The sequence below is a fragment of the Microtus pennsylvanicus genome, chromosome 3 (assembly GCF_037038515.1).
Source record: "Microtus pennsylvanicus isolate mMicPen1 chromosome 3, mMicPen1.hap1, whole genome shotgun sequence".
Lineage (NCBI taxonomy): Eukaryota > Metazoa > Chordata > Mammalia > Rodentia > Cricetidae > Microtus > Microtus pennsylvanicus.
Genome location: NC_134581.1, coordinates 67,166,155 through 67,237,991, shown reverse-complemented (window position 1 = coordinate 67,237,991; position 71,837 = coordinate 67,166,155). Strand labels below are relative to the sequence as shown.

Below are 71,837 nucleotides of genomic sequence, written 5' to 3'. Positions count from 1 at the left end.
TGTTCACAGCCATGTTTACAGTCATTTTATCCAAAACAGTAGTAAATTTAAACTGGGCAGTGATGTTTCAATCCCAGAACTGGGGAGGTAGAGGTAGATAGATCTGAGTAGCTCATGACAACCTGGTCTACAAAGCAAGTTCCAGGAAGGCTAGGGCTACACAGAAAAACTCTGTCTTAAAAATCAAACACAAATTACTAACAACAATAAGTGGAGGAAATGTTAAGGCCCATTATCTCATGAAGGGTAAACAAACAGTATGTGCTACAAGCTACAAAACAGTTGTACTCAGCCCGAGAATGCAGCACACAGCTAAGTTTTGAAAACAACCCAAGTGAAGACCAGTCATAAAAGTCACAGTTTAGGAGAAGCCAAAAACAGAAAAATTTGTGGTTTACTGGAACAGGGTCTGAGCGAGAGGTAACAGGAAGTGACTGCCTGCTAACAGAAGTGCTTCTTCAGAGGGGGACGAGATATTCTAGGATTAATGGCTGATGATCTATAAACTAAACCTCTCTGCAAGATACATTTGAGTTGAGGAATTTTGTTTCTTGTTTGTTTCTTCCTCCTTCCTTTTTGAGGCAGACTCCATTATGCATTCTTGGGTTAGCCTAGAACTCATTCTGTGAAGCAGGCTTACTTTTCACACAAACATCAGCCTGCCACTGCCTCCTGAGTGCTGGGATTAAAGGTGTACACTACCACCACATCTAGCTAAAAGAGTAAATCTTATGTCATGCGAATTATTTCTCTTTGAAGGGTTGAAATACTGCTGAGGTCATACTAGAGCCTAAACACAGTAGAGGCAAATAGATCTCAGTCAGTCAACCTAATCTATATGATGTACACCAAAATAGCCAGGGCTATGATGAGCAAGTGTCTCAAACAAAATAAAAAAAACTAGCTCGCATTGGCCTGCCACTTGCCAAGTAAGCTAGACTGACTGACCAGAGTTCCAGGGATCCACTTCCCCAATGCTGAGATTACAAATAAATGCCATGAAGATAATCTTATTGCTATCATTGCTGTATTAAATTATGTGTATAAGAATAGGTACATATCACAGCATACATGTACAGTTGTGGATGTATCTGCACAAATGAGTGCTGATGTCCGTATAGGTTAGAAACATTGGATCCTCTGGAAGTAGAATTACAGATGTTATGTTTGTTTGATATGGGTGTGGGGTACCAAACTCAGGTTCTCTGCAAAAGCAGTATATGTTCTAAAGCACTGAGCCATCTCTCTAGCACCAGATATATAGATTTTAAAGTCAATCCAAGGGGACAGGCACAGTGGCGAACATCTTTAATCCTAGCATTAAGAAGGCTGAGGCAGGTAGAACTGATGCTAGCCTGGTCTATAGAGTAAGTATGAGAAAAGCTAGAGATACAGTGAGACCCTCTTTTACTGTCCAAACAAAAAGAAAGAAGCCTAAGGATGGGGGTGTGGCTCACTGATGAATACATGCTTATTAACTAACCATCTAAGGCTCTATAATAGATGTCAAACACCAAGGTAAAAAAAAAATTGTGAAACAAAGGTGAAAACATGCACAACTTACTGCCTGTGCTTGCTTAATAAACTCAAGAATATCTTCTTTTAAAGCCTGATGAATTTTTGATGAGCCTTTATCATCCCAGAGACAGACTGCATGTACATCCCTGTAAAATCACAGCAGTGGGCAAACATGAGTAATGAAACAGCAACAGGGACAAGTGTTCATCTTAAGTTCTACACTGGTATAGTTCTAGAGTTCCCATGGACCGCTGTAACAGTGCTAAACCATTCACAAGAACCAAACAAGTAACTGTGCCCATTATTTCATGGGTACTGATTGCTTGCTTTTTTCTCCCTAAACAGGGTTTCTTTTCGTTGTCCTGGCTGTCCTAGAACTGCTTACCAGGCTGGTCTGTAACTCACAGAAACCCACCTGCCTCTGACTCCTGAGAGCTGAGATTAAGGGTGTGTACCACCAGCACCTAGCAACTTTCCTTAATTCTCATATTCATTACAAAAGTATGTCTGTCTCTTAATCTCTATCCTCAAAGTTAATTTCTACTAATATTTTGTTAGCCAGTAGTGTGGTACATGCCTGTAGTCCCAGCACTGAGAGGCAGAGAGAGGAGGACCAAACCAAGAAAGCCAATTTAGTTGAATTGGTGAGCTCCAGGTTTAGTAAGTAAAGACTTACTAAGAAAGGCAAGGCATTCAAAGTCAATCTTTGGCCTCTGCATACACATACACATAGAGCACATGCATACACATGTATTACAAACACACACACGCATTTCTGAGGATCAACTTAGGCTTGCATAGCAAGCACTGTATATACTGAGTCCTCTCTCTAGTCTAATTATACTTTGATTGCAATTTTTCCCTACTCTACTACTATTTGGTAATTGATTTGGTAAGGTTGAGTATGCACTAATATGTAGTACTTTGGTTTGTTTGTTTGAGACAGGTTTTCTTTGTGTAGGTCTGGGTGTCCTGGAACTTCCTCTACAGACTAGGTTGGCCTCAAATTCTCCAGAGTGCTAGGATTAAATGTATGTGCCACCACCACCCAGCAATATTTAATATTTCTTGTAACTTACTGTCTTTTCCTGTTGTAACATAAACCTATTCAAAGAAATTTTGAAATTCGGGATTTCATCCTGACTGTTTCACAAATACTCCTTGTCTTTTGTAGTAAAGATATAAAGCTATCTTTTCAATTAAAAAAAGCTAGTTCCAGGAGAGGCTCCAAAGCCACAGAGAAACCCTGTCTCGAAAAAAAATAAATAATAATAATAATAAAAAGGCTTCTGTTCTTCTCAGTTCTGAATGAATGAAAAAACTGAAAGGGGTACACTGACTTTCTAAGAGAAAAATAAATGCAGCACCTGGAATGCTGTGGGTGCTTGCTTTCTATTCAGACTGCAAGCACACACAATACCTACTGGCACTAACGGTGAGACAGATGGGATAACCTTCATTTCTTTCTGCACTTGCCATATAGAACACTTGTTGCTCAGCTTAGTGCTGTGGCAGGTAAGCAACACAAGGACAAACATAGGAACCTGGTGTCATAGCCTGAGATTAATTTGCTAGCTAAACTGGAAATTCCAAGATGGACGATGGTTCCACAACACTGGCAGAATCATTCACTGGAACTACTGACCAATGTAGGCTTTGCTTGCTATAGCCTAACAATTTTTTTAAAAACATCTTTGTTTACAGTGGTAAAATGTGTCCTCTGGAACTAAATATGTTTGTGCACATGTCCTGATCAAAGACCTTTAGCCCTGGTAGTCCTTTCAGGTTTCTTCAACTTACTTAGGCTCTCTGCCTCTCTGCCTGAATTAATGCTTCAGATCTTGGCTACTATGTTCCTGCTCCTACCTTTCCAGGCCAGTACTGGAATTAAACCAAGGTCTTTTTCTTGTTAAGCAAGTGCCACTGAGGTATACCTGATAGACCAAAAGTTAGTTTTTAAAAGTATGAGAGTGGGAACACTGGAGAAATGGTCCAGTAGTTAGGAACTCTTGTTCTTCTCTCAGAGGACTTGGTTTCAGTTCTCATCACCCACATAGAGGCTTACAGTACAAGGGGATCTGACATATTCTATTGGCTTCTGCAAGTACCAGGCATGTATATAAGGTACTTGCATATATACAAGCAAGTCACTCATATATATTAAAGTAAATAAATCTAAAAAGTTCACATTGAAACTGAAGGAGAGCTGGGCAGTGGTGGTGCATGCCTTTTATCTTAGCATTCAGGAAGCAGAAGGTGGATCTCTGAAAATTTGAGGCCAGCCTGGTCTACAAAGAAAGTTCCAGGACAGGCTCCAAAGCTACAAAGAAACCCTATCTCGAATTCCCCCAGCTCCCCAAAAAAGGAAACCAAAGGAGAAAGCCATTTGGCTTTCTAAGGTAAACTCTGTGATTAATGGGGCTGCTTTAACTTGCTGCACTACTACTCAAAAAACTGTTCCCTAAAGACATCTGGCCAAGGGCTGAGCAGTAACAAAGCAGATCTGAGATTGAATTCCTTTGAAAAATCTGATTGTAAGGTTGGTCTTTAACTGGTATCTAGCTGAGAACATTTAAATAAAGCTTCCTGAAATGATATTACTGGTTCAGTATACCTAAACTGTTGATATGAACATGGTTTATATTGAAAGCTTACTCTTCCTAGAAACCCAGAATTTGAATGATTGCCAGTCTTGCTGCTGAAGAAATTAAATGTCCTAGGACTGGAGAGATGGCTCAACAGTAAAGAGCACTTGACACTCTAGCAGAAGACCTGAGGCATCCATGATGGCTCACTAACTACATTTCACAGGGATCCAATACTCTTGTGACCTCCAGCAGCACCAAGCAAACATATGCTACATATACATACATACATGCAGCAAAATACTCATACACATAAAACTTTAATGTCCCGCTGGGCGGTGGTGGCGCACGCCTTTAATCCCAGCACTTGGGAGGCAGAGGCAGGCGGATCTCTGTGAGTTCGAGACCAGCCTGGTCTACAAGAGCTAGTTCCAGGACAGGCTCCAAAGCCACAGAGAAACCCTGTCTCGAAAAAACCAAAAAAAAAAAAAAAACACTTTAATGTCCCATGTGAATTCTCTGGAAAAGGAGTCTTGGAAATTTGTGCTTAATCTTCCAAATGCATACCACATGCCTTTCCTTGTAAGGTCAGGCTTGTGAGTTCACCTAAGAGATTAGGGAACTGTACTAGCAATATGTACTAGCAATCCCCATCACAACCAGTAGGGGTACACAGGTAAGCAAATACTTAAACTCACTATGCATCTCAGTATACAAAGACACCAAAACTTGCTCTGTTAACAAATAAAATTACTGAATTACTTACGAAAACAGATCAAACCACTGCTGTTTTGTTACAGATTCCTGGCGTAAAAGCTTCAAAACAATTGGACGCATGAAATCCCACTTGTCTTCAAACTGGAGAGAACCTTTATTCTTAAAAATAAGAGATAAAAGATAGATTAATTTTAAAATGATTTTAAAAAAATCTCACATTATTTTTTATTTTGAGATACCAAGAAAAACAGAGATCAAATTTAACATAGCTTTCCAAACCAGAGAAAGGGGCAGGCCTCCCACTGGAGTCAATAAAACAAGGCTCATCAAATTGAGGCAGGACCAAGATGCTCCCCCTGCATCAAGGCTGCAAGACATCCCAGCATGAGGAATAGGTTCCAAAAGTCAGCTCATGCACCAGAGACAGATCCTCTCCTGACTGCTAGAGCCCCACAAACAGACCAAGACTGTCACCCACATGCAGAGGGTCTAGACCAAACCAGAGTCTTATAAGCTTAATCTTACAGCAGAAAATCAGAGAAACAAAATTCTGGGCTGGAATTATAGGGTGAAAGTATAGCCCACTGTACATGAGGCCCGGGGTTCAATACAAGAGTGGGGGTTGGAAGGACAGCAATACTAAGATTGATTGCATGAAAGTGTTCCGTGACGAATTTGCTCTAAAAGAGTCTGGTCCTTCCTCTTGGCTCTTTCTGGTAGATAGTCCCTGAACAAATGGAATGTATACCTAGCATGAACCTGAAAACCTTAGGTCCTGTGTATGAGACAAACTAACCAATGTGGTTTTGGTAAAGGACTTAACCATAGCTATATGATCTTAAATGCAGGAGCTGGCCAAATTTAGAAAGATTAACAATGTAATTTAGAGAATGGTTTAATGTCAATCTAGAGATTCAAAGTTCCAAGGGAGCAATCATTTATGTCTTTGTGAAGAATTCCACACAAATTGTCAAGGCAAAAAAAATTAGATAAGCTTCCTTAGGCATAATTTCTGTATGTTGTCATATACTGACATCAGAAGAGAAATATCTGCAGACTACAAGGGAGGAAAGCAGAAGCTGTGCTTGAACCAGGTGGTGATGGCACACACCTTTAATCCCAGCATTTGGAAGGCAGAAGCAGGTAGATCTCTATGAGTTCGAGGCCAGCCTGGCCTACAAGAGCTAGTTCCAGGACAGCTAAGACACAGAGAACCCTGTCTTAGAAACAACAACAACAAAAAAAGTTATGCTTGTTACCTCTTAGACTCTGGCCTATGTTTCTCCCCATTTAATCAACCTAATGTTATATAATAAGTAACAGTGATGATTATATCAGCTTGCAGTAAATTCTGTGTCCTTCTGGTGTTGGAAATGAGCAGACACATTACAGAGTAAACCCTCTTAATTTTGTAGCTGTCCTAAACTTCACAAAAAGAAAAGCTGTCAGACTGCAGAGATGGCTCAGAAGTTAAGGGCGCTTGTGACTCTTGCAGGACTGTAACTCTAGTTCCAAGGCATCTGACATTCTCAGGCTTCCAGGGACACCATCCATGCACATGGTGCACATACATGCTGTTAACAGTCTGCTCTGTCCCTTTAAGAGACAAGCCACACCTACTCCCCCCACCCCTGTCAAGCAGTGGCAAGCTGATCTTCAGCTTCCAGAGCCCCCCCTCAAAGAAGCAGCTTCTGTCTCTCCCTTCTTCCCTTCCCCATCTCTCTCAGCCTCTCTCTGTTCTCCCCCTTCTCCTCTTCCCTTCCATAATACACTAAATAAATATCCAACCTCACTCTGCATGGCGTGCCTATCCATGTCTCTGGGCCCCCCTCAAAGAAGCAGCTTCTGTCTCTCCCTTCTTCCCACTTCTTCCTTTCCCACATCTCTCTCTGTTTCTCTCTGTTCTTCCCCATTCTCCTCTTCCCTTCCATAATCCACTAAATAAATATGCAACCTCACTCTGCATGGTGTGCCTGTCCATGTCTTTGTCTCTCACCCACCATGTGGCTCCCTGCCAGGCCTTCGGAGACCTGCCGCGTGGTCTCATCTGTCTCTCCTCATGGGACTAACCATGGAGGTCTCTCATGCACCACTGGGACTCTTGGCCTGCTGCAGCCACTCCAGGAACTGCCTGGAGCTAGCTGCTCTCAGGACCTGACACTTTGGGGACCTGTGGCGCAGTCTGATGGCCCACTGCCTGCTGCATCCACTTGGGGATCCGCAGCATTTTACTTAACCAGTCTTCCAGGATTCAGCTGTGTGTCACAGTTTACATGCATACGGGCATCTGTCTGTCTTTATTTACTGTGTGAAGTCTACCAAAGCCATAGGGCCACCTTTTCTTAAGGCCCCGTAGACAAGTGCAGGGCGCGAACAGCAAGCACAGATCCCAGCTGCAGAAGCTGATGACCAGCTAGGCAGCATGCATCTGCAGCGTGGTCTCATGACCTGCTGCCCGCTGCAGCCACCCACTCAGAGATCCGCAGCATTTTACTTAATCCAATACATATGCACATAAATTTTTTTTAATGAAAAAAGCAAAGGCTGGGTGTGTTGGCACCTGCCACTAATCCAAACACTTGAAAGGCAGAACCTACATAGTAAGTCCCTATCTCATCTACGGCTACATAGAGACCCTGTTCAAAATGGCAAAACAAAACCAAAATACAGCTGTCTGTGCCTGGGGTATGGAGAGCACAACCATGACAAGCTCAATAGGTCTAAGTTTCAGATTACCTGGTTCCAGAGTTCCAGGGTCCAGGAAAGACCACAAACTGAGACCACCCAGGTACCACCCAGGAAAGGACCATGAAAAGGGAAAGTACCTAACATTCCAAAGGAAATTCCTAACTTTCCAACCATTGTATTAAGTATCACCTGATGTCCCTTAGCCTAGCACACACAAGTCCCCTTTCACCAAGACAGGACCTCTTAAAAAAGAGTTGCAAGGTTTTGTAGCTGAAACTGAGTCAGGAAGCCTATCTTAAGTGAGAGTGCTTGCCTCTAGCAAGTAGAGCCCACCCAAGAAAGTGCTGTTACTTCCCAAGCTCTCTCAGGTTTTATGTGGATACAGTTGTCCACATGTTTGGGCATAGGAGGTATTTCTCCTAGCAAAAATGCAGATAAAATTTTTAAAACATGCTTAGCATTTTAAGAAGCACTCCTGGATAGTAAAGAATTACAGATAACACAATAAAGACAGATTCAGATATAAAAGAACTCTAAATGGGTCATGGTGTTGGATAAATGTATGTAGGCTTGGGAGAGAGAAGAGAAAAGTAGAGAGCTAGAAAAGAAGTAAATTGTTTTTTAAAAGTCTTTAAAGAGACAGAATACAGTCATCAGTTAAAAGGAGTAAAGAAAAATAAGCCACATAAAGATGGACTATAAACTGAGAGAATGGATTATGTATATTATTGTGTTTTCTTTGGATTTTTTGACTGTTGAAGAACTAAGTACAGAGAGACGTTTCATTGTATGGTTTGCTAAGCTAACCAGCATACATATTATAAAGGTATCTTGACTTCAAGAATTTGGGTCTAAGGATATGTTACTTTGTAAAAGAGGTTTTTTTTTTTTTGTTTGTTTCCACAGAGAATGAGAACCTGTGGATTCATTCCAGGCTAATATGGTTTGATAGACCACAACCCTCCAAGAGGTTGCCATGAACACCCTCAAAAAATTACTTCGCCCAATAAACCACAGGAAGAAGTTTGGACAGAACTGCGCCCATATTCCAAAATATTGCTTGTAAATGTTTGTTTACATTTAAAGGAGAATATGCTATAGAGATGGACATGCATCAGTATGGATCTTGGTTTATTGATACAAGTTTTAGAACTGTTCTGTTTTATGTATATATTTCTGCTCTTGATTAATGTATTGTGATTGTGTAGCTCATTTAAAAATATAATGTATAGGGCTGGAGAGATGGCTCAGAGGTTAAGAGCATTGCCTGCTCTTCCAAAGGTCCTGAGTTCAATTCCCAGCAACCACATGGTGGCTCACAACCATCTGTGGTGAGGTCTGGTGCCCTCTTCTGGCCTGCAGACATATAGACAGAAAATTGTATACATAATAAATAAATATTAAAAATATATATATAATGTATAATTAAGAAATATAGGTTAATAGATAAGCATCTATAATAGTCAAGGTTATAGACACATTAGTTAGATTTTCTAGATGTACAAAGATGTATTTCAGATAATTATTTATCTTATGCATTCCTCAAACCTTTCAAAGACTACAGAATATGGCATTTAAAATGTTTAAGAAGTTAGGACTTTTCATGACATGAGACACAGCTAGTCCTGGCAGCACCAATCTACTTCAAGAGGAAGATGGGCACCGAAGAGGCTCCTCGTGGAGTCTGTTAGCCATTTGGACAAGAAACAGCTCTTGCCTCAACTGCTTAATGAACTGGACATGCAGGACCCATAGAGAAATGACTAAAGGGTGAGACAATCCTTTGAGGTTCCTGCTTTATGAAAGTCTGCCAGACATTCTGCAAGACACAGAAAAAAGTGAATAACAAACTGTCAATATAGGTGAAACTGTCTTTGAAATTTCCTGCTTCATGGGAAAGTCTGTTGGATATCATGGGCCTGTAGGCTGAAGATGGATGCCCCAATGGTACAGAAGAACTTTGGGTGACTGTCCAGACAGTGAGATGTCTGTCAATTCTAGAATTTTGAAATTTTCCTACAATGCACTTCCTGTTTACTTAGGTAATAAATATTATATTCTTCTGTAGTCTTTGATGGAGTTTAAGAACAGATACAGTTTTCATTAGTTACAATAAAAGATAAAGTTAATATAAATAATGTAACTATAATTTTTGCTTGATACCTGTTTTGTTATATGTAATTTTACTATATTAAAACCTTCCTTTTTGTTTAAACAGAAAAGGGGAAAGGGTGTGAAAAGTCCTTCTGTCTATGTGTTGCTTTTATTGGTTAATGAATAAAGAACTGCTTTGAGCCTATAGCAAGGGCAGAACAGAACTAGGTGAGAAAAGTAAGGCTGTATGCTGGAAGAAAGAGGGCAGAGTCAGGGAGAAAACATGGATCTGCAGCCTGAGACAGACACTAAGAACTTTTTGCTGGTAAGCCACTGCCATATGGTGATACACAGATTAATGAAGATGGGTTAAATTAAAATGTAAGAGCTAGCTGATAAGCTAATAGGCCAAGCAGTGTTTTAAATAATATAGTTTCTGTATGAATATTTCGGAGCTGAGCAGCTGGGTGTCTAAGAACCAAACAAGCAGCCCTCCTTCTTCCTACAATTATCCTCCTACTTTACCTCAAAGTTGTTTTCTTAACAGTGAGAACCTTTCACATCTGACCCCAACTTTTGTTTTATTCTTCCTCGTCTCCTTAGATTCTGGGGTACTATCATGCAACAGTTCCAAGGTGCATCATCCATACACAATCCCAACACAACCTGCCACTTATTTCTCCATTCCTACCAAATTTATTCCTCATCACCACCATGAAGACTACTCAAGAGGCAGGATGGTGGCAGCGCACTCCTTTAATCCCAGCACTTGGGAGACAGAGGCAAGTGGATCTCTGAGTTGGAGGCCATCTTGGTCTACAAGAGTTAGCTCCAGAACAGGCTCCAAAGCTACACAGATTAAGAAAGTACTCAGGGGCTGGAACCATCAAGAGCCCTTGTTCTGGGGCTGGAGAGATGGCTCAGTGGCTAAGAGCATTGCCTGCTCTTCCAAAGATCCTGAGTTCAATTCCCAACAGCCACATGGTGGCTCACAACCATCTACAATGAGGTCTGGTGCCCTCTTCTGGCCTGCAAGCATACAAGCAGACAGAATACTATATACATAATCAATAAATATTTTAAAAAGCCTTTGTTCTTCCTAAGGACCCAGGTTCAGTTCTCACGGTATCTCATAACTCTAGTTCCAAGGGATCAAATGACCTCTTCTGACCTTCGTGAGCACTGGACTCCCAGTACACCTACATACTCGTACACATAAAATATATCAAATAAAAGCAAACTTGAAAAAGATATCTTTTTTTTAAGGGAGATTTATGGAATTCCTTTGATCAAAGATTCAACAAGATGTAACCCATTTCTGGTACTGGGGAGTTTATCTCCCCATTATATGGTGGATCCATTGAAATTTCTGTCATATGTTTATATGTATAAATTTCAGGAAACTTCTATAGTAGTATGTTCCTGTATGACTTTCAAAAAGTCTTCAGTGTTAGTTATCTCACCCATATTCCTTCAACTGTCCTGAGTCCCCTCCACTCCCTGGTCCCTTACTAACTATATAAACTCTGTGGTTATATTCTAAATAAAACACAAGTACCTAAAGTTTAAAAGCTAATATCTATCTATAATAGAATGCATGCATGAATTAGGTTGCCTACCTCACTCAGGATGATTGTTTCTAGCTCTATTTTTTTTAATTTATTTATTAAAGATTTCTGTCTCTTCCCCGCCACCGCCTCCCATTTCCCTCCCCCTCCCTCATTAAGTCCCCCCCCTCAGCCCAAAGAGCACTCAGGGTTCCCTGCCCTGTGGGAAGTCCAAGGAGAAAAAGATATTTTTTAAAAAGTACTTGGAAAACAGAGCAATGGCTCTGTTTTAGTAAGTATTTGCCTTACAAAAATGACAGAACCCGAGTTCAATCTTACAGTACCCACATTTAAAAAAAATAAATAAAAACAATAAACTGGTAATGGTGGCATTTGTATAATCCCAGTGCTGGTGCGTCCCTGAGGGTCCCTCCTAGGCTAACTGGCAAATTCTAGCCAAGTGAGAGTCAACTGTGTCGAAGAACAAGGTGGAGAGCTCCTGGGGAATGAGACCTGAAGCTGACCTCTGGCTTCCACATTCATACATGTATGTATGCATATTCATACATGCACACCTGCAAACAGAGTACCCATTCTTCAAAATTCAGCTCCAATGCTCTCTTCATGATGGAGGTGGGTCTTGTAGCTTATCTGTTGCTTTCATTGGTTAACTAATAAAGAAAACTGCTTGGCCTGATAGGACAGAAAATTAGGTAGGCGGAGTAGACAGAACAGAATGCTGGGAGAAAGAAGCCGAGTCAGTCAGTCACCATGATTCTCCCACTCCAGACAGACGCAGGTTAAGATCTTTCCTGGTAAGCCACACCTCGTGGGGCTACACAGAATATTAGAAATGGGTTAGATCAATATGTAAGAGCTAGCCAATAAGAGGCTGGAACTAATGGGCCAAGCAGTGTTTAAAAGAATAGTTTCTGTGTAATTATTTAGGGTGTAAAACTAGCCGGGGCTGGCTGCTCCTTTAACATCTTCACAACACTATTCCATCAGAAACTTTCTTCACCTGTGTAGCACCATTTCAGAAATGTCTGCCTTTGAGAAAACCATCAGTACCATCTTCTCTTTGAGTATAATGAACTCCCATAGAGCAAGGACATTACACATGCCTTTGTATTCTTTTTTTTAATGTTTATTTATTTATTATGTATACGATATTCTGTCTGTGTGTATGCCTGCAGGCCAGAAGAGGGCATCAGACCTCATTACAGATGGTTGTGAGCTACCATGTGGTTGCTGGGAATTGAACTCAGGACCTTTGGAAGAACAGACAATGCTCTTAACCTCTGAGCCATCTCTCCAGCCCCTGCCTTTGTATTCTTAATTGTACTTTGCATGTTGTTGTCCAATAAATAATTTTAATAATGAATAAGTTCTAGACACTTAGAATTGGTAATTTATATTTTCATTTTCCTTCTCTTTCCAAATGACAAAAATTTTGTGATGAGAAAAAGCTAAGCTTCCTATTTAATCCTTTTTCAGTTTCTTGTTAAGAGTCAACTGGAAAGTTCTCAAATGATTGAACTACAGACAGTATCTAAGCAAGAAATTGATATGGTCAGATTGAGATCAGATCAGCACTAAGAGAAAAAAATAGTGAAATAGAATCAGATGGTGGTGATACACTCCTTTAATCCCAGCACTCAAAAGGCAGCAGAGCTAGATGGATTTGAGTTGAGGACAGCCTGGTCTACAGAGTTCAAGGTCAGCTAAGACTACACAGAGAAAACCTGTCTCAAAGGAAAAAATATAGTGAAATAGGAGTTAGGACTGTACCAGAAAAAAAAATACAAAGAGAGAAAGTGCTGAAGATTCAATCCTGAGAAATAATTTGGATGTCAGTGAAAAACAGGTAATTGGGGAAGACAGTAAAATATGGAGAGCGAAAAAAAAAAAAATCACACAAACAAGTAAGACAGCAGATGATGTGATCAACAATACCAGAAGAACGAATGGCACTTATCAAGAGAATCGGGATTGTCAATCAGGATACTATCAATGCTTTTGCACTTGATAGCTTCAAGATAACCACGTGGGTAAACTAAGGAAAAAGAGCTACAAAGCAGCCCATAGGCAAAGTCTGAGGCAGAAGCAAAGTACTGGCTACGTTTACAAAGGAGACACAAACTTTCTTATAAGTTAGAGAAGTGAGGGAAAAGGGAGACATGCCACCAAGTCTTGGGACAGTGAAGGCTAAAAAAGAACAGGTAGAAGGTGACTTGAAAAGCACAATACAGAGAAACCAGAAAAATGTGTGGTATGGCCAAGGGAATACAGGTCCTAATTGGTAGGTAATGTGCTAAGAACTGAGGTGTGAAATTCAACTGCTTTGTTAATTGCTATTTGGAATAGAATAATCAACTGAAAAAGAAGAAAATGAGCCCAGATGACAACTGCGAAAGAAAAAGAACAAGCAGAATTAAGTTTCAGAAGTAATCTAAAATAGATGAAAGAGCACTATCACATTGCGAGAAATGTTCTACAGATAGACTGTGCAAGTAAAAAAAACCAGATAAAGTACCCAAGTAAAAGGGGGTCAGATTGAACTCCCCTAGTCAGCTGATGAACTGTATGTCAAAATAAACTACACAGATCTTTCTATACTCAAAAGATTTCCAAGATCCAATAACAGTTCACTTGGTAAAAGAAAATACAATCTCAAATAAAATAAAATTCCAATATAAAACCATGTCTTAGAATTTCACATGAAGTTTCTTTTGTTTGGTTGGTTGGTTTTTTGGTTTTATAGGACAGGGTTTCTCTGTGTAGCTTTGGAGCCTGTCCTGGAATTCACTCTAAAGACTAAAATGACCTTGAACTCGAGATCCTCCTGTCTCAGCTTCTCTCGAATTTTAAAAGCTGAGCAGGGTGGTGGAGGCGCACACCTTTAATCCCAGCACTTGGGAGGCAGAGGCAGGCGGATCTCTGTGAGTTAGAGACCAGCCTGGTCTACAGAGCTAGTTCCAGGACAGGCTCCAAAGCCACAGAGAAACCCTGTCTCAAATCCAAAAAAAAAAAAGCTCTCTGCCAGCTTTTAAAACAAAATTATGAACTGAGGATGGAGAGGGTGGATTGTACCTTATAGGCAGTCAAGCAGTGAACAACTCAGAAGCTTGCAAAGAATCAGGAACCCAATATTTCTTAAACACACTTCAAGTAATCACACAAAAATACTGTTTATGTGAACATGAGAGCATTAACATGGATTTTGAGAAATTTCTGAACTAATGCATTAGGACTATAGGCAGGGGTCCAGGAAGATGGCTCTGGGGTAAAGTGAGCTGGAGTCCTAGGAGCTGCCTGCATAAGGCTGGGAGGAGAGAACTGACTCCACAAAGCTGACCTCTGCTCTCCTACACCCATGTGAGGTACTCACACACACAGCAGCTTTAGGCAAACTGGGAAGTGAGCATGATCAAAATACACTATGCATATGAAATGCTCCAACATTAACAAAAATAAATTAAATTAGAACAAAAAACCTAGGGGCTGGCAAGATGGTACAGCAGATAAGACGCTCTTGCCAAGCAAGCCTGACAGCCCTGAGTTTGACCTCCAGATCCCAGGTGGAATGGGAGAACCCTCAAAAATTGCTCTCTGACCTCCACAGGTGTGTGTCTGTACTCTCACACACACGATTATGAAAAACAAGGCCAAGCAGAGTCAGTAATATCACTTCTGTGAATTAGTCTATAATGTAATCTCAGCTGGTTCCAAATTCACTACTCAATTCAGTTTAGGCTAGAATTCATGGTCCTTCTGCCTCAGTGGCTGCCGTACTGACAACAACCCAAACCTCCAGGATCAGATTCAACTGTTTTCGTTTTGTTTGGTGGGGGGAGTGGTAGGGTTTCTCTGTGTAACAGCTCAGTCTGTCTATCCTGGAACTCACTTTGTAGACCAGGCTGGCCTCCATCTCAGAGAGCCGCCTGCCTCTGCCTCCTGAGTGCTGGGATTAAAGGCACGCTCCACCACGGCCCAGCCGTTCTTATAGTAGTTCTAGGGCTTTAGTGACTGTATATTAAATGCCATCACTGTTTAAGTATTTTACATAATTAATTTGATCATCACAACAGCGTTATGAAAAAATGGTACTAATGGTTCTGAAAGAAGAAACTTGGGCAGAGGTTAACTCAAAGTGATACAGCTCTTAAGAGACAAAAATCTGTCCGGCGGTAGTGGCCTTTAATCCCAGCACTTGGGAGACAGAGGCAGGTGGATCTCTTGTGAGTTCGAGGCCAGCCTGGTGGTCTACAGAGCACGTTCCAGGACAGGCACCAAAAAGCTACAGAGAAATCTGTCTCGAAAAACACTAAAAGTGGTGGCACACGCCTGCTCTACAGAGCTAGTTCAAGGACAGCCAAGGCTATGCAGAGAAACCACGTCTTGAAAAAAATCAAGACATAGAAATTCAGGGAACCTAGGTCCTTACTAAAGGACTCCCTGGGGCGGTGATGCAGGTCTCAATCTCTGCAGACCGAGGCAGAAGGATTTCTGTGAGTTTGAGGCCAGCACGTTCTGGCAAAATGGAGATAAAGAGACCCTGTTTTTGGAGGGGGGTTGGGTTGGGGTAGCGTTTTCTATTTTATTATTATTCATCCACGCAGCCTGAAAACAGTTTATTTTCCCTCAGATGATCACTACTCCCATTTCAGTTAGTAAGGATAGGATTCTTACTAAAAACACAAACATAACTCAAATTCGCTCCATATCTTCCTCAGTCCTTCGCTAACTTTTTAACAGAATCTGCTCCCCCCCCCCCATCTCCCCGTGTCTCTCTTGGGATTTAAAACTTTTCAATGTCTTCTTTGAGAAAAGAAACTTGCCTACAACCTAAAATGATGGTAGCACTTCATCCGGGTGTCATCTGATGTATAAGGGGAGTCGGGTTGGAGAGACAGTTCAAGGAACAAAAAAGGGTGTAAATATGAAGTCAAAAATGAGAGAACTAGAGGGAAGGTGTAACATGCAAAAAAAGAAGAAAGGGGTTAGAATGGGAGGGAGGCACTGCATTCTGACTCGCATTTCCTGAAGAAAGAGGGAAACCAGAAATTAAGGAACTGGGGGGGAGAGGGGTCCCGTCATTGAAACCTTTTAGGTATCATTTTGTTGGGACTGTTCCTAATATGTCTTTGACTCTCGCATCAGAAGAAACGGACCTTCCGTGTCACAATGGCTGGGCCGCGGAGGGCCCAGCGACACTGCTCTCGAGAGCTCGCAGCCTGGGTTGGTCCCCTCGAAAGCATCGCTCCGAGTCAAGTCAGTCTGCGGTAGGAACCACCGGAGCCTCAGGACCCCGAGGCCAGGGCCCCGCGTCGGGGTGCTCGGGGACAGCCGCCCCGGTTCCCCTTCTGGTAGACAACCCTGAAACACTCACATCTCGCTGCTCATTCCAAACCCGGCCCTCCCCGAGGAACTAAACGGCTCGGTGGCGAGCAGGAGCCCGGCAGGAGGCAGGGGCTTACCTTTAACAGATTAGACGTCGCCATGTTCCTTCAACTTGGACTCTCGCGAGACACGGCGAGAATTGGCGGCGCTCCGGGCCAGGCCTCCTCGGGAGGCCGGAGTTCCCAGCAGGGCCCCGCGGGCTGCGGCCGAGACCCTGGGGGAGATGCTCAAGCTGCGTGCCGTCCGCGCCGAGCTCGTCCCCGGCACCCGTGCTTCCTCGGGGGTCCCCGCTACATGGTCACCGTGGCCTGCCCACGCGAGAGAACGTATGCAAAGACTCCAGGGGCGCGAGCGACGAACGGTGAGAAGGGACCGTGAGCCGACCAGACCGGGAAGAGGTAGCATCTACCTCCTGGGCCTCCCACACTCGTCTCCGGGTGAGCCTCTGGGGTTGCACTCGCGGCGGCCGCCGGCAACGACTTTTAACTCGGCTGAGGCCTGGCACCTCGGGTTCCGTGGTGCGTCACGTGACGCGGCGGGCGGGGGCTCGCTGGGGAGCAACCAAGGAGCGTGCGAGCCGCCGGGTCTGGAGGCCGGGCCGAGGGTGCGAGCGCGCCCTCTATTGGCTGGAGCCGGCGCAGCCCCCACCCGCTAACCCCAGATCCAGGGATTAGATTAGCCCAGAGAAAAACCAAAAGAGAAAAACAAAACAAAACATTTGAGCGGGGGCGGTGGTGGTGCACGCCTTTAATCGCAGCTCTCGGGAGACAAAGGCAGGCGGATCTCTGTGAGTTCGAGGCCAGCCAGGTCTACAAGAGCTAGTTCCAGGACAGGTTCCAAAGCTACAGAGAAAACCCTGGTTTGAAAAAAGAAAAATTGTCTACTGCCATACCACCACCCTGAACGAGCCTGGTCTTGTCTGATCTGGGACGCTAAGCAGGGTCGGGCCTGATTAGTACTTGGATGGGAGACCACCTGAGAATTTAAATAAAAAAAAAAAAACGAAAGAAAGAAAGCAGTGGTGTTAGTGGCATCTGCCTTCAATCCCAGCACTTGGAAGACTGAGGCAGGTGGAACTCTGTTAGTTCAAGGCCAGGATAGCCAGATTTACACAAATAAATTCTGTCTTGGAAAAACAAACAAAAAAACGTTCTCTAATCTCTTCCCTCCTCCCTCATAAAACTTTCCTTGTTAGAAGTGTGTTTTTGCTTTCTCATCTGTTTCCTCTTTATACATTACAGTATATATTAAAAATTTTCTCAAATATTGATGCATTGTATTTTGTATTAATTATATATTAGAATAACCTGGGGTGCTTTTTAAAAAACCAGACTTTCAGGCTCCACTCCATTTTATTTCATAAATAAAGAGATCTCAAATTGCCAGGCAGTAGTGGGGCACGCTTTTAATTCCAACACTTGAGAGGCAGAGGCAGGCGAATTTTGTCCCAGGCATTCCAGATAGCTTTGTTTGTTTAATTTTAGATGTCTTTCTAAGTAGACTTGGATGGCGAGGAATTCTCTATGTAGACCAGGCACTAGAGTGCAGGGATTTTAAGTGTTTGCCTCCAAAATAACCAAAAATTCCTTGTATCTGCTTTGGGCTGGGTATGTTAGAGCAAGTCTTTAACTCCAGCCCTCTGGTGAGTTCCTACCAATCAGAGCTATACAGTAAGATGCTGTCTTAAAAAAATGGTGCATAGTCGGGCGGTGGTGGTGCACGCCTTTAATCCCAGCACTTGGGAGGCAGAGGCAGGCAGATCTCTGTGAGTTCGAGACCAGCCTGGTCTACAAGAGCTAATTCCAGGACAGGCTCCAAAACCACAGAGAAACCCTGTCTTGAAAAACCAAAAAAAAAAAAAAATGGTGCTTAAGATGGGATAAGATCTCCACTTCTCTTAGACATTGAGTGATTTACTTAACCACAGTAAATCTTAATTTCCTCATTGGTGAAATTAGTATAAAAACATCTACATCTTAGAGCTATGGCAAAGGTTGATAAAGGCTAGAGAGATGGCCCTGTGGTTAAGAGCACTGACTGCTCTTCCAGAGAAGCTGGGTTTGATTTCCAGCAGCTACAGGGGACTCACAAGTGGTTCCTGTCTGACCTCTACAGGCACTAGGCATGCTCATGGTACACAAATATACATCAAGCAAAAACACATAAAAATTAAAAAATTTTAAACATTAAAATAATAATGATATAAAATGTAATGTTTAATTTATTATACATATAGGCATTCAGTGTGATAAGATTTAAAGTGTATGTTTACTATATGTAAGACATAGTTCTATATATTTTAATAGGTTAATACATTGAATGCTATAATTTGTTACTTCTTGCAGAGACCTTAAGTATTAATTAAATGTCACTGTGAAGGAAAAACAAAAATGCAGATGATACTGCCAGACGGACTAGTTAGCCACAGGCCAGCCAGGGTCCTCAAGGCCCTGACTGACAGAAAGAAATCCATGGCCTGCCTGATACAGTTCTGCTCAGATCAGGACTAGTCAGCCACAGGCCAGCCAGGGTCCTCAAGGCCCTGGCTGGAGGAAGACCTCCATGGGTCTACTCAGTGCCGATTATGATAAGCAAATAAGTGTGGAGAAATGGGAGAGAAAGAAAAGCAGAATGGTCCACACACTGTGGAAAGAGACAGAAAGGAAGACAGTGAGCAGTAGGCAGATGTTAGATGCCTACTTGCCACCTGGGGCTGTGGTGAAGGTCATGAAGAGTAGACCGAGGGGAGGTCTGCTTGCTACCCAGGGCCACAGTGATGTCTGGGCTGGGCCACTGCCAAGGGCCATGTATGGGTCCCTGGTCCTACAGCAGCCAGGGTCTGTGTTGATATACATGGCTCCTGTTGCCATGGAGGGTCATGCTGATACCAGCGGCCTGAGCTACCACTTGGGGCCATGTTGAAGATCCCTGGGCCATGCTGCTGCTGGAGCCATGCTAGTCTGGGTGGCCTTCACCGCTACCTGGGGCCATGATGACAGCCAGACCTGGGCTGCTGCCAGGGATCATGTCTGAGTCCACGATCCTATTACAGTCAAGGTCTGTGTTGATATCCTTGACCCAAGTTGCCACCAAAGGCCACATAAAGCCTGGGATCTAGGTAGCAACCTGTGGCCTTATTGGTATCTGGGGGCAACGCTGCTGCTGGGATCATTCTGATCTGAGTGGCCAGGGCTACCACCTGGAGCTACAATGTCTATGGGGCCTAGCTGCTGCCTGGGGTGTTGAAGTCTGTGGTCCAGGTTACCAATAGAGCCCATGGGATCTGGGCCACAGGCCTGCAGCCTTGTTGGAATTTGGGGACCATGCTGCAGTAGGGATCATACAAATCTGGTTGACCTGTGCTTCTACCCAGGGCCAAGCTGCTGCTGAGGACCATGTCTGAGTCCAGGACCCTAAGCAACCAGGGTCTGGATTGACATATGTGGCTCCTGTTGTTACCGAGCACCATGAGGATGCCCAGGGTCAGGTCAACCACCTGAGTCCAGGTTGGTATTCGAGGCCCATGATGCTTGCAGATCCGAGTGCCATAGGGACATCTAGGCCATAGCTGTAGCTGAGGGCCATGTTTGGGTCTGTGACCCTACTGCAGCCAGGGGCTGTGCTAATTATTGTCCGAGGCTCCTTTTACCATAGAAAACCATGCAGATACCTGAGGTCTAAGGCCATGTTGTTATCTGAGGGCCACACTGCTGCGTGACCCATGCCAATCTGAATGGCCTGCACTGCCACCAGGGGCAATGGTGACATCCAGACCAGGCTGCTGCCTAGGTATGATCCTACCGTGGCTGGGGTCTGTGCTGAAGTCTGAGTCCTATATTGCCACCAAAGGTCACATAGAAGCCCAGGATTGGGGCCACAACCTGAGGCCTTCGTGGTGTCCAGGAGCTATGCTGCCACCAGAACCACTCTGACCTGAGTGGTCAGTGCTTCCACCCAGAGCTAGGATGTTGTCCAGGCCCAAGCTGATGCCAAGGGCCATGTCTGGGTCTGTGTAGCCCGTGTCTCTTCGGGGAGAGGGGTCTTAGGAACCAGAAGAAATCAAGAAGAGTATGCTGCGTTCTCCCTTTGCTGGTCCAGAGAAAGCTGGACACTGGAACAGGAGAGCTGGCCTAACCCTGCACCACAGGCAAGTGTCAACCAACCAGGTCTAAGAGCTTAAGCTTGGGTAGCTGACCCCGCCCCCTCACCTGGCCTGGACTGACCAGCTCAGCTACCACCCAGGCCCACCCTAGCGTCTAGCCCATCTAGGACCTGCTGGAAATCGTGGAAGAACTGCTCCTGGGGAGCAGTACCAGCAGGATCTCCAAGACTTGGGGTGGCCATGGGATATCCCAGAGGAGTTCTGGTGATGAGGGTTTACCAAAAACCACAGACCTTGACCAGACCAGTGACTCACTGAATGAATATTTGCAAGGAAAGCTGATGGACAAAAGGCTCCCAGTGCCACCAACTGATAGGACAAAAGGTACCCGAGACCCCCAGTGCCACCAGAGCAAACGAAGAGGTGTTGGAGAGGTGGGGAAGAAGAAGCAAAGAGGATTTTTGTTTTGGGGGGGTTGGGGGAGGGGTTCATGGTTTTTCTTTGTTTGTTTGGTTGGTTTTTATTTTTTTGCTTGTTTTCTTGCTTTGTTTTTGCAGGGGTAAGGGGAGGATATGGGGGAACCAGGAGGTGAGCGTAATTGGGGTGGACAATGTGAATCTCCCAAAGAATCAATAAAGAAGTTAATTTTAAAAACGAAAAGAGGGGGCTGGAGAAATGGCTCAGAGGTTAAGAGCACTGACTGCTCTTCCAGAGGTCCTGAGTTCAATTCCCAGCAACCACATGGTGGCTCACAACCACCTGTAATGAAATCTGGTGCCCTCCTCTGGCCTGCAGGCATACATGCAGGCAGAACACTGTCTACATAATAAATAAATAAATAAATAAATAAATAGAGAAAGAAATAGAGATGGACCAGAGAGGTGGTCCAGGGTGAAGAACACACCTGCCTCTTAGGGAGGCCCTCTTAAATTCTGTTCCCAGCATACATGTTGAGTGGCTCACAACTGTCACTCCAGTTCTGTGGGAATCTAATACTTCTGGCCTTTAAAGGCTCCGGTACTCACAAGCATACACAGGTACACATGCACGTAATTAAAAATAAGCCCTTTTAAAAATGAAAGTGGGACGCCGGGAGGTGGTGGTGCACGTCTTTAATCCCAGCACTCGGGAGGCAGAGGCAGGCGGATCTCTGTGAGTTCGAGGCCAGCCTGGTCTACAAGAGCTAGTTCCAGGACAGGAACCAAAAGCTACGGAGAAACCCTGTCTCGAAAAATCAAAAAAAAAAAAAAAAGAAAGAAAGAAAGAAAGTGGGAAAATTCCCAGAATTAAGTTCTTTAGGAAGAAAGAGGATGGCACTTGGTGCCCCGGCATACAAGGCACTGCATTTTCTAGGGTAGTGAGGAGTAACTGTTGTGTGACTCCTCTTCAGGGAACCTGAACAAACATCCGTTTCCCCACTAGAGTGCTGACGAGAGACCAAAGAAGAGTCCACCCCAGCATGGGGGAGGACTCACAAATGATGCGCCCTCGAATCTCCCTGGGCAGCTGGCCGGAGGTTTTCCTTCAGCAGTAGTTACTGCTGTCACTGTATCTATAGCCTCTAAGAAGGGCCCCCTCACTGCAGCAAGGGGGAAGGAAAACAGCAACCTCCTAAGAGGATTGAGAAGATTGTCTTTGAGGGCATATAGAAGGGAAACCAATTCCAAGCAGGTTTTCAGTGTTTGTCTCACAACATAAAATAGCCTGCAGTGGCCAGGCAATAGTGGTACACGTCTTTAACCTCAGCAGTCGGGAAGCAGAGGCAGGCGGATCTCTGTGAGTTCGAGGCCAGCCTGGTCTACAAGAGCTAGTTCCAAGACAGAGAAACCCTGTCTCGGGGGGGGGGGGGGGGAAATCCTGCAGTGGTGTGGTGTTTTAGATAAGAATGATCCTCATAGACTCCTGGATTTGAATGCTTGGTTACTAGGGAGGGGCACTATTAGGAGGGTTGGCCTTGTTGGAGTAGGTGTGGCCTTGTTGGGTGAAGCGTGTGACAGGGGTGGGCTTTGTCCAGTGGCCTACTCCCTCCTGCCGCCTGATGATCCAGATGTAGAATATAGAACCCTAGACTCCATCTCTAGCACCACATCTGCCGATGCACCACCACGCTTCCCACCATGATGATAATGGACTAAACCTCTGAACCTGTGAGCCAACCCCAATTCAGTGAGTTGGCATGGTCATGGCATCTCTTCACAACAATAAAAACCCTGAGCAAACTAACTAAGACACTTGGGAACAGGAAGCTGGAAGCTCAGCCTCAGGCAGCTCATCCATAGAGAGAAAGTCCAGGCAGAAACTGACTGCCTCAACCCCCTCGGGACTTTCTATTGGATATTTGTAAGCACTAGACATGATGTTCTCTATCCACTGCTCTTTGCTCTTTCACTTGGAAGCCTTCACTTTAGACACCCTGCTCTGTCCAGGACGGTCACTTGGGAACTCCAGCTGACAGCTCCAGTGGGGTTTGCACAGTTGATAACTGCTGCATGTCTGTAAGCCTGGATTTGACGAGTTATCTTTTGTGTGCTTTCTCAGGTGGATTACTTCAGTTATCTCTGCTGGATGTTTTGCTGTCTACTTCTTTCTATTTTACTTCTGCTTGCTGTGTATTTAATAAACTCACTCATTCAAAATGGAAAGTGTGGCTGTCGTAGATCATTCTGGACCATACAGAGCAGGGGTTTCTGCACCGTCGAGTGTATATAATCTTTGAGCTCTCTAAATTTTGCTTCCTGAGTCTCATTAGCCTCCCTCCTCTCTTTAGGAAGAAGTGTTTCAATAAGGAGGAAGTAGCTACACAATGTGCCATCCTTTCCTCTGGCTTACATTCTTTCCATCCTCTTATATGATGTTCCCTGAGCGTGTGTGTGTGTGTGTGTGTGTGTGTGTGTGTGTGTGTGTGTGTGTGTTTGTGTAGGGGTAGATACTATAGGTACCTGATTATTTCCTTCCATTGGTTGCTGAGCATTGGACCACTCTGCCACAGCAACAGTTATTCTCAGGAGGCTAACTAGCTGGTTAATGAATCTCTGCAGTACACTGCAAGAAAAAAAAAATCCCTCCAAGACAAAGCAGGCTGACAGCAGCAGTAATTATGTGTATAGTCACAGATGTTGAGAAGACAATTTAATAGGCACATAATACCCATTTGACAACACAGTTGCAATTGCTGCCCCACTGGGGCCTGAGACCTTCCCAGACATTGGCTTTTTGTCCTGGCTTATGGGGCTACGTGTGAATTTTCTCCCGTGGAGCAGACTTTAAATCCACTTGGAAAATAGTTGTTTACACTCATAACAGTCATGCCACTACATACCAAAGAGCACACATCATCTCTTAGGGTAGCATGAAGATCCATGCCAAGCGCCAGGCAATGGTATCGCATACTTTTAATCCCAGAATTCGAGAGGCAGAGGAAGGCAGATCTCTGAGTTTGAGGCCAGCCTAGGCTACACAGAAAAACCCTATCTTGAAAAAAAAAAAAACACAACAAAAGATCCAAACCAAGCAAGATGATCTTCCCCCAGCATCTTACGTATTCCACTCAGGTATGAAAGCTCGGAGGGAGTTTTGTGTTCAGTGTCAGGCCGATTTCCCTTACATCCTTTCAGACAAAGCGTGGAGTGTCTTCAGAAATAAGAACTTACAGTCAGTGGTAAGACTCGGGGTGGGGTAGGGATATTCCAGGACCTCCCTGACCAACAACTCCTAGGGAGGTAGTTCACCCTTAGCCATGGACATTTGCCTCCAAACCTTCCTGACTGGATGCAATATCCTATATAGTCTGCTTTGTATTAGTTGTCAAAAGAGCGTAACTTAGTTGGTAGAGTTCTTGCTCAACATGCACATAAACAAGGAAGAGGTGCTGCCAACCTGCAGTCCTAGCACTTAGGAGGCAAGGGCAGAAGGATCAGAAATTCAAGATCATCCTCAACTAGTAGTGAGTTCAAGTCCAGTATGGGCTAAGACAGTCACAGACCGACGCAAGGTTAGTGTAGTAGTTAATCTTGTCTACTTGAGCCGGGCGGTGGTAGCGCAGGCCTTTAATCCCAGCACTCGGGAGGCAGAGGCAGGCGGATCTCTGTTCTGTGAGTTCGAGACCAGCCTGGTCTACAAGAGCTAGTTCCAGGACAGGCTCCAAAACCACAGAGAAACCCTGTCTCGAAAAACCAAAAGGAGAATTGACCCTAGAGGGGCTCCCAGGTGCCCAAGCTGAGGTCCCCAGTTAGTTCCTTGGGCAGCTGAGGATAGGGAACCTGAAATGACCCTATCCTAGCGCAATACTGACGAATATCTTGCATATCATCCTAGAACTTTCATCTGGCGATGGATGGAGATAGAGACAGAGACCCACACTGGAGCAATGGACTGAGCTCCCAAGGTCCCAATGAGGAGCAGAAGGAGGGAGAACATGAGCAAAGAAGTCGGGACCACGAGGGGTGCACCCACCCACTGAGACAGTGGAGCTGATCTACTGGGAGCTCACCAAGGCCAGCTGGACTATTACCAAAGAAAGCATGGGATAAAACTGAACTCTCTGATCATGACGAACAATGAGGGCTGATGAGACGCCAAGGACAATGGCACGCAGTTTTGATCCTACGCAATCTGCTGGCTTGGTGGGAGCCTAGCCAGTTTGGATGTTCACCTTCCTAGATATGGACGGAGGGGGGAGGACCTAGGACTTAGCACAGGGCAGGGAACCCTGACTGCTCTTTGGACTGGAGAGGGAGGGGGAGAGGAGTGGGGTGAAGGGGAGAGGGGTGGGAGGAGGGGGAGAAGAGTGGGAGGAGGGGGAGGGAAAGGGGAGGCTGGGAGGAGGTGGAAATTTGTTTTTTTTTCTTTATTCTTCTTTTATCAATAAAAAAAAATAAATTAATTAAAAAAAAAAGCTAGTTCCGGGACAGGCACCAAAGCTAGATCTAATGGGACTATCCTAGAAACCTGGGACCAGCCTCATTCAGTCTCTGTGGCTCCTCCCAGACCTTCTCACCCCGCCCCCTCCCCTAACCCTCTCCTTCCCAGGGGCTGGGCTTCCCTTCCCTCAGCTTCAGATCCCTAGTGACTCAGCCTCTCTTGGTCTCTTGGTTCCCATACACTCCATGTGTCTGTCCCATTGGCCTCCTCTTCCTCCTCACTTCTCTCGCACTCTCCCTGCCCCTCTTCTCTCACAGCCCGGTCAGTCTCGACCCTCCCACACACGTCTGGCTGAACTTTCCCTCCTGTCTTAAGAGGAGTGGCCATGTTCTCACTGGCTAGGATGGGTTGTACCCATGAACTGTGAGCCTCTCCTTGAGAGCTTGTGTCAGGGTGTTCTGTCACTCTGATGAGGAAAGTAACTTAGCTGAGTAGAGAGGTCTGAAAAACACTATCCCATCCAGCCACACTATCCCATCAAAAAAAAAAAAAAGAATCTGGAATGTTTGGTCAGAAGTGGCACCTCAATCCCTCTCCATTTCAAACCCCCTCCCCTGGGAGTTGCCAGATTCTACCTCCAAGAAAGCCAGCCAAACGATGACCCCTCTCCAGGGAGGGTCAAGACCACCCTCATAGGCTATTTATTTATTTATTTTTGGTTTTTCGAGACAGGGTTCTCTGTGGTTTTGGAGCCTGTCCTGGAACTAGCTCTTGTAGACCAGGCTGGTCTCGAACTCACAGAGATCCGCCTGCCTCTGCCTCCCGAGTGCTGGGATTAAAGGCGTGCGCCACCATCGCCCGGCCCTCATAGGCTATTTAAATGGCTCCCCAGAAATGCAACACGTGGTTTCCCTTTTACCTATCCCTGTTTTCCCAGTGCTACCCAGGAGTGCTGGCATCCATTAAACCTTGGTTTCTTCTAATTCGGTTTGATTTGGTCTGATTTGTATTATTGCATTGGCAGAGAGGTTTGTCATTTTGGAAAAAAAACTTAATGCCCTGTAGAAGTTGGACATGATAATACATAACTGTAATATTTGTTCTCCTACCACCAAATGGGAAGCAGACAGGCAAATCCCTTGGAGTTCAAGGGCCAGATAGCCTGAAGTATGAAGCACAATAAGCAAAACAAGAAAGACCATGCCTGAAGCAAGGTGGAAGAAGAGGATGGACTCTCAAAGTTGGTTGTCCTCTGACATAAGCACCATGGCACATATGTACCTACAACCAATCACAGACATACACATCTCAGGAATGAATCTTAATTGAAATATTAGCACATTAATGACCCACTACACAGATATTGAAATCAGTCACTAAGAATTATGACTTGGAGACAATGATAATGGTGTCCAATCCTAATTCCATTAAGGAAGGAATAAAGGCATATTGCCGCGCACTGCACCCCTGTGTCTGCGCTCTGTGCGCTGGCACCCAGTTACCGAGCTTCGGGCAAGGGGCAGTGATGGAGGAAGGTCACTGGCTAATAAAGAAACTGCCTTGGCCCATTGGATAGGCCAGCCTTTAGGTGGGTGAAATAAACAGAACAGAATGCTGGGAGGAAGAGGAAGTGAGCTCAGACTCAATAGCTCTCCTCTCTGGGGCAGACGTGATGAAGCTCTGACCCAGGATGGACATAGGCTAGAATCTTCCCGGTGAGTGCACCTCGATGCTACACACATTAATAGAAATGGGCCAGGCAGTGTTTATATGAGTACAGTTTGTGTGTCATTATTTCGGGGTATAAGCTAGCCAGGTGGCTGGGAGCAGGGCGGCAGGAATGCCACCTGCAGCTCTTACTACAGGGCAGGAGGTTAAAATACACAGATGCACACAGACAGAGAGACAGCGACACGGGTCATCCTTGAATTCCCCAAGAATGCCCCTTTATTATGTTCAGGGGCAGATTATATAGAGATAGCCACGCCCCAGCCAAACCCACCAGAAACCACTCTCCTGCCATCAGGAATTCCTGAAGGTCTCGTGCTCAGAGCAGCTGTAGGCACTCAGATCCGGGGATTACAAGAAATTCAGGATCTGGGGTCTCACTGATCCCAACAGCATATGACCTGGAAGGGTCTGTACATGACTGAAAATAGGAGTTAATGGATAGTTATTCCATTAAAACTCAAAGTGAAATTTTAAAAAACGAGATTTCTTTTTCTTTTTCTTTTTTTCTTAAGACAATGATGATCATTGAACTGGGTGTGGTGGCACATGCCTATAACTTGGGAAGCTGAGGCAGAAGAATTCTGGGGTTGAGGGCAACCGGAGCTACATAGGAAAACTCAGTCCCACAACAAAATGGTTTTGTTTTGGTTCAACAGAAGGGGGCAGATAATGTGACCTGGAAGTGGCAGTGGAAAGGGAAGAAGTCCCAGGAGCAACTCCAAGCCTGGTGCTGTATGGAGATGCTGACAGAGCAGCGACTTGGAGGTACCCAGACTTCACCTAATACATTGCAAGAGTTTGCAGTTACCGGCCCTAGAAGGTGGAGAAAGGAAGCTAATATTGGAAGGGAGATTGTGTAGTTCGCATGGCGACCATGGCTGCTTGACAAAGTTCCAGCACTTCAACATTGCAGGCTGTTAGTATTCAGGCATCTGTACTGGTCTGCCCTTGGGGTCCTGATAGAAGATGTCCTCAGCTGCATCCCCTAAGAACACCCCCTGTGCACATTCCCTACAGTCTCTTTTAAAAGGTGGGTCTTGCCCACCTCCAGTCTCTTTCTCTCCCTCATTTTCTTCCACCACTCTTGTCCCTAGGAACAAGTCCCTGCCCCCCTCACACCCCTTTCCCTATTCCCTTCTCTGCCTCTTCTCTCTCCTCTTCCAATAAACCTCCCATGTGAGCCCTGTTGTAAGGCATGACTCCTTCCCACAGACTTTAAATTATGACACAGACCATACTTCTCCAGCACCTTTTTACTTTCATTTTGAATGATTCTCAATAGAATCATTTCCTTTGGGAAATTTGTGTGGGCTTTGGTAAAGGACAAAAATATATACAATGGTAGCGTATCTAAACAAAATAATTCTTTAGAAAAAAAAATCCTGGCCACTGCGGAACCAGAAATTGCATTGTGCCTGTCTAGTTACACCAGGAGCAGAAAAGTTAGAGATTTACTAGACACCTGATCCCAAGGATGAAATGTCTACAGTTCAGATCCCAAGCCTGAGACCATTAAGGGCAAGAGTTCAGTTAACAAGTGTAGAGAAAGCAGAATGGTACAATATAATGGGAAAAGAGGAAGACATCAGGACCTTCCCTTTTGGGAACATTAAGAGGGGAACAGGCCCATATAGTAAAACTAAGAAATTGTAGTGTAGTGTTCATTCCCCAGAAAAAGTCCTTTTCCTGAGGTCAGGCATTTGTATAAGGGTTTCCATTCCCTTGGGGGCTTGAGGAAAGTTCCTGCTTGCTAAATCAGTCATTCTCCTTATTTCTAGCAAGAGGCACTTATGTCCCTTTCGTTAGCATGCAGGGCCCGGCCCCACAGGCTTGCTAGAGACCACCCAGGCACCACCCAGGAACAGACCAAACAAGGGGAAATATCTAACATTCCAACCATTATAGATAGAATCACCTGATGTCCCTTAGCCCAGCATCACCCATCCCTTTCACCAAGACACCCCTAGACAAATGTCAGCCAATTAGGAGTCCTGGACCTTAGAAATCCCCTTACCCCAACCTCTGCTATGATAGAAACCCCACCCCAATTGGGCTAATAGCTCTCTGACGTCACTGCTACGTCAGATGGATGGAAGGTCCAAGCTCGAGCTTGAATATAGACTCTTTGTTTTTACATACAAATACAGACTCTGTGGTGGGATTGGGGGACCCCACGATCTGGGACTAACAAACGTATGACTGGTGCCTATTGTCAAAGTCAAGGCTGGCTTCCTCAATCCCTTGTGGATTTCAAGCCACACCCCAGCTCAAATGCCCCTTTTTTCCATTTAATCCTATGTGTAGTTTTCTTTTTCAATTAAACACTGCTGTAAACCATCCTGATTTACCCTCAGATCATGTCTGCACCTCCCACCCCCAACTCCATACATCTTTGGGACCTGAACTTGAAGAACCAAAGTTCCTCCATTTTGTCCTCTACCTCCATCTTGTGTAAGCTATTTTCCATAAAACAGTCCAGTCCTTAGAAATGGCTAGGGGCAGAAATAACAGGGTAGCCACCTGGAGAGTACTAGTACAGATAATGGCAGATTGTCCCCACCCAAAGGTTAGTCAACAAGCAACAGGTGAGGTTCAAAAATAAAATTTCTGAAAAGTCCCTAGACACGAGCCAGTCAGCATTGAACCTGTCACCCCACACCCTGCTAAAGTAACTTTTCTGGCTATTGCCTTTAAATAATGCTCTCTAGAAGGGCAGGGTACATCCTCTGGCTGCTGCGTTGACAAGGTCCCTGCACACAATAAACCTTGCTTTTAGCTGGGCGGTGGTGGCGCACACCTTTAATCCCAGCACTTGGGAGGCAGAGGCAGGCAGATCTCTGTGAGTTCGAGACCAGCCTGGTCTACAAGAGCTAATTCCAGGACAGGCTCCAAAACCACAGAGAAACCCTGTCTCAAAAAAAAAAAAAAAAAACCAAAAAAGAAAAAAAAGAAAAACCTTGCTTTTGCCTTTCAGTGAGTCGTCTCCCTGGTGGTCTTACTGGGCATAAAAACCCCATGCTGAAGCAAGTCTCCAGCAGTTCCCAGTTGTCTGAATGAGGGGTGTACTGAGGGTTACCTCATCTCCTTTGGAGAGTAACATAAGGCTATGGACATTACAAGTTTGGTGTTTCACCTGACGTTTGCTAGAGGATGTGCAGGGCTAGGAACAGATAGGCTAACATGGAGCTGATGACTTTGTAGCTCTTTTTCTCAAAGGAACTGTTGCATGGTCATCAGCTCTTTCAAGCTTCTTCATGAGCTACTGTCAACCAAGGCCAAAGCTTACCCTTCAGTTGTATTTCTAAACAAGGACAGATTAAACAATACTATTTATACAGCAGAAAACAATCTTCAAATGCTGAAATACTAGAAAAATGTCTAAAGGTTCCAAATATTCCAAAAAGAGATACTGTAATGGTCTGTCCTGTCCCATTAAGAGACAAGCCCCACTCACTTCCTCCCCTGTCTGCTGAGGCAAGTGGATCTTTCTTCTGCTTCCAGCCTGTGAATCCCTCCTTTCTGTCTCTCCCTTCTCCCCCTTCTCCACTCCCCCTCTCTGGTTTTCTTTTTCTCTGTCTCTGCCTCTTTCTCCTCATCCCCCTTCTCCTCCCTTTCTCTTTCCCCCTCCCTTCCATAATCCACTAAATAAATATCCAACCTCACTCTGCATGGTGTGTGCCTATCCATCTCTGTCTCCCATCCGCCATGTGGCTCCCTGCTGTGCTTCCATTGTTTGGTTGGTAAAGGGTCCCAGGGCCTCCTGTAATACCAAATGAGTAACCTCATGTGTCCACCAGAAATTTTACAGGTTGACCCTCTATGGTGACGGTTACCATAGACTCCTGGGGGCCTGGTTTGAAGGAGCCTTGGTCTCACTAATCCTCCATAGCTAGGATTGGCTTGGGTTTGGGGGGGACCTATCTGTTTCCAATGTGGACATTCATTTTTCCAATGACCCATTTCTTTGCCAGAGGCACACTGGTCCTTTTATAAAGGTCTCCTCTTTTTTTTTTATCATGGTGTGCATGGGCAGTTGAGAGTGGCTGGGGCTTGTAGTGCAGCCGCGTGACATGTCCCATCTTCTTTATCAGAAGTTCTTTGTTGTCTCTGCCATCAAAACCTTTCTGGGCTACCTCTAATAGTTCTGACCTCTTCTTTCCTGCAAATCCATCTATCTTTTTTCCCTCTACATCTGCCAGGGGTATTCCTGACTCTGCCACTTTTTTTTTTAACAGAAGGCCAGGAGAAAGGGGGTGGTAAGCATGGGAGATTTTATTGATTTGGGAGCATTTTCAGGAATATTAGCTTTAATGCTCTGGCAAGAATCTCAGGAGATAGTGCCAGCCTTTCCCCAGGATGGCAGGAAGAGAATGTCATCCATTTTAACCACAGCTGGAATGCTGAACAGGCCCAGAAAATTGAGCATGCTGGATGGATGTTCTATGTGAAGTGAGAGGCTCCCAATACCTGTGTACTGCAGAGAGGGCAGTGAAGAGTGTCCTAGCCAAAAGGGCATTTGTATCTCTCTTCACTCCAAGGTTATTGTAGCTCTCCTCTCTGGCCACAGCTGGTGATAGGGGAGGTCATTACAGAGTCTTCCTGCTAGGAATAACAACTGCGAGGCACTATTAATAGAGAGCGTGTGACAACACTCAGTGACATATGGTTACAGCCATGTATGTCAAGTTCAGAGGGCAGCCAGGTGTGACTGGTTTGCAGCTTCCTAGAGTGAGTGATAAGACATGGTATCTTGTGATGGCTAGCATTTAAAAACCAAGTACTAGTTGAAAGGATTCTAGCCAGCCCAAGCATTGCAAACACAACTCTGACAGGCCTTGCCCTTCTCCCCCATTCCCTCGGCCTTGCTAAAAACCATTACCTTACATTCCTAGTCATGAAGAAGGTCTGTTCCCTCATTGGGCCACTTCCTCTTTCTGGTGCTAACTACGAAGGTCCAGCTATCAGAAGCCCCCTATTGGCTGCTCTAATTAACATGCCCAATCAAAATTAAATACCTCTTTTTAGCAAGGCAATGGTGGCACACAACATTAAACCCAGGACTCAGGACAAACTCACAAATCTCTGTGAGTTCAAGGCCAGCCTGGTCTGCAAAATTAGTTCCAGGACAGGCTCCAAAGCTACACAGAGAAACCCTGTCTCGAAAAAACAAAACAACAATAAAAAACAAAATTCCCCCCCCCCAAAAAAAAACTCATCCTAACTCAACTTTAGCTTTACAAACTGCCCTTTGCCCGTGTGCAGCTACTGGCTCCTCTCTACAGAGGCAGTTCTTTGTCGCCCCCACTCCTCCTCCCCAGGACAAACATCTTGCTCCTCACCTTTCTTCCTCCTTTATCACCTGTCTTTGTCTCTCATCTCCTGCCTTTGGTGCCTCTAGTGTGAATAAACCTTTGTGTTGAGGGTGTCTTGAGCTGATACTGGTCCCTTCATTAGTAAACTACATACATGTGTGGGGTACGAAGGGATGCAATGACATATGTATACAATGTGGGATTATTGAATCAACCTAATACACATATCCATCATTGTATTTGTTGTTCAGTAAGTACTTATTGTTCATTCATCTTATCTAATTGAGTGATTTTATCTCTTAGTCAATAACTTGTTCATTTCCTACCATTCCCAGCCTCTGGTAACCAACATTCTCATCTCTGCTTTTATGAGTTCTATTGTTCTAGATTTCACAAGTCAATAAGAACACTTTGCTTTTCTGGGTTTTGGGGCGGCCAATTTAATGCGGCAACTTTGTTGAGCCATGACACCTATGATCATTATCATTCTAGATGTTTCTGTGCAAGTGTATTTGGAGGAGATTAGGGTTTTTTTTTTTTCTTTCTTTTTCTTAAGACAGGATCTCTACATAGCTCTGCCCATCCTGAAACTCACTGTGTAGACCAGGCTGGCCTCAAACTCAAATAGATCTGCCTGCCTCTTCCTGCTAAGTGATGGGATTAAAGGCCTGTGTCCCCATGCCCAGCAGGGGAGGTTAACATTTAAATTAGTGGACTTTAAGTAAACGGATCAGCTTTCATAACGTGGGTGGGAACAGAATGAAAAGGTTGGTCCGCTCTGAGCAAAGCGGAAGTCTCCTGAAGACTGCCTTTAGACTTCATTGACAACACTGGCTTGCTTGTTTCTAGGCAGATGGCTTTGCAGTCCAGCTGCAGCATCAGGTCTTCTGAGTCTGCAGCCTGAAGACTTCCAACCTCACAGCCTCCATGGGAGAAGTGAGGCTCATTGGCTATGTAACAAACACACCATAACAAATGAGCATCATGTAGATTATGTTTCTCTTAATCACCTTGGTTGTAACATGGAAGAGAACCAAATGGCCTAACATGTGCAGTCAAAGGAAGTGACATGCATGTGACCGGGCTGTGTTTCTAGTTTCCGTCTCTAACAAAACATATGAGGGATTAACTTGTTGAAAGGTTTATTGTAGTTCACACTTTTGAAGGCTTACGTGACAATCTTCACTATTTTAAATTAGGTCACATTAATAACATACATCAAGTTTATACCATATTTTACTTTTCTTGTCATTCTGGAAAAAACAACAAGAAATTAGGATAGCAAACATCTATTCTTCCACGGAATGTATTCTTAAAATTAAATATATGGAACACAAATTTCAAAGTGTGGAACTCACATTTAGAAGGCATAATTCAACACCATAACTACATTAGTAGTCATGGATGTCACAGTTACAACATTGTGTTAGGCACTACTTTAAATAGGCACAAAAATTCTACCCAGAGAGTTAACAACGTATACTCTTTTGTGATATGTCTTCATAAAACTTTTTCATTTTATTTTCTAGTGTGATTGTGTGCAGCAAGCGAACTAGAATGAGTGGTGACTGATTCAGGTTGCCACAGCCCATGACTCAGGTTTCCTTGCCCAGTTACTGGTGTAATCAAGGAGTATCAAGTCTCACAGCACATCATTCAGGTTCAAGAGGAGTGTTCTTACTTCACAGGTGAAGACTGGCTGCCCAGGAGAAGATGGGTGGAAACATTTGAGGTTCAGAAAGGCTCTGAAGCATAAACGACTATTCATCAGCTAGGGGATTTTTTTTTTTTTGACTTTTCAAGACAGGGTTTCTCTGTGTAGCTTTGGAGCCTGTCCTGTAACTAGCTCTGTAGACCAGACTGGCCTCGAACTCACAGAGATTCGCCCGCCTCTGCCTCCTGAGTGCTGGGATTAAAGGCGGGAGCCACCACTGCACAGTCCAGCTGTGGGATTTCTATTCTACTGTTGATTGACTGATACGCAATTTTGCTCTGTAGTAGTGACCCTGCTGTCTCTGGATTACAGCTGTGTACCACCACACCTGGCTCTGCTACTCTACTATTTTGATATATAAAGGATCTGGCTCTGAGTGATGTTTCCTTTGCATTTCCAATCGAACTCTTTCCAGTGGGTCTTTAGCCTTTGGCTCATTCTTTCTGCCTGATCAGACCTAAGGAACTATCCAAACACAGGGCACTCTGGGATTGCAGAACTTAGGCTCTTCATTGAACCAAAAAGTGTAAAAACAGACAATATCATTCTTAAAATGATTTTAGTAATCTAGATCCAGTTTTTCAATGATGTAAAGCTCAATAAAGATGTGTTAAAAATACATGATTGTAGCTGGGCAGTGCTGGCGCATACCTTTAATCCCAGCACTCAGGGAGGCAGAAGCAGGCGAATCTCTGTGAGTTCCAGGACAGCCAGAGATACACAGAGAAAACTTGTCTCAAAAAAAAAACCAAAAAATAATACACGATAATTTTTGGTTGCTTGATGCTTTTGGAAGCCTAAATCCTCAGGTTTCCAGGCTCAAAAGTTCTCTCTTACTTGCTCCTGTGGTGATGCAAAGAACATAAAGATCACATTGAAAAGCATTTTGATCACTTGGACATTTTGTTTAAGCTTACATACAATGAACCATCATGCCATTACATGTTCTGAAATTATTAGCACTGTGGATGAGCAGTCTCAATCAGGTACAAGTTTATTATACACTGAGTAGATTTTTGTTCATTTAAAAAATTCTAATGGCAATTAGCTATAGCATATAGAGTATTAAATTTTAATAAGAGTAAATAAAGCATAGTAATGACATAAAGTAAAGTATGTCTTTTTTTTAAAGACAGGATTTCACCACATAACTCTAGCTGTCCTGGAACTTGATCTGTAGACCAGGCTGACCTCAAATTCACAGAGCTCCACTACCACTGCCCCCTGAGTGCTAAGATTAAAGTTGTATATGTGGTTTCTAAGAAATCTGGGCAGCAGCCAGGTCGTGGTGGTATACACTGTTAATTCTAGCACTTGAGAAGCAGAGGCAGGCAGATCTCTGTGAGTTCGAGGCCAGCGTGGTCTGCAAAGAGAGCTCCAGGACAGCCAGGACTGTTACATAGAAAAAATCTAAAGAATAAAGAAACCTGGCAAAACTCTTTTTTTGCCTAGAGCAAATATTGACTGTTTTGGCATTATCGTTCACATCCTCTATAACAATATATAAGAAACAGGTCAATCATATATACATATACACACATATACATAATACATGTATATATACAATACTATATATATGTATATATGGATGGATAGATTTGAGGTTATGGGTATACACATTTGGCAGTCTTTTTTTTTTTTTTTTTGGTTTTTGAGACAGGGTTTCTCTGTGTAGCTCTGGCTGTCCGTGAACTCGCTCTGTAGACCAAGCTTGGCCTAGAACTCACAGAGATCCATCTGCCTCCGCCTCCTGAGTGGGATTAAAGGTGTATGTCACAATGCCAAGTTTTTCACTCACTGCTGATACCTCCTCTATAAGGGGTGGGGTATGGGGAAATATCTTCTCCATAAAGTCAAAGCAACTGGACCCAGCTTTACTTACCCTTTTACATTCCTCAACCATGAATGTGTGCACACACACACGCCCATATAAGTGTTTCTGCCCTACAAGTATCAACTTTTTGGGATTCCACCTTCCCATTTCTTCTTCCAGCTTCCCAATTCTATTCTGAGTATAGAACTCATCTTATCCTTAGTCTTTATCCGGCATTGCTATTATTAAAGGTGTCCACAGAGAATGAAATCATACTTTAAGTTTTCGTTGTTTAACTCGACAAGTAGAGTACAGGTACAGAAGGTACTTTCAATGGTCAGCCCTCCAGCATTTTAGATCATGCCATTTTGGATGTGATGGCAAACTGTAATGTAAGACTTAGAATTGTAACAGTAAAATAGACTGCTTCATGTGGGCAATTTGAATTCATTCCCACAAAACAACCTGGGGATATAAAAGTGTTGACAATATAAATATTCAAAACGTTCATAGTGACATAACATATTCTCTTCACTAGCACTATTAAAAATACCCCAACCTAGAAAATGTTCAAGTGCTAATGTTTTAAAATACAATTAAATGCCCACTTCAAAGATTCACTAAAACATTTTCAGATGTGACTTTCTGGGTGGATTAATTTTCCAAGGGCTTTCATCTCTACTGTTTATGCTTTAGAGAAACATTGATTCATCAGAGGTTCAAAGTAGGAGAGAGGACTGTGCCAGCCAAGGACTCCCCTGGGTCCATGAAAACACACACCATCTTCTGGTACCTCCACACAGAAATAAAAGGAAAGAACACAAGAACATATTCTCATCAGCTGTAAATATAATGTGTCCAGAAGCAGCTGCATCAGCAACACACATGTAAAATACCTTCTGCATTCAAAACTTTTTAACACCATCTGCTTGATTTTCAAAATAATTCCATAAAATTCAAAAAATTAGTAGGCTCATTTTATAAGCCAGAAGAGTGATGGTCAAGAGATCGTAGGACATTCTTATGGTCTAATACTAACTAGTAGAGTAAAGGCAAGCTTAGGGCTTTGATCTCTGATTTCTTCCTTAGTATTCTTTACACTATGCCATTTTGGTTTTCAAAGAAATAAACTTACTATAATTTAAGCATAAGAAACTTACAATCTCAAAAGGCAGTTTCATTGGGTAATTAGATACCCTTCTATGATTTATAGCATAAAACAGATATACACATTATAAAATATTTAACACTGTGATCAAAATATCCCTTCCATGAATGTTCGATCAGAGTTAAAAATTAGGCATGGTAAGCTGCATGCCTTTTATCCCAGCACTCAGAGGCAGAGACAGGCCTAGTCTGTGTATTAAGTTCAACACCAACAAGGGTGACCAGAGTGAAACCCTGTCTCAACCTCCATGCCAAAAAGGGCACATATGCAGCACTTGGGAGAGAGACTGAGTGGTGGGTCTGAGCTATATAGCAAAATTCTGCAAAAAAAAATTAGTTTTAAAAAACTGAACTTGAACATCATTTTTTCACTTGAGTATTTCATCTTCCCTTCTATTGATGAGATCAGAAAATTAAATGTGAATGCTAAATCATGTGGCTAACACCATTTTTTCCTATTCAGAACATCTTTTCTACTTTTACTGGAAATAAGATAATTTGGAAATTTGAAAAACTGCTATGTATGTATATTGATAATTTTGACAATAGTTCAAGATAAACTGTTTTTTTTTTCTTTGAAAATGTCACTATTTTTTTCTTGGCTAAATTTGTTTTTGCTTTCCTTGGCTAAGTCTGGACAGTGTATTATAGCATCAAACTATTTGCTACTGAGTGGTCCTTTTGTTTCCTGTGAATATTTGCTCAAAATATCTACTTTGAGCACATACAAATCTTGCCAAAAGTGATGATTCCAGGACCAATAAATCCAGAAACAAAACAGAATATAAAATTTATTTTATTATGTTCTAAGAATGGCAAACCTGGTACTTTGAAAAGAAAACTTATATTTTAGTCCTAGTCAGTACTTCTGCGACTGCTTAAGAGTACTTTGCCTTTTCCCCCTCCAGTGTTTGTTTTCATTGTTGATCTTGTTTTGGTTTTTCAAAACAGGGTTTCTCTGTGTAACTTTGGAGCTGGTCCTGGAACTTGCTCCGTAGACCAGGCTGGCCTCGAACTCACAGAGATCTTCCTGCCTCTGCCTCCTGAGTGCTGGGATTAAAGGTGAGAGCCACCACAGCCGGGTCCCCCTCCAGTTTTGATGCTGGGATTGGATCTAGGTTTTCAGAAACTAAGGAAACATTCTAGCACTGAGCTATGGCCCCAGCCTGCAGGATGGACCTTATGCATCTTTCATATTATTTGGTGTATGTTGCTGCACACACTCGTGTGAATTTGTGTGAGCACATGTATGGCGGTGTGCATGTTGAGGCCAGGGGACAACTTCAAGTGAAATGGGTTCTTTCTTTCCACCACAGAGGTTCCAGAGATCAGACTCAGGTCTGCAGATTTGGTGGCAAGCTTCTTTATCCTTTGAGTCATCTCGTCGGCCCTTCAAGTGCACTTTATATTTAATACTAATTGACTGAGGAGAATATAATCCTGACACATTTATTTTCAGACAGACTACGTGTATACAAAAAAATCCAATTTCAATTGTCAAGAAAGATGAATAATACTGACACATCTGGACACTAAAGTCAGCTATATGCTAAGAAAGTGAGAGTGGGTATAATTTTGTAGACACTGGTTTCAGAAAGAAGGCTGTCTGCTTTCCCTCCTATCTCCGCAGACTACCCTATCTGTCCCTGTAGCTGGTGAGCAGAGAGCGCTGTAGCCAGCAGCTCACGATGCTACCGTGGGTCTGGATGCTTTGTGATGTTCACTCCTTGCGTTATTCTGCTGTAAATGTTGACATGTATCCAGAAGCGTCTTGGCCTGTATATGACAGTTCTTTGTGATGTTCCCTCCTTGCGTTGTTCTGCTGTAAATGTTGACATGTATCCAGAAGCGTCTTGGCCTGTATACGACAGTTCTTTGGCGTGCTGCAGTCAGCAGAAGCACTCTCTCCTGGGCTTAACTGCCTCCTCAGAAGAATGCACAGTATTTGGAACAAAACCACTTTTAACCCCTTCCCAGCCATCCTGAATACAAATCTCTCCCTTCTTAATAAGTTCATATATGTCTCTTGTCAAGATTGTGAAGGACTCCTCAACATTTGTAGCATCTTTTGCTGAGGTTTCTATATATTTCATTCCACAGTCTGTCGATAGTTTCTCGGCTTCTTCCCTTGACACCTGACGTTGTGATGCTAAATCACATTTGTGTCCCACCAGGAGAAATATAATATGAAAAGGCTGTACGTGCATTTTCGCTTCTTCCAGCCAATCTTTCACATGTTCAAAAGACCGTCGGTTAGTAATGTCAAATACTAAAAATCCACCAACTGAGTTGCGATAATAGGATCGAGTTATTGATCTGAAAAATAAAAAAAGGTTGTGTAAGGTCAATGCTCTTTGCTCCTCCTTTGAATAATGAAACACCAAAATCAAATGCGAAATAACATTATTTAAATAGAGCTTATAAATCCAATATGAGGTATCTTCGGTGAACAAAAATATTCTGAGATTAACACATATGCCCATTTCATATATGGACAGAATTTTGAAGTCGCACTTCTTAGACACAGAAGAACCTTTGCAGCATGTCATCTTGCAGTGTCTTATGAGGTTTTATTTTTAAGTATTTGATAGAAGAGTTATTACAAAACTGGGTTAAAAACAGATAGATAATAGAGGACTAGGGGTGTAACTCTGTAGTAGAGTGCCTATATGCAGGGAGCCCCGAGTTCAGTCCCCACATATGACATGTATGGTGGCAACACCCCTAGAATCCCTCCACACGGGAGGTGAAGGTAAGAGGAGAGGAGCTCAAGGTGGGCTGAAAGCTGACCCAGCAGGATGAGCACTGCCATGCACACACCAAGACCTACGTTTGGGCCCTAGAACTCATGGAAAAAACTCCTGGTGTGGCGGCTCAAAATTACAATCCTAGCACTGGGGAGGTAGAGATAGGCAGAAGACCCCTGGGACTTGCTGGCCAGACACCTGAATATCATCTATCCTTTCTCTCTCTGTCACACTCCATTTATCCTTCAATAGTTCAAGAAAGGTATTATCTGAGGAGCCTTCCCAATCAAAGACTCCTTTCTCAAATAATCCCATCTAATGGGTAGCAGACTGCTATTACATTTGCATCGATTTTTATAATGTGCTGCCTGGATATGTAGACGTCTCTGGCTCGATCCATGGTTTCCCAAAGGTCAAACATGTTTTATACATGTGTCTTACATCATATTGGCTGGCAAATCCTAGGAATCACAGAATGTTTGCGATACAGGGCTGACTAGCCAAAAGGGCAAAGGAAAGTGCTAAATGTCAAGGACCTCCCGAGTGTCAAAGTTCAAGCTGTCTGTGCTCCACACTAAACTCATCTACTTGACCAAGATACAGAGACCACTATGAAGGGACAGTGGGATGCCCCAGATGCTTGTGCTCACTACACTCTCCTCACTCCTAAAGCCACAGTAGTTCAGCGACCCAACACTGTGCCCGCCTTTGCTGCTAGGGCAGATGTTTCCAGTCCCTGAGTACTTCTCGAGCACTCAGGAGGCCCCAGGTCCAATACTTAGTACTGCCAAAGAAACCCACCAGCCTTGCTTTCTGAGTGTGAAGAACTTATGTGTCCCCTCCCCTTATTCACTCACCTCCCTGTTTCTCCTCAAAATTCATAAAATAGCCCCAAGTGTCTCCCCTCCCTTCTCCTGTGTTTTCATCCATCATTCTATTTTTGAGACAAGGTTTTCCAAGTCCAGCTCAGCCTAGAACTGCTCTGTGGCCCAGCTGTCTTCCCAGCTCAGACTCCAGAGTTCTAGGACTGTAAGCGTGCACCATCAAGCTAGGCTTCAAGCGACAATTTCTGGGGGCTACAGTACTATACAAGCATTGACGACAAGAAAAATTGTCCACCATATTTAGCGGGATTTAAATAATCTAGTTAATTAAGGTGTTGCTATCGTCTTTATTCTGTGGGATAATTAATTTGTTACCGTTCTGCCACTGTTCTGTCTGTATGTGTATGAATTTAGGCAGATGTGCCAGGTCATAAGAAAAATCCAATTAAGCCTATGTTGTTAGGCTGAAACTTTATCAGCACCAAATCTGCCTTGCTCTCTACAACTTACTACCGGTGTAATTTCATTACACTTATTTATTCACTTTATGTGTATATGTCATATATGTATTTGGGTACATGCATACCACGGCACATGTGGAGAGCAGAGGGCAACTTTCAAGGCTTGGCTTTTGTTCCTTTCACCATGTGGGTTTTGAGATCTGTGGTGGTTTGAAAATAAAAAAATGCCCCCCAAAGGGAGTGGTATGGTATGTTTGTAGATACGTTCTCGTTGGAGGAAGTGTGTCCCTGTGGAGGCCGGCTTTGAGGGTTCATATATGCACAAGCCATATCCCGTGAGACAGCCTTGTGCTGTTGCCTTCTATTCAAGATGTAGCCAGCACCACATCTGCCTGCATGCCGCCATGCTCCCTACCACAAATGATAATGGACTGAAAGTCTGAACTGTAAGCCACCCCCTCAAATAAATGTTTTCCTTTATAAAAGCTGTCGTGGTTAGTGTCTTTTCACTGCACTAAAAACCTTAGCTAAGAAAAGATGGAGCTCAGGTTCTCAGGCTTTGTAGCAAGGTCCTTGACCTGCTGAGCCAGGAACTCACTCCCAGAGATCCACCTGCCTCTGCCACCCGAGTGCTGGGATTAAAGGCGTGCGCCAACACCACCTGTCCTTCACCAGTGTCATTTTTTTAAAAATATTTATTTATTTATTTATTAAGTATACAGTATTCTTTCTGCGTGTATGCCTGCAGGCCAGAAGAGGGCGCCAGATGTCAGTACAGATGGTTGTGAGCCACCATGTGGTTGCTGGGAGTTGAACTCAGGACCTTTGGAAGAGCAGGCAATGCTCTTAACCTCTGAGCCATTTCTCCAGCCCCACCAGTGTCATTTTTAAAAACAACCTTTTTGTGGTTGAAAATGCAATGTTGAGAAGATTACTTAGTGCAAGTTTTTCAAGATTTTACTGGGATATGGAAACGTGGGAGACAGCTCAGTGGTTACAAGTATGTGCTGTTCTCTGAGGACGGTTAGGTTTCCAGCACCCTGTTGGCTCACAACTGCCTGTAACTCCAGTTCCAGGGGGATCAGATGTCTCTGCCCTTCTAGGGCAACTGCATTCAAATTTACGTACTTACATGCAGACACAAGTATACATAATTAAAAGTAATAGAGCCTGAACAAGGATGACACCAATACATACTAACATTAAAGGGGGAAGTTAAATTTTATCCCTAGACAAAGAATTACAGGTAGCTAGCTGGATGGTGGTGCATGCCTTTAATCGCAGCAATCAGGAGGTAGAGGCAGGCGGATCTGTGAGTTCGAGGCCAGCCTGGGCTACAAGAGCGAGTTCCAGGACAGGCTCCAAAACCTGGAGAAACCCTGTCTTGAAAAGCCAGGAAAAAAAAATTACAGGCAACTAAGGAATGCTGAGAGTGGGAGAAATGGCCTTCCCTAGGGAAAACCATTTCAAGTGGTCAGCTCTGGAAACAAACATACAAGCAGCATTACACAGACTGAGCAGGTTGAATTTATATATTTAGGGAACATGTATGTGTGCACGCATACACACACACACATACACACACACTCCAGCAACAATTAAAAAAAAGACCCTGGGTTTGAAAAAGAGTAAGGTCGGGGGTACATAGGAGGGCTTGGAGAGAAGAAAGGGAAGGGGAAATGATATTAATCTAAAAAAATGTTTAAAAAAGAACAGGGATGGATATTTCAAAAATTACTGGGATATAATACAAACAAAGTAATCTTATGACCTCATTAAATTGCCAAATTAGAGTTATATTATTTCAGTGAGTATTTACATTTACAAATTAAAAAACCGAGTTACCATCTAAAATAGAAAATTCAACATTGAAATGTTTGCGTGCATGTATATATATGTGTACACATGCATACACACACACACAGAAGCATGCCTTACATTGTAGGAAACAACATGTTTTCTAGTAACTTGCATTTTTTTTTTTAAAAAAAAAACCTTAATTCTATATGTTAGAGAAGGAATTATTAGTTGTGAGACTATCCTCTGGCCAGAATGCAAGGGGGGCAGGTACAGAACCCAAAGGGAAGGTCCAGGTTTTGTTTTTCTTTATATCTTTTAGGATTGAGGATTAAACCCAAATCCTAATCCATAAATGTGCCCCTGAGTTACGTCCTCAACCCCACTGCTAATGCGCGGGAAAGAAGCCTGCTGAGCTTTTGCTGCTGGAAGGTGACCTATCTCACCCTCTTTCAAAGGCATCTCCTCTGGCTTGGCCTCAGGACCCCTCCCCCATTACTCCCTCCAATCCCTCTGTAAACAGATCCTCTGCTCCTCTGAGACTGAAGCCCCCTGCTGGCACCTGCCAGCTCCGGGCTTTTCTCCACAGACTAGAGATTTTAGCACTTGACTTTCTTTATCAAGTCCTGTCGTTTTGCTGATAGCAGCATCCACTCCGGTAGGTTGTTCCCCAGCATCTGTTTTCCAGATTTGGGGCCCAGCGAGATGGCTCGATGCACAGAAGTGCTGGCTACAATGCCTGCTGGCCTGAGTTCTGTCTCAGGACCCACAGAGTGGAAGGGAAGAACTTACTCCTACAGGCTGTCCTTTGGCATGCACCTATCCTACGCCTCCTAATAAATGAATGTAAAATAATTCTAACTGCAAATCTGGGCTGAGGAGATGGTTCAGGGTACATCAGTTGAAGTTGCTATGAATTAATTATAACCAATCCCAAGTGGGTACTCAACAGTGCCAAGGAACCACTGGTACTTTTGCATGGTACCCTCTTCCTACCCCTCCCCACTTTCTGTATCCATGCTACTGGCTTGCTAACTTTAAGGGGCATGAAGGGCCGTGTCTGCTTTATTCACCGCTGAATACCCAGTGCCCTTTCAAGTGTGCAGTACAGAATGATCAGGTCAGGGAGCAACACAGCTGGTGAGGACATAAGAGATACGACAGAATAGTGGAAGCCAGGGCATGCTGTCTAACATCTCATCTCTCTGTAGTCTGACCTCACAGTGTGACACAGGAGCATTGCCATCAGTGTTGGAGGGGCTGATTAACACACAGTTGCCAGCGCTCTCAGGGAAGTTCCTTGAGGGGTGGCTTTTACGCTGGAGCCATGTTGATGAAACCAGAGAAAGTGAATCTTAGCAGCCTTAAAATCAATTAACTGGGCATGGTGGTTTGCATCTTCCATGACAGCACTCAAGCACAGGCAGGCAGATATCTGTGAGTCCAGGGCCAGCCAGGTAAACATAGCGAGATCCTATCTCAAAAAATTACCAAAAATTACCATCATTATTATTGTATATGTATGATGTATGTGTGTGGGCTTGTGACAGCATGCTGTGAGGCCAGAGCACAGACTCTGGATTCAGTTCTCTCCTTCTACCTTTATGTGGATTCCAGGATTTAACTCAGGCTACCAGACTGTACGCCACCTTGTAGTTATATATTTTATGACCCTGTTAAGAAGAAAGATTTTTTTTTCTAACTTTAGAGGGAACTTGCATAGTATAATCTCGGACCCATTAGTGTGAGATCCAAAAGGTTCCAGTTTTAACAGGATTAAAGGAGAAGTACCTTCGATTGGTCTATACCAATAACTCTGAGACCCCTTTGGGGGGGGTGTCAAATGACCTTTTCACAGGGGTCACCTGAGTCCATCTGAAAACACAGATATTTACGTTACAATTCAGAACAGTAGCAAAATTACAGCTATAAAGTGGCAACGAGAATAATCTTACGGTTGGGAGTCACCAGGACATGAGGAACTGTGTTGCAGCATTAGGGAGGCTGTAAATCACTGCTCTGTGCTGTAACACATGCAACTTGGCCACTTAGCCCATCAGATCTAATGGTACCAGCCTCAAGTATACACAGCAGACTGAGATGTTCAATTAAGCCTAGACAAGGCTCCGATGGACAATTATAGCCGTGACATTTTGGAGCAGAGGCATGCTCTTCATCAAAGGCTGTTACACTTTTGAAAAATAGTTCTTGCTCATAGTCTGGCTTTGAAAAAAACTAAATGCCGATCTTTAGAACCCAAAATGCCTGTGCGACTTGAATGCTCACTATGAGGGTATTCTTTGATGCACCAGACTTGGGCTTTGTCGTCACCACCACCACCATACACACACACACACACACACACACACACACACACACACACACACACGGGGGCGGGGCAGGGAGAGAGAGATCAAACTAGCACCAGTCAGCTCCACTCTTTGGGGAACTTAAAGCTAAGTAGAAAAGGGAAGTCTCCCATTTGGAAAGCTAGTGGACCGACTCACTGTCCACTGTTCCAGAGGATTCCTGTGGCTCAAGATCCACAATTCATTAGCACAGGCTAAGGGTTTGTCATGTTGAGAAACGAAAACCACCATCTACTTATAAAGAGGTTTGAGGGCCATGTTGATGAGTATGTAATAAACAATAATGAACTATTGTAGCTTATATGAAAGCCTATCAAAAGGCTCCTCCATACAGGAATTCTTTTTTGTTGTTGTTGTTGTTCTTGTTTTGTTTTGAGACAGGGTTTTTTCCTATAGCTTTGGAGCCTGTCCTGGCACTAGCTCTTGTAGACCAGGCTGGCCTCGAACTCACAGAGATCCATCTGCCTCTGCCTCCCAAGTGCTGGGATAAAAGGCTTGAGCCCCTACTGCTCGACTAGGAATTCTTGATAATCTATAAAACAAAATGCCCTGTCCTGTCATTATGAGTAAAGATGTCCACTCCAGTTTGAATGCGAAGTGGACATGGGAGTTGTGCCAAGGCTCAAGGGTCTTCCTCTTACCCAGGTTGACTTGGACAGTCACCTTTTGCTACCCACCTCTCCAGTAACTGCTGATGTGAGAAGCTGGATGCTCTCACTGTAAAGGATTCGCTCTGGAATGCGGACATCTTAGTGACCATCCACGAAATCACAGAATGCCTCATTCCTTGCCGTGGTATTATGTGTAGGGCACGGATTAAAGTATTCAGTTAATCATGGTGAAGATGGGGCATGGGCTGATGTTAGCCACGGGATTCCAAGAGCTTGCCACTATGATCGAGAGGCAGCTGGTCCTATACAACTGTGGATGGCTCATGAGGATTTAGACATGTGAAGTCCAGGAGAGGTCACCTTGCAAGGCTTTGACACGATCCTTCAGGATGCATGCATCCTAAACTAGTGCGGGAGGAGGGGGAGTTTTCTATGAGTCACAGTTGTTCCATGGGAAGCGAGGGGTGAAGGTTGGGTGATGAAACCTTTCTCAATTGCATTTAATGAGTCACTAAATCTTATTTTATTTTCAAATGTCTTTTCCATTTTCTGCTAGTGACTCATCCTGTAGCCCACTATAGGCCTCAAACTCTAGGTAATTCTTCTGCCATGCCCTCAAGAACTGGGGTTATGAGTCACCATGTTTGGCTCCTGAGTCACTAAATATTTTGGATGCCTTTAATCCCTTTCTATTGTGCTGATGAAGAAGTTTTTGCAGGCAGGGGAGGGATGTTTCCACTAGAGAACACTGTAATGCTTCTAGTGAATTTGTCCAGGCTGCCAACTGGCTCCTTGGAGCTTCTATGACAGTAGGTGAGCATGTGGAAAAAGAGCAGCCCTGTCATGTGAGGACTACAGGCTTCCTGTGCTTCTGGCTGCTCAGAGCTCATGGGATCTACTGCTTCTTCTTTTTTTTTTTTAATTTTTTAAAATTTTTTAAAATTTTTTTAAAATTTATTTATTTATTAAGGATTTCTGCCTCCTCCCCGCAACCGCCTCCCATTTCCCTCCCCCTCCCCCGATCAAGTCACCCTCCCTCATCTGCTCGAAGAGCAATCAGGGTTCCCTGACCTGTGGGAAGCCCAAGGACCGCCCACCTCTATCCAGGTCTCCTAAGGTGAGCATCCAAACTGCCTAGGCTCCCCCAAAGCCAGTACGTGCAGTAGGATCAAAAACCCACTGCGATTGTTCTTGAGTTCTCAGTATTCCTCATTGTCCTCTATGTTCAGTGCTTGAAATTCTAGCAATAGCAATAAGACAACATAAGGAGATCAATGGGATTTGTATTGGAAAGGAAGAAGTTAAGCTTTCGTTATTTGCAGATGATATGATAGTTTACATAAGTGACCCCAAAAATTCTACCAAAGAACTCCTACAGCTGATAAACACCTTTAGTAATGTGGCAGGATACAAGACCTACTGCTTCTTCTAAACGTGGTTCTCCAGTATGGGGATTATCTTAGCCTATCAAGACAGCCTCAAGAGAGAGCTGAGCAATTTTCCCTTTTTATGAAGAGCCTCAAGATGATTTTATCTGGGGCACCCAGGACATAGCTGATCGAGGAAATTTGCACAGATGTTGTCTAGGAAAAATGATAGAAATCAGGAACACAAATCCTTCATAACTTCCAACATGGCTTTACATGGTAAAGGTTCAGTTGGTTTTTTTAAAAAAAATATAGCTACTGATAATGATGTATTATATATTTTTTTAAAAGCCTAAGGAAAAGAGTTTATATGTTTTCACATAAAATGTTATCTGAGGGGCTGGAGAGATGGCTCAGAGGTTAAGAGCATTGCCTGCTCTTCCAAAGGTCCTGAGTTCAATTCCCAGCAACCACATGGTGGCTCACAACCATCTGTAATGGGGTCTGGTGCCCTCTTCTGGCCTGCAGGCATACACACAGACAGAATATTGTATACATAATAAATACATAGATATTTAAAAAAAATGTTATCGGCCGGGCAGTGGTGGCGCACGCCTTTAATCCCAGCACTAGGGAGGCAGAGGCAGGCGGATCTCTGTGAGTTCGAGACCAGCCTGGTCTACAGAGCTAGTTCCAGGACAGGCTCCAAAGCCACAGAGAAACCCTGTCTTGAAAAAAAAAAAAAAAACAAAAAAAAAATGTTATCTGAGAGACCAGGTGGTGGCAGTGCACACCTTTAATACCAGCACTTGGGAGGCAGAGGCAGGTGATTCTCTGTGAGTTTGAAGCCAGCCTGGTCTACAAGAGCGAGTTCCAGGACAGCTAGGGCTGTTACATAGAGAAACCCTGTCTTGAAAACAAAACAAACAAACAAAAAAATGTTGTCTGAGGTAAATTAATATAATCATATTTAAACATTAGACAATAAATATGTATATAAAAATGCCATGGCACCCCTATAAACATGTACAATTTTTTGTATTACAAATAATCAAATCTAATAAATTACAGAGAAATAAAAACCAATGGGAGATCCTCCTGCATGTGAGTCAGTCAGACTATATGTCACTATGATAAATACCTGAGAAAAGCAATTCAAGGGGAAAAAGATTTATTTTTGCTTGTGGTCTCAGAGGTGTCATGGCAGTCAGGGTGTGTGAGCAGAAGTATACTCTCACCTCAGGGTGGTAGGGCTGAAGCAGGCGAGGAGAGGTAGAGGAGAGGGAGGGAGAGGGCTGCAAGGATGGGAGGGAGAGCAAAGCCATAGGCAGAGGGACGTGGAGGGCGAGGAAGAACACTTGCACTCCAGGGACAAGGCGTATTTTTCAGTGACATTTCTCCCGACCACGCTTCAGCTCTTCACATTGCCATCATACTGTGACACCATTGGGGACTAATCCATCATCAGCTAAGTCAGGATTCAGTTACTTCTCCCAAACCCATCGGCTCGCAACCAAGTCCCTTTCATACAAGCTTTGGGTCACATCAAGACTCAGGTCATCACGCCTCTATAATTATTAGGTGTATAGTACAGTACTGTTAATTTTTTAAGGACAACGTTGCTCAGACCTCTAGGTATCCAAATCTAGATCCCTCCTGACCACCATTCTATTTCCTGCTTCTTTAGGTTTGACAAGTTAAATGCTTTAATAGCGGAATCATGTGTTATCTGTCCTCCAACATGCCCAGCGTGGCTACATAAAAGGTTTTAGCTGTTGCGTTTTCTCCCCCCTCCTCGCCCAGAGATAACATATACATGAGTGGTTGCTGGCAGCCTCGGAGCTCACCGACATTTATGAAGTCTTGCTTAATGTATGATTAATGTAACGAACTGGGAGCAACTGCTGTGGGGAAATTGGAGTCTTTTGGCATAAAAACAATGATCGAGGTTCTAAAAAAATATAAATGATATCTCAGGCAACTATTTAGTTTTCTGGCAGACACTGAAAGCAAGATGCTATTACTAAATGGAGGACAACACTCCATAAGCCCTGGTGTGCTCAAGATTTATTGCGGTGACATATCTAAATATTTAAATGTAAGTGTTAAGATTATGGACTGCTTGCTTGTCATCATGGACTTTGCTGGGCAGGCATCAGACTCTTAAAAACACTGGGCACTTGCTGGCTGAGGTTAAACGAATTAGCTGCTCCACCTGGAAATACCTTCCTATGGCATTGCCAACTGTAAAATAGGTATTTAGAAGACAGAAGTGCTTTGACGCTGAAGACAGCTAGTAACCCACAAATGCATTAGCCTCCCCTGCAGCCAGGGCTGGACGTTCTGACGGCCCTTGTGGGAGCAGACATTGTGTTGACGCTTCACTCACTGGCTTCTTCTGCCTCTGATGCTAGCCCTTAGGATGACTTCAGGAACATACAGCAAAAGTCTCCCTTATCATTATTAGGACTCAGTCCCTCCCTTACCAAAGATTCTCACACTGTGAACTTAGGATAGTCTTTCTTCACCCAAACATTAATAATTCCAACATCTTCCTATTTAAAAAAAATCAGGCTGTGGTTACAGAGACTCCAAGGAATACTGACAAGGAACTAATGGAGCCCATTTTCCCTTTGAACATGTAACTCCCCTGTGGGCATCTTTTATCTCCCTTTCATGACACATCTTCAATGCTGACAGGGCTTCTTGCTATCCCCAATGCTCTATTTGCCATTGTTGTTCTTATTCTCCATAGCAATTAATACAGTCTGACATTCTATATCATTTTCAACTTATTTGAGTAGATCCCGCTCCCTGCCCCTATTATAAAATAAGGTCCACAGAGCTAGTCATGGTGGTGTATGGCTATAATCCTGAGACTGAGAGGCTGAGGCAGGAGGATCATGAGTTCAAAGCCACCCTTGGCGATGTTCTAAGGCCCTGCACAAACAAATACATGCCGTTTTACATGAGTGCTGGGATCTGAACTCAGGTCCTCAAGCTTGAACAGCAAGCTCTTTCCTCACTGAGCCATCTACTAGGCCTTATTCCAGTGCTTTCTGGTATCTTCTGCAGAGAGTACTGTACAGCTTCTCAATATCACTTTACTTTTCACAGAATAAAAGGGACCAATCAGAGATAATTAAATACTACCCAGTATAAGCAAAGAATAAACATTTTTGGTTTAGAGTTCTCCTATCATTTCTGCAGCTATAGTCTACTCCCATGTGTTTCTCTGTTGTGGAATATTACTTTAACTATGCAAAGGTGTGTTGCATTTGTTTATGTTGTGGAATATTACTTTAACTATGTAAAGATGTGTTACATTTGTTTATGTTCTAGAATATTACTTTAACTATGCAAAGGTGTGTCGTATTTGTTTATGATGCTTTTGCTTAACTATGTAAAGATGTGCTGCATTTATTTAATGATATGAAAATGTGTTGCTCTTCTACCTTGCCTACGTAAGGCACCTGATTAGTCTAATAAAAAGCTGAATGGCCGCTGGGCAGTGGTGGTGCACGCCTTTAATCCCAGCGCTCTGGGAGGCAGAGGCAGGTGGATCTCTGTTTGAGGCCAGCCTGATCTACAAGAGCTAGTTCCAGGACCGATACCAAAAGCTACAGAGAAACCTTGGCAGTAGAAGGATAGGCTGGGCTGGTGTGCAGAGGGAATAAAAAGGAGAGGGAGAAGAAAAAAGAGAGGGAGACACCTGGGGCCCGCTAGTCAAATATGCAAGAAGTGGGAAAAGTAAGACATGCAGAATGAAAAAAAAAAAGGTAAAAAGCCCTGAGGCAAAACGTAGATGAAGAGAAACAGGTTAAATGAAGGTATAAGAGCCAGTGGGACAAGCATAGATGAGGCTGAGCATCCATAACTAATAATAATAAGTCTCTGTCATGATTTGGGAGCTGGTGGTCTGAGAAAGGCTGCTACATTTTTCTGCACTCTTTGTTTCATATGATTTCATGTCCTGAAACTTACTCCACTCACTATTTATCCTTCCATTATTTCAGCCTGCTTCTAAAATTACTGTTTTCATTTAGAAATCAATGGAACTAATGAGGATTTTCACAAGTAAGTCATCATGCCTTCTCGGGGTTGGGGCAGAGGAAGACAGCATATAAGGACTGAAAAGTATTTCACAGTACTTATAAAATTGTAAGGACCATACCCAGATGTGTTCTCCAAGACCTCTCCTTATCTAAACAAACAGAACATTTCGGAGTCAGGGTGGCCAGTAGGTAAGAAGGCTCAGCAGGCAAGGAACTTGCCATCAAACCCTGAAGACTTGAGCTCAGTCCTTTAAGACCCACACGGTGGAAGGAGAGGACTGACGCCCACTTAGGTGTAAGGGCTCACTGTTATTAGTACGCGTAGCAGTGCGGTCAGTAAGGGCTGCACAGAGAGGAAGGCTGTCATTCACTGGTGCCACAGATGTGTGTTGTCATTTTGGTATTGCAACCACTATGTAAAGCAATTTCCCCCTTTGTTTCCTGCACAGAGCAGTAAGTAAAATAATGGTTTGGACGGATATGAGTTTGGGTCCACTGGGATGGGTGTGGTGTCGTTTGGAAACAAAGACTTTCCAAGATAGAAATCGTGCATGCCACATTGCAGTTTACTTCAACCATACCAAGAAGTCTGGCATAGAAAGAGCACTAAACACAATGTTGAGAGACCTGGGATGCTGGGGAGTGGCTCAGAGGGAAAGAACACTGGCTGCTCTTCCAGTGACCAATTCCAAGCACCCACATGGTGGCTCATTTCCACCTCTAACTCCCGTCCCAGGGCATCTGATGCCCTCTTCTGACCTCCACGGGTACACACATATGGTACACTGGTATATATACACATGGAATAAAAATAAATAAAATCAGGGCTGGAGAGATAGATGACTCAGTGGTTTAGAGCACTGGCTGCTCTTCCAGAGGTCCTGAGTTCAATTCCCAGCAACCACATGGTACCTCACAACCATTTATAATGAGATCTGGTGCCCTCTTCTGGTCTGCAGACACACATGCAGGCAGAACACTGTATATATCATAAATAAATAAATTGAGAGAAAGAGAACTGAGGGTTTTTGTTTTGTTTTTGTTTTTTTTGAGACAGGTTTCTCTGTGTAGCTCTGGCTGGCTTGCAACTCACTCTGTAGACCACGCTGGATTCAAACTCACAGAGATTCACCTGCCTCTGCCTCTCAAGTGCTGGGATTAAAGGTGTGTGCCACTATTGCCCAGCAAGAACTGAGTTATTGAGAAAACCAGTTATAAATTATAAGATCTTGGACAAATAAAAAAATTCTCTAATACATTAATTATATGACTTAGAAAATGGCTTTTGAAGTTGGGCAGTGATAGTACAACCCTTTAATCCCAGCACTCAGGAGACAGGCAATCTGTGAGTTCGAGGCCAGCCTGGTCTACAGAGTAAGTTCCAGGACAGCCAGGACTGTTTCACAGAGAAAGCCTGTCTTGAAAAACAAAAACAAACAAATAAAATTGGCATTTGAGAAGTTAAGACAGGAGGATCACGAGTTTAGTTTTTTTTCTTTAAATATTTATTTATTATGTATACAGTGCTCTGTCTGCATGACAAAAGAAGACACCAGATCTTATACAGATGGTTGTGAGCCACCATGTTGCTGGGAATTGAACTTAGGACCTCTGGAAGAGCAGCCAGTGTTCTTAACCTCTGAGCCATCTCTACACCCCAAGGAGTTCAGTTTTAAGGGAATAACTACAAAGTGAGTTTGAGCCAGCCTGGATTTCATGAGACCATTTCTCAATAAAAATATAAAAATTTAGTTTAATAAAAAAGAAAAGACTTTCACATTGAATACTATTTCAAGGAAAAGTGGTGGGCTATACCTATAATTTGAGAATCTATAATCTTTCTTCATAATGCCTTTTTTATTTTTTAACAACTAGGGAGGTTCTTAGGAGCCACCCAACTCCCCTTTGCAGCCTTCTCTCTTGATCTCAGTTGGTTTCAGTTTGGGTCTCTTACTATACTCCGTATGTCTGAGGCAAGCACCTACATGACTCCATATCACACCAAATCCTGTAGAAAGGGACGCACTGGGAGGGGCTAAAGAATCAGAAAGAGTGTAGGGAAATTGCTCCATGGGTAAAGTGCTCGCTTTGCAAGAATGAGGAGCTGAATTTGGGTCTCCAGCACCCATGTAAAAAAGTCAGATGTGGCAATGTGCACCTGTAACCTCAGCACTGAGAGAGACAGGAGCCCTGGCGTTAACTAACCATCGTCCTTACAGCTGACAGCCTTCTGCTAAGTTAATTAGTCAGCTAACTCATTTATATGGGTCTGTTATTACTTCAAATCTGAGAAAGATGAAAGCAACTTATCAAAGGAGCCTTTCCCAAAGCGTCCTCCTTACACATCAGTTATACCTAATTGGGTATTTTGGAAATAGCCCAAGTAAATCTGTTAATTTAATCAAAGTTAAACACATTTCTTTGCTGCACTATTTCTTAGCAGCTTTCTTCCTCCAGTGCTGTGACTGTCTTGGGAAAGGTAAACAAGGACTCTGCCACTCAACTACAATGTTAGTCCTTGGTATTGTGAGACAAAGTCTTAGTATGTAGCCTACACTGGCTTCAAATTTACAATCTTGCCTCTGCTTCCAGGTGTTTAGATCATAGGCATCCATCATGCCTGGCTTCTTAAAGGCTTTGAAAAGGAGCTTTAGGGGGATGTTACATGGATAGAGATTTCTAAACACATGTGGCTATACAAAGTATCCTTTGAAAATATAAGGGATGAATGTTCTACAGAGCTCACCTTGAGAGCACTGGGGGAAGAAGGCACTGTTCTCTCAGCATTATAATTAATGGCTATAGCCGGGCGGTGGTGACACACATTTTATCCCAGCACTGGAGAGGCAGAGGCACGCGGATCTCTGTGAGTTCAAGGCCAGCCTAGTCTACAAGAGCTAGTTCCAAGACAGGCTCCAAAGCTACAGAGAAACCCTGTCTCGAAAAACAAAACAAAACAAAATAATTAATGGCTATAATTGTAGTACTCCAAAGGTCAGACAATATGAAAAAAAAATGGTCAAATTTGGTTTGAAATCTGGAATTTTCATGGTATGTGTGTGTTCAATATTGCTGCTATGCTTTCCCACTGTCTACACCAGACCACATTCTGCTACTATAACAAAATATCTGAGGCTGGATACAGAATAAAGGAAAGAGTTCATCCAGCTCAGTTTTGGAAGCTGACAGTTCAAACAGCAGGACACTAGGTTTGGTGGGCTCCCCTTAACTGGTAGGTGACCTCCTCGTGGCAGCATGCTTGAGAGGAAGACAGAAGACATCCAACTAACTGCCAGACAAGATCCCAGAAGGTGGGAGGGGTCGGGCTCATTCTTTTGTAAGAACTTATTTTCATGAGAAATTACTTTTTAAAATTCTCTATGTTAAAATTTTTTTTTAAATTTTATTTTGTGAATTTACTTATGGGTAGGGGCACACCAACAGCACACACATATAGGTCAGAGCCATTGTGGACCCCAGGAATCAAACTCAGTTCCTCTTTACCCACAGAGCCATCTTGCAGACCCTCCATGAGAAATTACTTGTATCCCTCCCAAGGAGGATGTATCCAATGACCCAATAACTTTATGCTTTAGACCCTTCCTTTTAGAAATCCCAACACCTCTTACCAATTACACTGGTGGAGCTGGATGAAACTGGTTCTTTAACTTAACACCTTTCATATTTTTAACTCTTCCTATAAACTTACTAACACTGTACGGCCGGCCCCTGGTTGGTGGTGCAGGCCTTCAGTCCCAGCCCTTGGGAAACAGAGGCAACTGGCCCTCTGAGTTCAAGGCCAGCCTGGTCTATGGAGTGGGTTCCCAGAGAGGTAGAGAGAGAGATAGAGATAGTGAGATAGAGAAGAGAGAGAGAGAGAGAGAGATTATTTTAGACACTGCACTAAGCATTCTTTTTATTTCTTTTACTGCTAAACTTCACCACTATAACTCCCCTTCTCCACTTCCTAGACACATGGTGGCCCTTTCTTATTGAACTAAGGTTCTTCATGGAATCCTAAGTTTTGTATAAGCCAAATCAATATTCCCTGATTTCAGTTCTTTTATTTTTTATATTTTGACAATGTCTCACTATGTAGCACTTGGTTGGCCCACAACTCTCTATGTAGATGAGACTGGTCTAGAACCCAGAGACTAGTTTACCTTTACTTCCCAAATGCTGGCATTAAAGGCCTGTACCACCATGCCCTGTGCTGTTCCCTTTAAGACGTGTCTGGCTGTGGAGCCTGGTATGACAACACAAGATCCTCCCGGTTCAATCTTTGAATGACAGGCAAGTGTCACCAGGCCCAGCACATCTTGTCCCTTTTTGTTATGCAAGTAGTTAAAACCCACTAGAATGTTAACTTAAATACTGAAAGGAGAACTAGTCATGATAATTCCCGGCTGGTCATTTCATTGTTCTGTAATATGTTTGTTTATGCTTTCAAACTACATCACCAGCTCTGTAAGTTAAGTTCCTTTTTTGCTTTATGTCTAATCACCAATAAACGTCCTAATACTATATTTCCCACAAATCCTCAGGGCATGATTGTAATGACAGGCATATCTCCACGCACCCTTGAATGTAATAAAACGTGCCAGGAGACCCATGATTCAAAACAAATATTTCTATTTTCTAGAAGATGCGGGACGATTTAACAGCAATTGTTTTGAATGCAGTTGTATGGTGAAGCATTCCGCTACATGCTAGAAAGGCGAGCATTGTAGGTAGCTACTGAAATATGTATGTATTTATGAATATATCATTGGTAAAGGGCCAAGCAAAACAGAAAAGTATGACTCATTGTAAACATTCTCTAACTGTCCTTGCATTATTATGGGGCAGTTACTGGGTTGTTTAAATAATGTATATATAAAATGAATTGCTATTTACATTCTTCTCAAAGGCATTGCAAAACCGTCAACTAGCAAAGGTCTTTACATTCTAACAGATTAATTATCCTTTATTTTCCTGTCAATAGGTCGAGGAATTACTTTTAAGTAAATAGACACAGGAAGATTTTACTACCTTTAAAGGGCAGAGCAAGCACTAAGTAAATGCTTTTTTTTTTCTGACCCTGAAATAACTCAGAGTTCAACCTAAGACCACAAATGGAAGAATCGGTAACTGATCTCAAGAGTGGTTGAACCGGAAGGAATCTTAGAAATCATGACGATATCTTCATTTTACAGATGAGGCACAAGGTTTAAAAACTGTCTCAATCAAAAGAGGCTGATTGAAAAGGGAACAAAAATGTCTTCATGGAATTCTAAACAAAGCTGATGCCCTTTAACACCTCTGAAAGCAGGCCTTACCGTTTCTCTACTTCACACACAAAAGAAACTAATGTACAAGCAAGCAAGGCAGTTCCCTTATTATCTCCATGAATTAGTGTCAGACCCAGAAATGAAAGCCAAGATTTTAGTGTTGGACATTCTTCAAATGTAGGCTGAACTCATTCGGCATGGATGCTGGTTAGGAGTGAGGGGGAGTCATGTTTGGAAGTTCCTAAAAGGAGTTCCTTAGTTCACAAGGAGAGCACTTGCTGAGAGGTGTGACAATGTTTGCCTAGGAGAGTTCCGATTGATCATGTGATTTTAAAGGAACAAAACAGTACATTACCAGCTTCCTTACCAAAGTACTGTTCGATCCAAAATAACTGGAAATAGGCTTTAGATATGATTTTATCTCAAATAGCCAAGGAATTCAGTTTTGGTTCCTCTTATTTCTGTAACGTCAGCCGTCTTTGTACAATCTCTCAGGTTCCTCAGTGAACATTTAGAATGAGACTATTTACTTGAGAGCCTTTTTCTCCATTTAGAAAAGTATTTTCTCAGCCGGGCGGTGGTGGCGCACGCCTTTAATCCCAGCACTTGGGAGGCAGAGGCAGGCGGATCTCTGTGAGTTCGAGACCAGCCTGGTCTACAAGAGCTAGTTCCAGGACAGGCTCCAAAACCACAGAGAAACCCTGTCTCGAAAAACAAACAAACAAACTTGTACATTAAAGTATTTTCTCTTGTTATCACTCCGGAACGTTAAGTACGAATCAATGAAATAAAGGGAAAGTTGCAGATAAACCTCAACATTACGTTTTTCACCAAAGAGGACAAACTTTCAAAGGCAACTCCACCCTTTAAACACAAACACACACACACCCTCAGTTGGGTCGGTGACTCTGATGTTACATTTAGTTGTTTTCCAGGACCTAATCCCTAGGGTCATGGCCCAGTATTTTCTGATGACCACATTTGGTGCTTTTCAAATCAATTAACCGCATGCATCTCGCTGTGAACCGTTCCAATGGAGCCCAGGCCATAACCCCGGCTGGAGTTCTGCTTGCCGAGAACTAAAGATTTTTCACACACACCCCACTAGGCATTTCTACCGCCCCTTAAGAGGCTTGGTCTAAGCTGAAAAGGGGACACCAGGCGGAAGGTTGTTGAGTCAGGGCATACGTGCGAAGTTGAGTTTGGGGAGAAGCCAGCGGTGGAGCCAAAGGGACCCAAATGCCTAGAGGAGCAGACAGAGCTGGGGGAGACCAGGCGATCCAGGTTAGGACAGGAAAGGAGACAGAAAGGGGGCGCAGGAATCCGTGCTAAAGAAAGAAGAAACTGCGGAGGAGGAAGTAGCCCCTGGAAGGGGAGGGGCGAAGGGGAAGCGAGCAGCGAGCGCTAGCACTTTCGAGAGCTAGTAGCGGGTGACTCCCTACCTGAAGCGCTCTTGCCCCGCCGTGTCCCAGAGCTGCAGCTTGATCCTCTTGCCGGGCTCAATTTCCAGTAGGCGCGAGAAGAAGTCGACGCCAACCGTGGGGTCGCAGGCGGGGGAGCGCAGCCCTGGGAAGCGGCCCTGGGTGAAGCGGTGCAGGAGGCACGACTTGCCCACCGTGGAGTCCCCGATCACGATGAGGCGGAACTGGTAGATCCAGATAGTCTCCATCGCTTGGTGCTCCACGCGCTCAGGGGCAAGTTCTGCCGCGGGAACTGTCCCTTCAGCACCTCCGCGGTGCGCGCCCGCCCGCTTCCAGCATCTTCCTGCGGCTGCGGCCGCCGCCTGGTCGCCGCCCTCTGGGGAGGGAAGGGCGGGACCGCGGGCAGGGGGCGTGGACCTGTACTGTCTGGGGGCGGGGCTTGAAGATGAGGGCGGGGCTACAAGTCAGGGCAGGATCGCAGGTAAGGAGTGTGATCACGGGCTCGGGGCGGGGATCTAATTTCCAGAGGCGGTGTCTTGGGCTGAGGGCGGGGCCCCAACCATAAGGGGGAGGGAACTGACGGTCTGGGGGCGGGCCCTCGAGCACACGGGGGAGGGGGTCTGGACTGGGGGCTTGGCGAGAGCCTCCGCCTATGGTACGGGGATCTGGGAGACCCCCAGACTCAGTACAACCCTTTAGTCCTGCAGTTGCTGGAAGCAGACCAGGAAGTGGACAGACGTGACAGCTAAAACAACCAATGAAAATGTGTTAGAGGGTTAAACTCCAGAGAGTTCAGCCAATGGGAAGTGAGAATCATTTTCTCTCACGCATCTTGGTGGGTTTCTCATATTAGGACTCTGATTTCTCGGAAGTCCGCCAGGCGCTAATGTGTTTCTGTGTGTGGATTCGTGGTATCCGTGTTTTTCGGAATAGTCCAGTTGGCGGCTTTCTGCTGAAGGAAACATATTAACAGAACTAGTTCTGATTGTTTCTGTTAAGGACTGCCTGTTGCTTTTTGCCACAGCGTTTTCAAGATTAGACAAGTAAGAGAAACGGCCCAGTTCTAGCCCTGAGGGGCCCTCCAGCCTGGGAAAAACTTGAAACGTTGAGAAGCGCGTTCAAATCATCACTATTCGCGGTTGACACCTGCTCTCCACTTGCATATGGCCAGTGATCTACTAAACGAAGTAGAACTTAAATTTAGGTGATATCCTATCATGCTCGCATCCCTTCCCTCATATTTAATGATAGCTAATTTAAAAGTTCTCTTCTTGCCTGGGGATGTAGCTCGGTTGGTAGAGTTGTTTAGCCACATGACACCCTGGATACTGTCCCCCAGCTCCATAAAAACCAGACGTGGTGGCCTGCAGTTATAATTTAGGCACGAAGCCAGGCGATGATGGTGCACACCATTAATCCCGCACTCGGGAGGCAGAGGCAGGCAGATGGAGATCACAGACTTGAGTTCGAGGCCAATCTGCTCTACAAGAGCTAGTTCCAAGACAGGCTCCTAAGATACAGAGAAACTTTGTCTCGGAAAAAAAAAAATTCCAACACGAGCCGGGTGGTGGTGGCGCGCGCCTTTAATCCCAGCACTCGGGAGGCAGAGGCAGGTGGATCTCTGTGAGTTCGAGGCCAGCCTAGTCTACAAGAGCTAATCCAGGACAGGCTCCAAAGCTACAGAGAAACACCATCTCGAAAAACCAACAGAGAGAGGGGGAGAGAGGGGGAGACAGGGAAAACTCCTATTTAGAAGAGCAATTATGATTTTCATAAATACTGCAAAGAACATGAATACATATATCCCATCTGACTTTAATTTTATGAAATTATTTTTGTCCCTCTATTTAGTAAACTCTACCAAGCTCTCTGTCAAACACTGGGTAGTTGAACAAGACCCAGAGTCAAGCAGCTCAAATCAGAGCTTTGGTTCAAGTTTAATCAATCTCTGTGAGGAACAAGAGATTCCAGGACTTCACGCAGCTCCCTCAACAGTCTAGCTCCAGATCCTTGGTGGGAGCCACTGCAGAAAGTTCCAGTTTTGGCAGAAAATCTGTGACCAAGTTAATCCACCTACTTTAATATATTAAAAAAACTCTAGAAAATATATCAAAGTGGCATAAGAACAGACAGGAGGACCAATGGAACTGAATAGAAGACCCGGATATCAATCCACACATCTTCGAACACCTGATCTTTGATAAAGAAGCAAAAAATATCAAATGGAAAAAAGCAAGCATATTTAACAAGTGGTGCTCGTATAACTGGATATCAACAGGTAGAAAAATGAAAATAGACCCATATCTATCACCATGCACAAAACTCAAATCCAAATGGATCAAAGACCTCAAACATAAAGCCAGCCACACTGAACCTTATAGAAGAGAAAATGGGAAGCACACTTGAATGGCACAGGGAACCACTTCCTAAATATAACCCCAACAGCACAGGCACTGAGAGCAACAATTAATAAATAGGACTTCCTGAAACTGAAAAGCTTCTGTAAAGCAAAGGACACAGTCAACAAGACAAAACGACAGCCTACAGAATGGGAAAAGATCTTTACTAACACCACCTCAGACAGAGGTCTGAACTCCAAAATATACAAAGAACTCAAGAAATTGGACACCAAAAGATCACATAATCCAATAAAAAATGGAGTACAGATCTAAACAGAGAACTCTCAACAGAGGAATCTAAAATGGCTAAAAGACACTTAAGGAAATGTTCAAAATTCTTAGTCATCAGAGAAATGCAAATCAAAACAACTCTTAGATTTTATCTTACACCTGTAAGAACGGCCAAGATCAAAAACACTGATGGCAACTTATGCTGGAGAGGTTGGGGGAAAGGGAACACTCCTGCATTGCTGGTGGGAATGCAAGCTGGTACAACCCCTTTGGATGTCAGTGTGGCGATTTCTCAGAAAATTAGGAAACAACCTTCCTCAAGACCCAGTAACACCACTTTGGGGTATATATCCAAAGGATGCTCAATCATGCCACAAGGACATGTGCTCAACTATGTTCATAGCAGCTTTGTTTGTCATAGCCAGAACCTGGAAACAACCTAAATGCCCCCGGACTGAAGAATGGATAAGGAAAATGTGGTACATTTACACAGTGGAGTACTACACAGCAGAAAAATATAATGACAGCTTGAACTTTGCAGGAAAACAGATGGAGCTAGAAAACATTATTTTAAATGAGGTAACCCAGACACAGAAAGACAGTAATCACATGTACTCACTCATAGGTTGTTTTTAAACATAAAGCAAAGAAAACCAGCCTACAAACCACAATCCTAGAGAACTTAGACAACAATGTGGACACTAAGAGAGACTTACATAGATCTAATCTACATGGGAAGTAGAAAGTAGAAAAAGACAAAAATCTCCTGAGTAAATTGGGAGCATGGGGACCTTGGGGGAGGGTTGAAGGGGGGAGGGGAGAGGCAGGGAGGGCAGCAGAGAAAAATTTAGAGCTCAATAAATATCAATAAACAATTGTTGCTGGGCGACGGTGGCACACGCCTTTAATTCCAGCACTCGGGAGGCAGAGACAGGTGGATCTCTGTGAGTTCGAGACCAGCCTGGTCTACAGAGCTAGTTCCAGGACAGGCTCCAAAGCCACAGAGAAACCCTGTCTTGAAAAACCAAAAAAAAAAAAAAAAACCAAAAAAAAACCCAACCCAGTTGTTTATTAAGCCTAGCAGTAGTGATGCATGCCTTTAATCCAGAGGCAGATTGATCTCCGAGTTTGAGGCCCTCCAGGTCCCTAGAGAGAGTTCCAGGACAAAGAAACCCAGTCTCAAACAGGCTTTCTGGTTGGCCTGGGGCATTGAAGATTAGGCTGGCCTTGAACTAAGGCTGCCTCTGCTGCCGGCTTCCTAGGATTAAAGGCAGAGGTCCTGAGTTCAATTCCCAGCAACCACATGGTGGCTCACAACCATCTATAATGAGATCTGGTGCCCTCTTCTGGCATGCAAGCATACATGGAATGTTGTATACATAATAAATAAATAAATAAATAAATAAATAAATAACCTGTAGCCCATATCTGGGATCCTAACACTCGGAAGGCTGAGGCAAGAGGACTAACTCATGTGCCGGGCTAGCCTAAGCTACGAAGAAAACCATGGTCCCTAAATGAAAGACAAAGAATGAAGATCCTTCAGTCATTGCATTGCGAAGGCCTTTGAGCTTCTCAGCTGGGCTAATGTTCAGCTTCCCTCCCTCCCTCCAATCTTGTTGTTGTTGTTGTTGTTGTTTGTCTTTTCAAGACAGGGTTTCTTTGGGTAACCCTGGTTGTTGTGGAACTTGCTCAATAGACCAGATTGGCCTCAAACTCAGGAATCTACCTGAGTTTAAAGATTAAAGATGCCGGGAGGTGGTGGCTCACGCCTTTAATCTCAGCACTTGGGAGATGGAGGCAGGCGAATCTCTGTGAGTTCGAGACCAGCCTGGTCTACAAGAGCTAGTGCCAGGACAGGCTCCAAAGCTACAGAGAAACCCTGTCTCGAAAAACTAAATAAAAAAAAAAGATTAAAGATATGTGCCACCATGCCCGGTCCCATTGCTGGTCTATGTGATCCTATAACCATCCAGGCATTTGGATAATCTGAACAAATAACGGGGGAATCATGAACTGGTGATTTAAATCTATAACAATATTGAAAAAAATACCTTAAGTATATCGTCAGTCAAGTGGACCCTGCGGATGACTACCACACTGAACAGAAGTTGTTAGTTTTCTGGCGTGTGCATTGGCCTAACCTTGGCGTACACACCCTCAGCTGTAGCCACTAAGAGCTCCTAACGTGCACATTCACTACTTTCCCTTTTAAAAGGGCCCTGCCCACCTCCCATCTAACTCTTTCTCTGTCTGTCTGCCTCTACCTTCTCGCCTTTTAAGTTCCCTTTCCCTTAATTAAGAACCCCTACATGAACTCTGTCTTCATGGCGTCTTTCTCTCGAGTGCCGTTTTTTCTAAATTACGACAGAAGTTACAGCTCATTTCCACCCGCGTCAGTAACCTGAAAGTCGCTTGCCTACTTCAAGAGAAAACTGATACAATGATAACTAACGTGTAAGAGTGACTTCAATGGTGTACATTGCCAACAAATGCGCCACATTTGTCCAGACAGGACACGCGAGTGAGTCGCGGTGCTTTGGTGGGAGCTGTATCTTAATTAATTAATTAATTAATTAATTTTTATGTGTTTAAGAGTCTTGTTTTGCCTGCATTTAAGTCTGCATGCAGTATATACAGCAGCCGTCATGGAGTTTTGGTGACTCTCAGCAGTTATGTTGGTGCCGGGAACTGAACCCAGGTCCTCTGATCCTCTATGAGACCAGCCAGTGTTTAACCGCTGAACCATCTTCCAGTCCCAGATACTGCCTTGTGGCTGTACCTGCTCTTGTTATTTTGTAGCCTGTTATCCATTTGTCCAAAGCCAGTATCATGCCACGAAGGTACGGTTTTTAAAAAGGAGGCAAAATTAGGTCTGTCTGCTCCACCAGGAGTGTTACATGACGTTATTATACCTGTGAGAGGGCTGTGCCCATATGAAGTTAAGTGCTGAAGAAGTGCCCAGCTGCACTGGTGATCACAGAGATTAAATGTAAATCAACGGCACGCGGTTTTTCCCTATTGCCCTGACAGTTCTGCTGAGGGCGGCGAACTCGGGGATTGATCGCTCTCATTTTCCTTACCTCACTTTTCCCGTCACTGGAAATTAAATAACTCAAAGCTTAAGGTATAAATCATTGCTGTGAATTTCGTGATCATTAAAGGAAGCTGTTTTGTTGGAACTTCTAAACTGTGAAAGTAGAGGCAAATTTTGCTCTAGTTCCAAACCTAAGGAACTAGAAATCAGTGTTGCTGGGCAGTGGTGGTGCAAACCTTTAATCCTAGCACTCAGGAAGCAGAGGTAGGTATATCTCTGTGAGTTCAAGGCTGCCTGGTCTACAGAGTTACTTCCAGGACAGCCAGGGCTCCACAAAGAAACCTTGTCTCAGAAAAAAACAAAAACAAGGCGGAGCAGTGGTGGTGCTTGCCTTTAATCCCAGCACTTGGGAGGCTGAGGTAGGTGGATCTCTGAGTTTGAGGCCAGCCTGGTCTACAAGAGCTAGTTCCAGGACAGACTTCAAAGCTACAGAGAAACCCTGTCTCGATACACCAAACAAAAACAAAACAAAAAAAAGAAGAAGGAAAGGAAGGGAGGAAGGGAGGAAGGAAGGAAGGGAGGAAGGGAGGAAGGGAGGAAGGGAGGAAGGGAGGAAGGAAGGAAGGAAGGAAGGAAGGAAGGAAGGAAGGAAGGAGGGAAAGGAGGAATCAGTGTTATTGAGGGATGAGGGAGAATTGGCTTTCTCCCAATACCGAGCCTTCTCTGGTGCCACGTATTTCAGATTGGAAGTCCAAGGAGCATGGACTGGGTTTTTGGCTGTGTTTCTCTGTTCCTTAGGAACACACTTTCTAGATGAGCAGTGGTGGCGCACGCCTCTAATCCTAGCACCACAGGAAGCAGAGGCAGGTGAACCTCTGTGTGAGTTCAAGGCCAGCCTGGTCTACAGAGTGAGTTCCAGGACAGGTTCCAAAGTTACAGAGAAACCCTGTCTCAAAAAAACAAAATAAAACAAAAAGGTAGGTGTGTGTGTGTGTGTGTGTGTGTGTGTGTGTGTGTGTGTGTGTGTGTGAGAGAGAGAGAGAGAGAGAGAGAGAGAGAGAGAGAGAGAGAGAATCTAGAGAATCTTTATGAATGTATGTACACACGTGTGTGCACAGGCGCATGTGCCTGTGCATGCAAAGAGGTCAGAAGAGGGCACTAGGCATCCTTTTTAACCACTCTGCCTAACTTTTAGAGGCAGGATCTCTTCTGGAGTTCACATCTCAGTTAGGTTGTAAATGGTCAATCCCAAGCAACACTTGCATCTTTGGCTCCCTCAGAACTGGGGGTCCAGTGCTTATTTATAGGGATTCCTGACTTTTACGTCAGTGCTGGGAGATGATCTCTGATCCTAGCGGCTATAGAAAAAGCACTCTTAACCACTGCGTTGTCTTCAGGTCCTAGCTCTTACTCTAACTTGTCTGTGTCTTCTTACCACAAAAAGCTAAAAATTAAGTCATTTCAGATTTCTGAGTCTTTCTTTTAAGTCTTGTTTTATGTGTATGGATGTTTTGCCTGCATATATCTTTATGTTCCACATGTACGCCCGATGCCTGTGGAGGCCAGAGAGGGCATTGGATCCTCTCAAACTGGACTTACAGATGGTTGTAAGCTGCCAGTGGTACTGGAAATCCCAACCTAGATCCTCTGGAAGAACAACCAGTGCTCTTAACCACAGAGCCCTCTCCTGCCCTGAATAAATATTTCATATGTCATATAGAAAAATCACTGATAGCTCAGAAATATCAGGCTATAAAATAACTTACAAAAAGTTTCCTAAATGGTCACTTAAACTGAGAATCTGTTGGGTTACTTTTGGCTTCCAGGTGTGTGAATGTGGATAACACTAGCCTAAAAGAATGAAGGTGATTTAGCTTTTGCTTTGCTATTGCAGCTTAGCTACACTTGGAGGCAGTACAGCGTAATGGATGGAATCCAAGGCTGACATTTAGAGGCAGGATCTGTTTGTATGATGATGACCACTGGCATAAGTTAATAAACTTATGTCTTTGTGTCTCCACATATAAACGGATGTTTTGTAAATTAATAAGACCCTGATTTACTGTTAATAGATCCTAAGACTTCACTTCTGAGTGGCACATGTTTTTAACACCTTGCTCTGCATTTCCGTCAGCGCCACTCAGAGGCATCCCAGACACAAAGACACCAAGTCTAGGTTTGAAATGATCACTTATTAACGACGGGACACATTGGACAGTTTATAGGAGCTCCCTAACACAGTGTCTTCTTGTATAAAATGAGGATAGTATTTGATAGTAAGTGGTGATCATGATTCAATGCTCTTTAATTAATTGACGTACGTATTTGTTTGGGGGGTCTTAAGGCAGGATCTTTTTATGTGGCATACACTGGCCTTGAACTTGAACTCACAGCAATCCTTCCTCAGCCTTGTGGTGTGTGGGGAACATGGCTCTTGCACTCTGTTTTCTTTGGTGACTTCTATGTCTGCCTTTTTTTGCTGTCCATAGGAATCCAAGATCAGAATTTTATTAACCTTTATAAACAGTATTTTTTTAATTTTATTTTTTATTTTATTTTTTTATAAACAGTATTAATTAACCAGTCATATATGTGCATATATCCATTCATGGCATCTTTTCAGCATTCTTTGGGTCTAAGTTTGCCTAACCTCCAAGTCTATTGCCGTTCTACCATCCAGCTCCAGGTCTTAATATCAACTTTTCAAATTTTTCTAGTAATTTGGTGGCACCATAAAAATTCACCAACATGGTGACTGCATAGTGATGCCCAGTGGTAGGCAAGAGTCTACCCACAATAGGCTTATACAGGACAATAATTCCAAACATAATTATTGCTTGAATTAATATAGAGATGGGGCCAATTAGAATTCAGAGACTCTGAATGTGCTAAGTGAATAATTAGAAGTCATCTGTATAATTTTTCTTTCTTGGCTTGAGGCAGTGTCCCATTGTGAAGTTCAAACTGACTTTAACCTTGGCAATTCTCCTGCTTCACCCTCCCAAATGCTGGGATTACAGATGTTGGCCTCCAGGCTGGGCCATGTACTCTACTTGTTAGCTTGGCTCTGGCTGATCTCACAGTTATAAAGCAACCAAATACAGAAATTTAATTAGCAAATTAATCAAAAACAATTTTGATTTTATTTTGGTTTTGGTTTTTCAAGACTGGGCTTCTTTATGTAGTCCTGGAACTCACTTTGTAGACTAGGTTGGTCTCAAACTTAGAGATCTGCCTGCCTTTGCCTCCCAAGTGCTGGGGTTAAAGTCATGTGTTATCACCGCCCAGCTCAAAATTTATTATATTTTTCATTATGTGTATATGTGTGTGGTTGTGTATATATATATATATATGTGTGTGTGTGTGTGTGTGTGTGTGTGTGATTATACGCATTTGTGAGTGCTGATGCTCTCAGAGACCAGAAGAGGTCGCTAATTCCCTGGAGCTGGAGTTTCAGGCAGTTGTGAGCCATCCATCATGAGTGCTGGGAACAGAATTCAGCTCCTCCAAAAAAGCAATATCAACTCTGAACCACTGAGCCATCTCTTCTGTTCTAATTAAATTAATTTCTTAAGGATCCAGTTATGTAATTGGTTCAGTACTAAATCACTAGTACTAAATCACTAGTACAGGTGATTTAGCTATTACAGACAATTTCATATTATCCTTTCTAGATATTCTGTGTTCATTATTAATTGAAATATTAGTGAATGTGTATTTTATTAGCATTCATCTCTCTTAGATGAGCTAAGTGTGTTTAATTAAAAAAACATCTGGACATTTATCTCTCTGTGTCTCCTAATGTATTATGTTTCTGTTGGCAGAGTTCCTTTACAAAGGCAGTCAGGTTGGTACACACTTGTGTAAACTCGGCACTTAGAGGCTGGGGTGGGACGGGCTTGAGGTTGAGACCTTGTCTCAGTTAATCAAAGCAGAAAACGTTTCTGATATCACTCTCTTTCTCTTATTTTGTTTTTGTTTTTTGAGACAGGGTTTCTCTGTAGCTTTGGAGTCTGTCTTTGAACTCCCTCTGTAGACCAGGCTGGCCTCAAACTCACAAAGATCTGCTTGTCTCACCACCCGGTTCATTCAGTAATAAGAAAACAACCCCAAATCTTGAGGTTATCTTCAATCTCTTCCTTTCCCTTGCCAAGCCTTGACCCAGGTCCATAGACCACATAGACACTTCCTTCGTTTTGGTTTCTTCTCTGCACAAGTGGGCCCTGCTCACCACTGAAATTTCTTTTCTGCTTGTTTTTCTACAGGGTGATATTCTTAGTTCTCTACTGCTCAAAACCAAACTGCAGACTTCTGAACTACTACCCACAGTCTGCAGAATGAAACACAAATTCTGGCAAAGTCTCTGTTCAAGTACTAATCATGATTTAGTTCTCAGGAAAAGTGGCTGAAGTCCTTTGAGTGAGATGTCCCACACATTCTCAGGCATCCGAATACTTGGGAACCCAATTGGTGACACTGGGGAGGTTTAGGAGGTGTGAAGTTTCATTGAGTGTAGGAGGAGGAGCTGCTTGTTTGTACTGGCCACCCAGAACCAAAATAATCACACAGAAGCAGTATTAATTAAAACACTGCTTGGCCTATTGGCTCTAACAACAACAACTTCTTCTTCTTCTTCTTCTTCTTCTTCTTCTTCTTCTTCTTCTTCTTCTTCTTCTTCCTCCTCCTCCTCCTCCTCCTCCTCCTCCTCCTCCTCCTCCTCCTCCTCCTCCTCCTCCTCCTCCTCCTCTTCTTCTTCTTCTTCTTCTTCTTCTTCTTCTTCTTCTTCTTCTTCTTCTTCCTCTTCTTCTTCCTCTTCCTCCTCCTCCTCCTCTTCTTCTTCTTCTTCTTCTTTTTGGTTTTTCAAGACATGGTTTCTCTGTAGCTTTGGAGCCTGTCCTGGAACTAGCTATTGTAGCCCAGTCTGGCCTCAAACTCACATAAATCCACCTGCCTCCATCTCCCAAGTGCTGGGATTAAAGGCGTGAGCCACCACTCACTGCCCAGCTTAGCTCTAACTTCTTATTGGCTAACTCTTACATCTTAATTTAACCCATTTCTAGTAATCTGTGCATCACCACGAGGTCGTAGTCTACCAGCAAAGTTTCAGCAACTCTGTCTCTAGTGGCGGCTCCTTGTTGTCTCTCTGACTCCGCCCTTCTTCCTCTCAGCATTCAGCCTAGCTTTCCCTACCTACCTAAATTCTGCCTTTGCTATAGGTCCAAAGCAGTTTCTTTATTCATTAACCAATAAAAGCAACACATAGACAGAAGGATTTCCCACACCAATTGAGGGTGGCTTTGGTCATAGTGTTTTGTCACAGCAATTAAAAAGTAACAAAGACAGGGCCATTTCCACCTTCATCCCAACCCAGGGTTCTGCTCAAACCCACAGCTGTCTTAATCATAGTTATAAATCCATGTGTCATTACAGCGGTCAGTATTTTCATACTTTGTTAGGGAGCTTATAATACATATGCTTTAATAAATTTCTAATTTATTTTGTGTGTGTTTGTGTGTAAAAGGTTTATATATATATACATACATACATACATACATACACACACATACAGGTTCACATGCAGTACATGTATGTGTGAAGACCAGACATACACTGATGGTAGCTATCCCCCTCTATTATCCCCCACTTTTTTTCTTTTTGAGACAAGGTTTCTCTGTAGCCCGGGCTATTCTAGAACTCACTCTGTAGACCAGACTGGCCTCAAATTCAGAGAACTACTTGCCTCTGTCTTCCAAATGCTGAGATTAAGGGTGTGGGCTACCACCACCCGGTATCTGACTTTACTTTTTGAGATAGGGTCTTTCACCAAACCTGGAGCTCACTGATTGACTAGACTGGCTAGCCACTGAGCCACTGGAATTCTCCTATCTCTACCACCCAGAGCTAGAATTATAGACATGTATGTGATGCTTTTTGCATGTTTCTTGTAGATCGGAACATGGACCCTCATGCTTTCTGGACATACTATATAGACTGAGTCATCTATCCATCCTGTAAATTGCCATTATAATTTCTTTTGCTAAAAAGAGTTATTTTTAGTTATTTTTAATTGTGTGCGCGTGCACGCGTGCGCAACATTTTTTCCACATGAATGCAGAGGACAGAGGTGTCGGATTCCCCTGGAGCTGAAGCTACAAATGGTTTTGAGCCTCCTGATGTGGGTGCTGGGAACTCAGCTCCTCTGCAAGGGCAGCGTGTAATCTTAGCCACAAGCCATTTCTCCAGCCCAGTAATTTCTTGATACTCAGAACACATGCACTTATCTATTAATACACTTAACAGCCGAGGTATAACTCAGCATATACCTTAGTGGTATAAGTGCTTAGTGCATACAAAGCTCTGGATTCAATTCATAATACCTATTTAGAAAAATGAATATATGTAAAGAAAATAGTGTATATATATATAAATATACTATTTATACATTGAGATCATGAATAATATATTAAACTAAAATTTGGAAATTTAGAAATAAGTTCTATGAAAATACTATTTGATGGGTGCTTTCAAGTTGTGGAAAATCCAGGTTTCATAAACAGCTTTAAAAATGATTTATTTTTCACCACAAGTGGTTAAAAAAAACAAAAAAATAAATAAAAATTATTTATTTGGGGGCTGGAGAGATGGCTCAGTGGTTAAGAGCATTGCCTGTTCTTCCAAAGGTCCTGAGTTTAATTCCCGGCAACCACATGGTGGCTCACAACCATCTATAATGAGGTCTGGTGCCCTCTTCTGGCCTGCAGATATACACACAGACAGAATATTGTATGCATAATAAATAAATAAATAAATATTTTAAAAAATGATTTATTTGCCAGGCAGTGGTGGCACATGCCTTTAATCCTAGCACTCAGGAGGCAGAGGCAGGCAGATCTCTGTGAGTTCGAGGCCAACCTGGTCTACAAGAGCAAGTTCCAGGACAGGCTCAAAAGCTACAGAGAAACTATGTCTTGAAAACAAACAAAAAAGATTTATTTTCACATTATATGAGTGTTTTCCCTACATGTATGCACATGCAGAATGTTACAGATTGTTTGCCGCCACCACATGGGTGCTGGGAATTGAACCCAGATCCCCTGGAAGAGCAATGGTTCTCTTAACCACTGAGCCATCTCTCCAGCCCCTCTTAAATGGCTTTTAAGTTCTTACTTATTGATTTAAAATTGCTTTCCAATCTCTCTCTCTCTCCCTCCCTCCCTCTCTCCTCTCCTCCCTCCCCCCTTCCCCCTCTCTCCTCTCCCCTCTCCCCCTCCCCCTTCCCCCTCTCCCCCCCCCTCTCCCCCCTCTCCCCCCTCCCCTCTCCCCCCTCTCCTCTCTCTCTCCTGAAGTCACAACCTACATGTCGAAACCTGAGAACAACTTGTGGGGGAGTCAGCTCTTTCCCTCCACCACGTGGGTCCCGCAGATTGAACTCGGGTCCCCAGGCTTGGCACGAGGTGCCTTCATCTCCTGAGTCATCTCACTGCTCACAGTGTGTCTTCACGGACGGGGTAGTAAAGATGACGATGTCTACTACATATGAACTCAAAGTTTAACTTTTTTTCTGATCTAAGAAGAAAACTAGTAGATCAAAGTTTGAAAATAAAATACATTAAACCTCAGAATACTTTTATCTGATTTATTTCGACAAGTGTTTAAATTATTTAACGATACTGAATTTATTTGGTTTTAATTATTTATAACAACACAGAGCAGTGCATTAGTAAATGTCTTGAAGAGTGTTTGGTAAAGGCGGGCGCTAAGATCACGATAGCCCTGCCATTTAATTTTTGCTGACAAGTGGTCTGAGCTGATGAGGATAATTGTAAGGAACATTAAAGGATGCTTCGCACGTGATTGATACAGGATGAGGCTGTGCTAGGCTGATGCTGTGCGAGGCTGACGTCGCTGCGTGAGACTGACGCTGCGCGGGAGGATGACGCTGCACTTGCCTTCTGAGTTCTTTGTGCCGCTATAGTTCCTCCAATACTTTTCAAAAC

At 43.6% G+C, this 71,837-nt stretch overlaps 2 protein-coding genes and 1 long non-coding RNA gene across 4 annotated transcripts in view; 1 reads left to right on the top strand and 2 right to left on the bottom strand.

Moving 5' to 3' along the window:
* Positions 1 to 16,765, bottom strand: part of Cul5 (cullin 5) — a 45,828-nt gene extending 29,063 nt beyond the window's left edge. Inside the window, exons 1-3 of one of the 2 annotated variants that reach the window (XM_075965893.1) lie at positions 16,630 to 16,765; positions 4,870 to 4,979; positions 1,565 to 1,664 (exon numbers count right to left, since the gene is read on the bottom strand). In XM_075965893.1, coding sequence (XP_075822008.1) covers positions 1,565 to 1,664; positions 4,870 to 4,979; positions 16,630 to 16,653 — 234 coding nt within the window. In that variant the 5' untranslated portion in view covers positions 16,654 to 16,765. The remainder of the gene's footprint in view (positions 1 to 1,564; positions 1,665 to 4,869; positions 4,980 to 16,629) is intronic. The other variant, XM_075965894.1, reaches the window with a different exon arrangement.
* A 135-nt stretch (positions 16,766 to 16,900) lies between these two features.
* On the top strand, positions 16,901 to 25,353 carry LOC142846062 (uncharacterized). Its single transcript, XR_012910020.1, has 3 exons — positions 16,901 to 16,989; positions 19,926 to 20,058; positions 24,969 to 25,353. It is a non-coding gene; the product is annotated as an uncharacterized LOC142846062 (long non-coding RNA).
* Positions 25,354 to 36,913: 11,560 nt separating this feature from the next.
* Rab39a (RAB39A, member RAS oncogene family) lies at positions 36,914 to 58,545 on the bottom strand. Its single transcript, XM_075965886.1, has 2 exons — positions 58,195 to 58,545; positions 36,914 to 39,567 (listed from the first exon to the last, which is right to left on the bottom strand). The coding sequence occupies exons 1-2, from the start codon at positions 58,419 to 58,421 to the stop codon at positions 39,141 to 39,143; spliced, it is 654 nt and encodes a 217-aa protein (XP_075822001.1). The 5' UTR covers positions 58,422 to 58,545; the 3' UTR covers positions 36,914 to 39,140.
* Positions 58,546 to 71,837: the final 13,292 nt, after the last annotated feature.

What these genes read in the sequence shown, in the direction of transcription:
- Rab39a (XM_075965886.1), bottom strand. Translation starts at nt 58,421, where the DNA reads ATGGAGACTATCTGGATCTACCAGTTCCGCCTCATCGTGATCGGGGAC. An exon ending in GCGGGGCAAGAGCGCTTCAG is followed by an intron (nt 39,568 to 58,194) that starts GTAGGGAGTCAC and finishes TTTATTTTTCAG; the next exon opens with ATCAATAACTCGATCCTATT.